Below are 72,089 nucleotides of genomic sequence, written 5' to 3'. Positions count from 1 at the left end.
TTTTGTTGAGAATTTTTGCATCTATGTTCATTAGGGATATCAACCTATAGTTTTCATTTTTGTAATGTCTGTGTCTGGATTTGGAATCAGGGTAATAGTCGCCTCATAAAATGAGCTTAGGAATTTTACCCTTCTAGATTTTTTTGAAATAGTTTGAGGAGAATAGGTGATAATTCTTTTTTGAATGTTTGGTAAAATTCACCTGTGAAGCCGTCTGGTCCAGGGCTTTTGTTTATTGGGAGCTTGTTGATAACTGATTAAATTTTGTTGGTAGTAATCAGGCTGTTCAGATTTTCTGTTTTTTTCTTCATTCAACCATGGGAGATTGTACGCTTCTAGAAATTTTTCAATTCCTGTCAGATTGTCTAATTTGTTTGTGTATAATTGCTTGTAGTATTTTCTTAATTATTTTTTTTTTTGTCTTTCTGTGGTGTCATTTGTCATTTCTCTTTCATTTCTGATTTTATTAATTTGGGTCTTCTCTCTCTTGATGCATCTGGCTAAATGTTTGTCAGTTTTGTTCATCTTTTCAAAAACCAGCTCTTGGTTTCATTGATCTTTTCTATTGATTTTTTTGTCTCTATTTTGTTTATTTCTGCCGTGATCTTTATTATTTCCTTCCTTGTAATTCTTTTGGGCTTATTTTGCTGTTCTTTTTCCAAAGGGAACTGTAAAGATTGACTGTTGATTTGATGTTTTCCTTATCTCTTTAGGTAGGCCTGTTGCTATGAATTTCTCCCTTAGGACTGCATTCGCTGCATTCCATAGATTTCGGATCATTGTGTTTTCATTTCATTTGTCTCAAGGTATCTTTTGATTTCTTCCTCGATCTCATTATTGACCCATTCATTATTTAGTAGCATGTTATTCAGTCTCCATGTGTTTGTATGTTTTCCAGTTTTCTTCTTGTAATTGATTTCTAGTTTCAGTTTCAGAGAAGATACATGATATGATTTCAATCTTCTTAAAGTTATTGAGACTTGTTTTGTGGCCTAGCCTGTCTATCTTGCTATCTTGTGGTCTATCTTGGAAAACGTTCCATATGCACTCAAAAAGAATGTATATTCTGCTTCTTTGACCTACAAGCGGCACACCCAAGGGGGATTCTCAACAGGCACAAGAACCCACAATGCTCTAAAAATATTGATTAAATTGTCGGTTCTTGTGCCTGTTGAGAACCTCCCTTATGTGTGCCCTTTGTAGGTCAAACCATGTAGTGCTTTTTTGTGATGTGAAGCTGGCCTCTGGGTGTGTTGTTTCTGGTGTCTCGTGGGTGGGGCTCCTGTGTAGAGTAATTTCAGCTCTACTTTTTACTGGCTCAGCTCCTGGCTATCTGTTTGGTTCCTCAAAGCTGTATGTGGTTGGCTGCTGCCTATGCTGGCCCTGTAGGCATGGAGGTGGCCTAGCTGTGAACTGAGGCTCATTGTCACCAATATTGGGCCTGAGGCAGCTAAGCAAAGGCCCCCTATGCTTGTTGCCACCTATCAGCTGCCCATAAGAACCAGGTGTTGAAAGAGGCTTCTTAAGCAAGTGCATCTGGCTGGTTGACTTGGTGTTGAGAAGGCCCTCAGAGATTTGACACTAGCTGGGTCGGGTGCAGTTCAAGTGAATCAGGAGGTGTGACTGGTGGTTTTTACAACATTAATACAGATTCAGATAATATGCCTGTACCTGGCCTGTGGCCACCTTGTATCACACCCTGAGGACACTCCAGCCAAGCTACCTCAGGTTCACAAATTCCTGAGAGCTGCTCCTGAGTGTTTGCAGTGCAGTTTTTCAGTCACTATACAATACGAAAATCTCCCCAGGCCGTTGCAGATTGTCTGCTGATGTAACAAACCTCCTCTGCAGTTTGTGGGTGTGGGGCCAGTTACCCATGCTCCCAGAGTGCCTCTGGCAACACAACTATAGATGGGCAGGATATGGTTATAGGGGAATACACAGTGTGGTCAGTGGTTTCTGCAAATTCATTTTAGTCTCAGCTCCTGGACTGGTGCTGGGCCCAAGACCACCCTGCAAAACAAAACAAAGCAAAACAAACCAACAGTAACAACAAAGAAAACAAATACACACACACATAAAAACAACAAACACTCAAGACAAACAAAAATACCAAAAACAAACAAACACTCAGCAGCAGTTATTTAACGTTGCTGCTATGGTACGCTAACATTGCCAGGTGAGGCGAATGGGAGACAAATCATAAAATGCAAAAGGTAAAAGTGGGGAATAAGAAGACAATAGAGGACTTTAAAACGTTCTAACATATTCCCGAGTCCCTAAAATCGTGTGTATTTGCAGTATCTTGCAAATTCCCAAAACACCTGATAAGGCCTTATTCTTTGTCCTCTAGCTAAAATTGAGCCTCTGTACAAGAAGGAAATGATGGGTAAGGAATGTTGTAAAATGTCCTGGGAGTGTTGCAAGTGTGCCCCCCCGCCCCCCGCCCCTTCAGTCCCTCTGCAAATATAGGGACTTATTGTTTCCTTATACTTAAGGAAATGTCTGTCCAATCATTAGCTCTCCACTAAGCTAAATCAAGCAAATACTTCAATAGCTGCACACAACAAAGAAGACAGATTTTATAGACTTTATACCAGGAATGTCATTGTAGAAATAAACAGAACTAACACACAGCACCAAGGACAAACCATGGGGAGGTGGGCTGAATCTCAGAATTACCATATTATAGTATTTAAAATGGCCAGTTTTTAACAATAACATGTATATACATACATACATACATACATACATACATATATATACATATATATATACATATGTATGTAATGTTGAAATTATGAGACAGAAGCTTTTGAACCACTACTATAAATATGTTCAAAAAGTAGAGGAAACCATGTCTGAAGGACTAAAGGAAAGTATGAGAACATTGTTTCACTAATTAAAAAAAAAATAACAAAGCAATAGATTTTATTTTTAAAAGACCTAAATAGAAATTTTAAAGTTTAAAAGTCAAACAGTTTGAAATTAAAAATTCACAAAGTTTAGAGAATATCGATTTTATTCCAATAATTACATTATTAAAACAAGAATGAATGTGAATAAGAGAGCATACAAATAGAAAATGTCAAAAAAGGGAAAGAGACTTAGTTATAAGAGCTCAAACATAAATTATATATTTTTAGTAGCTCAGAATGTTATTTTTCATAAGTAGATCAAAGAATGATTGATGCACTAATCAATTTGTAATCAGTAATGTCTAAATTCACATCAGTTTACTTTGGCTTTATGAAGATATTTACTCATTTCCTCTTGAGTAATATATTACTTAATTAGGTACTTTTATCAACTATTTGCCCCAAAAAGGGGCAAAATAAATGAAAAGAAAGTAAGTAACATGTTTAGAAATAAACGGAAAGAAAATGTATTTCTTTTAGAAAAGTGTCCTACAGGACTGAAAATAGAATAAATGCATTGAGATTCAAAGATTTTTCCTATTACCTTACAGTATGCTATTTTTCATGGTAAAAAGGTTTTGAAATAGGCTATAATATCATAAGCAGCAAGAAACACTCTTTCAAAAGTACCTGGGAGCTTTTCAACATGGAAATGGAATCTAAACATAATATTTAGAAAATAGTAGCTTGCCTCTAAATGGAACCAAAATACATCTATCTTTTAAAGACATACTGCATTTAGCAGTTCTCACATTTTAGTATGAGAAAATTTCCTTTTACAACTATATATTCTAGTAGCCTTGAGGCACAAAAACGAGACTATTCTACAGATTGAATAAATGACCAGTTCTTAAGCCATCTTTGACAATTCAGTGGACATTCACAATGAGAATTGCACCTTAAATCTTTTTTAGGACAAGTTCATTTCTATGAAAAATAGAAGTTATACTTTTGTTCAATGTTCTTACTGTGAACAGTAAAATCCTAGGTATGGATGTTGCAGTAAACATACTAGAAGTTTAAGATTGTGACTCAAGACTGAATTTTTACCTTTGGATTCTGGGGAGTCTAAAAACCCATGGAATTAAAATAAAATGATAAGTAGTTGTATTTCTAAATTTGCATATATTTTAAATAACAGGGTCTCTGTAGTAAAGAGAATTAGCAATTAGACTCTCTTGTTTCCAGAAGAGTAAATTGGGTTTAAATCTGGATATTCATTTATAGAAGGTTAGAAAAGTTATTACTTCTACCTACTGGGGAAAATATATAGAGAGACATTAAAAAAAATCCCATATAGTTTCTTTTCTGGAGACTTTTCACTTTCTTTCTGAGCTCTCTTATTGCCTTGGTTATTCATGGCAATTACTGATTTATTGTTTGTCTTCCTAGACATCTACAGGAGTGGGTTCTGCAACAGGTTGCTAGGAAGAGGTCTTTCTTTTGTTTTCCACTACTTGTTGGTAGAATGTTTTATTTTCTCTCCAACTGCAGCCTTTTTTTTCTCTCTCACACGGTAGTGCTATATTTTCTCTGCACTATTCCAGCTTCTCACACAATGGGGAGACTTCCTGGGAGACAGGCTTCTCCTCTGTTAATAGTTCGCCTGGGTCACAGGGTGCAGTGTCCATGTGGGTATGCGGAGACGTTTTGAAGTTCCAAGGCTCTTCCTGCACCAGAGTCAGAGCCCATATGTTTCAGCAGTTCTGTTGACTCCTGCAAGGATCTGCTCAGATAGGTGGGGCCAGGGATGGGGTGAGTTGTGAGAGGTGGCCCAGAGCAATGGCGGTGACCACCACCACAGCCAGTCCTACTTCCACAGCAACCTCCCCTTTGCCGGAACTGATTGGGCTGTGAATCTGTGTCTGTGATCCACAGTTCTCAGAACTGCAAATATTCTGTTCTTTTGATCTGACACTGCTACTGTTCCGCTTCTAGCACCGGGCAGGTGGGGGCAGGGCGAGCTCTGGGAGGGTAGGGAGGGGGCAGCTAGTCTCAGTGCCTAAGGCTTCCGTTCTCTGCTCAGCAGTGAGGGCTTAAACCACTGTTTTCAGCCTTCTTCCCTCAGTCTTTTCTCCGAGGTCTCTGCAATGAGCCTTGGGTTCAGCCGTGTTATATGCGCCCACTCAGCCCTGTGGGCCATAAGCAGAGCCCCAGCAGTCCGAGTTCTTCTCTCTCCCGCAGCTGCAGCGAGCTCGGAGCACTGAGCTAGGTCTGCGTCCTGTGCCCACAGGGCTCCGTCTCTGCACTTCTCCCTTCCCTCTTCCCACCCCCCCCCCCTCACGTGATTTGACCACCTTTAGGTGAATTCAGTAGTGGGCCTCTTCGTCTTGCCTGTCTGCTGTGCAGGGAGTCTTTTGTGGAGTTATTATTGTTCGACTAGTTGTAAATTCCAGGGGAGCTTTACAGAGGCTCACCTCACGCCACCATTTTGATGATCATATTTTATGATGTTGATTGTTCACCATTAGAAGAAGATGTTCAGGTTTTTTTCTCATGTAGGTGACTGTTGGGGCTCAGTTCGCTAACAGAATTTTTTTCCACCATTTACAAATTTTTGTCAGTTAATTTTTGATGCGTAACAAAACACTGAAGTCTAGTAAGTTAGCTTTTTTCTCTGGAATTGGAAATATTTTGCAGCATTCCCACCAAGAAGGTTGAAATCATCATTAATCACAGGACCTTATATAGTTCCTGCTTCAGAAAAATGGTGGAGAAAATCGAAATCAGACAGTCTAGCACATACATTGGCTCCTTATGTGCCTAACTGAAATGAGTAGTCAGTGGTACCTGAGGCTATATTGACATTTTCACAGTAAGAGTGAAGACTGCCATCAGAAGTCTTTAGGGAATTGAAAAAACAAAACAAAACAGTAGAAACACTTATATATATATATATATATGATCATATATGATCATATAATAATAGGTTAATTTATATAACAATGACACCAACAACAAAAATCCTAGTCAACTAAAGGAAGAGCTATTTTATTTAGTTCATAGGTTTATTTAACTATGGCTGGCTGACTATAATGATGTGACCACAAACCAAATAATGCCAGCAGCCACCAAAACTTTAAGATGCAATAAACAGATTATCCTCTAAAACCTTGAGAGAGCACATGGCCTGACTGACAGCCAGTGAACTGATATTGGACATCTCAAATCCAGATATATGAGATAATAGATTTCCACTCTTTCAAGCCTCCAAGGTTGTGGAAATTTGTTACAGCACATGTAAAACTAACACAGATTTTGGTAACAGTAAGTGGAGTGCTTTTGTAAAAAATAAAACTAAAAAATAAATTTTAAAAAATGCCTACATGCCTGAAAATGTGGAAATGGCTTTGGATAATAATAGAAGCTGGAAGAATTTTAAGGCATATGTAGAAAAAGCCTAGATTGTTTTAAACCTAACAGACTGTTATAAATATGGATATTAAAGGCACTGCTGTTGAGAAAGGCTTCTAAGGAAATGAGGATTACAGTTCAGAAAGTCTATATTTTCTTACAGAATATATGTATTTCTATCATCACAGATGAAACACTGGTAGAAATATGAAAGCTAAAGCCACTGACTGTGAGAGCTCAGAAGGAAATGAGGACTGTATTTTTTGGAAACTAGAGGAAAGGCAGTTGTTAATCCATAGTGACAGAAAATTTAGCTAAATTGTATTCTACAGTGGTGTGGACAGTACAACTTGAGAGTGATGATCATGGATTTTAAATGAGGAGATTTCTAAGCAACATGTTGAATCAGTGTCCTGGTTTTCTCTATGGGTTATGTTAAAATATGAGAGAAAAGAGATGAAGAGCTCTTCAGCAAAAAGCAACTGGGACTTGATGATTTTGTAAATTCTCAGCCTATCCAGATCGCACAAGATGCTAAAATTAGGAGATGGATGGTTAGCAAAACTTGCTGTGGAGAGAAAAATCAAGGGACGGTAGATACAAAGTTAGAAAAGTGAGACACAATTACATGCAAGACATATTTTGTGAAAGTCTGTGTCTCTTAAAAGGGGAAATGATTCTAAACCAAACAAACCATCTCTTTATTATGTTTTAAAAAATTCCATTTAAAGTGCATTAACAAAGAAAGGAAATTGCTAAGGACATCAATTAAACATTAGAGAGTATTATATTTAGAGATAAAATAAGCTGTGTGTTGCAGTAAATATGTGTTACTTCTAGCAATATAACTCTATAGTAATTTTTTTAAAAAGTTAATTTATAAGCACATGCCTTTCACAGGAAAAAAATGGACTGAAAATGTTGTCTTTTCTTCTATTTAACTGAATTCACCATGAAACAATAGCCAATGTTAAACCTGTTAATGAGCCTGATGTTGATATCGCAAAGGAAGAAAACGTGAAACATTCTCAGACTAGTATTGAATTATAGCGATATAAAGCCTGACATTTGCACTGAAAAATGTAATACTGATGCAGAGTCAATTAAACATTTTCTACCATGTCCTGCGTATTTTGAGTGAGCCTATTATGGTTATATATTTTTGCATAGAAGTATATGCTTTATATTGTATTTTTATAATGTTATTTATATACAATACTTCTTTTAATTCATGTCAAAAGAAGTTATCACATGCCAAAAGAGATTATCAGTGGTGTTACATAATAAATTTTTAGTGAATTATCATGACACTAAAGTAGTATGCACAAAAATGTTACATTAGAGACTTGTAGTTGAGGCACTAGCTAGACTGATTTTGAAATGATCTTCTTTTTATTTTGTGACAAATAGAACAGATGCAGTCTTTATATTTCATATTTTTGTTAATATACTTTGGCTATGTTCTGAATCGTATTTTTATGTTTGTGAAAAGAGATATACTGAAAAAACCTAACATAATGTACTGGATACTCACATATTCCAAAAGTCTTAAAATAACATTTTTGAGATCTGAATGCACACTACCCAGCTAAGTTAGAAACTAACTTGCCTTAAAACCGATTCTTCACTACAATGGATTTAAGCCGCTTCAAAATATCACATTAATTTTTATAATCAATTATCTAGAAACTCACAAATCTTTGTGCAGTAGAGTGAGCATTTTTCCAAAATGATATTGAGCAGTAGACCATTCATAAAATGTTTATGGTGAAAACCAGGCTACTAATATGGTAAAATTGGGTATGGGCTAATACTGAAAATTCCGTAAATATAAGCATAGAAAAAGGTCTTTGTGTCATTGTGTAATAAATGGTCACACCTCCCATTAATTTGATTGAAAGGAATTCATCTTACATAGTTGTGATGTCATATAATCTAGCCTTTCAAAATCTGGAGAAGAAATCTTATCTATTATGGATAATGGCTCAGAACAAGAAATCTTGTATTTCATTAATCATTAATTTAGGTGAAACAGAAAAATGTTTAAAAACATCAGATATATTGTGGGAATGCAGAGTTAGGAAATCTAAAAAGGCATCCTTAATTATTCCAAGATTTCTTAAGATACTTGATTTTACTAATGTTTATTATAATAAAAATCTCTTAGATGGGTTTGCATGCATTATGTTCCAAAAATAATTTGGTAATGTAGACTATTATATTTTGGTTTCTTTAAGAAAAGATATTCATTGAATGCACTTTTAAAATATTTTTGTAAGCCTTTTAGAAGTTTAAAGACAAAACTCAATATTGAGGCCTTCTATCTGCATTGGATGAAGTCTTTTAGTTTTATTTGTATATTTATTCATTTTGCTCTTATAGTTAGTTTACAAATAATACTACACAACTCGGGCCTTTTCAAGAAAACGATCTCACGAGGAGACAAGTATGTAGAGATTTACTGTTAACCTAAGGCCTTTATCTCTATCTGCTCTACACTCATATACTAGGTGGTATTCATGAAAAATTATATAGTTACTGAAATTATGAGATTTCTTGGATAGTCCAGAACAGCTGTGGTTTCTGTCTGTTGTAGATCATTAATCTTATAAATGATTTTTATATACCCTTTTATTCACAAAAGTGTTCTTGTTAGGAAGTAACTTTGATATCATTTTAATATATGTCAAAATGTTATGACATTATAATGAAGTTTAATAGGAAACCATAGTAAGCTAATAGTGTGGGAAATGTCTTCATCAGATTTATTCTTTAGAATGATACCTCTGATTATACAGTAGATAATGGATTAGACCATAGCCTGCCGGAGGATCAAAAACAATCTTTAAGAAGCAAGTAAAATAATCTCTGAGGAAAGATCTGATTAAGAAAGATACGAACAGTGGAGAAAGAGAAACAAACTTAAGTGGAATTAAAGAATTGGAAATGAACTTAATAAATTTTTTTGGATTGTGCATGAACAAAAAGAATAGTCAAAGATTACTACCAGCTTCTTCCAGGAGTCAACGGAATAAGGGCCAAAACAAGGATAGCGTTTAGGGCATAGGTAAATTGTGTAAAAGCTTATTTAAATGCCCTTGAAATGTGAAAGTAGAAAATGCAGAAGACAGATTCTAGAACTCAAAAAGGAGATCTGAAGGGTTGATATTAATTAAGAATCCAAAACAAAGGATGAAAGAATGAAAACAATGGAGAATTTGTAAGGTGAAAGAATTTGTAAGGAGAGCTGAGGGATGATTGATGGTGCATACCAATTTGTAATGAAGCCCTGGCCATCAACTATTTTTAGCAACAGACTGGTTGGTTGTAATCTCAAAGGCAATGTTTTTATTGATGAGTGAAAGCCAGATTTCCATGGTTTTAAAAGTGAATGTCAGATCAGAAAGTAAGGCAATAATTGCACAAAATGTATACTAGTATAAATTCACTGGCAAGTTATAATATCCATACATTTTGGTATCCCAAATGTAAGAATAAGGAAGTTGGACAAATTTGTGGTAAATTTGTTGGATTTTTGCTGTACTTATGTGATTGAAAAAGAAGGCCCTGACAGAATTTCAAGGAAAATTCTTCATTTTTTTTTCTTTTAGTATATGTGCTGCCGAAGCGAGCACCATTTTTTTTTCTTATTTAAAAAAAAATTATTTTTGTATGAAAGAATTTTGAATACACACAAATTCTGAACTTCCACCTTGAATTTCAAGTGTGTATTTTGCTAAACTAAGAGCATAAAAAACCGACATTTCAGGCTGAAGGCATCTGCCACAATTTCCTTTCCTTCCCCTTCCCTCTCCTCCCCTCCTCTTCCCTACAGGGAACTTTCTTTTATTTGGAGGAACACAAAACAAAAACAGTCCCTCGTTTCCTCCTATTTTCTAATAGAGACACAGTGCATAAAAATAGGGTTAGGACCACATGCCCCAACTGCCCATTATAAACCAGAAGTTATCTAACCCCTGAGTGATGTAGTTGGACTTGGTCACCAGTACTTTTTCAGAAGTGATGTGTGGTCATGAACTTCACAATCTTCAGAATCTCATCCTGAAACATAAGTACCATGTTCCCCGAAAATAAGACCAGGTCTTATATTAATTTTTGCTCCAAAAGATGCATTAGGGTTTATGTTCAGCGGATGTCATCCTGAAAATCATGCTAGGGCTTTTTTTCTGGTTAGGTCTTATTTTCAGGAAAACACAGTAAGTTACATGAGCGGCGCTTACTATGGCTCTTTGTTTTCTCTTCCTCACCTTATATCTTTATCCTTGTTGGAAATCTTCAGACCTGAAGACTGGTTTCTAAATGATGTCTCTTGTAATCTGACAGCACCTGTATGTGGAACGCTGATAATACTGCAGCCACACTCAGGGGTGTTTCTGATGGAAAATGATACAGGAGAATCCTTTCAAAGGGCAGAACTTTGAGTAGTGTATTTGGCTGTTTAATTTTTCTGTGAAGATGGATGGTAAAGTTAAGTGTCTACACTTACTGTTGTCAGGGTTTGGAGAGAAATAAGATGGGAAGCTTCTAATATGAAGACCAGGAAAGGATATATGCGGATGATGACCTTTCTGAATGGGCTGAATGTGATAATATTTATATAACACGTGAAAGTTCCCAAAACTAATCCCGTTAGATACCTTACTTTTACTTAGTCTGCCTCCAGGTTCACCATGCCAACAACCTTCAAACAAAGCATACCTGAAACTGTCTCTTTTTCAGTATAGAGCTTTCCACTCCCTTGACTGGTTTTGAAGCTGTGCGAAGCACAAGTGATGACAGCTGACTCTGTTGCTATACAAATCCTGAGTAAATAGCCGCTCTTTGTTATTGTTTGGATTTTCTTTGTTTTCCTGATGGCGGCACTGAGACAAGGTGTGCACTGCCTCTCATCATGGATTCCATCCTGTGACCAGGCACTTTACCCAGGGAGATCTCTGATGCATTACAGCTAATGGCTTGATAGTATGTGCTGGTAATAAAAATGGAGAGAAGAAACACTTAAGAGATACTCCTAAGATATTAACTAATGGAAATGAATTACAGATATCAATAGTAGTTAATGTCAACAGATATTTATCAAGTATGGAATATAAGAATACAAATAGATTATGGGAATTTAGAAGGAAAGTTTAATGTTAAAGTCTTATAGCTGTTGGCCAATGGGCCACGGCTGAAATAAGAGGTGTGAAAAATCTGAAAAGAGATTTGAGAGTAAACACTGTAACAATTTGCAGTTGAAGACATGGAAGTAGATAATGTCATTTGATAATATCACCCAGGAAATGCGTAGATATAAAAACGGGGAAGGTCTGAGAGATAACCTGAAGATCAACCTGTAAAACATAGATAGTAGAAAAAGATTTCATTGAATAAATGAAGAAAGAACATCCACAGAAAAAAGCTGAGTGAGAATGGTGTCACCAAAATTAACAGATTAGACTGGCTTGAGAAAAAGAAAAGGTTAAACTATGTCGAATGCCCCAGAAAGAATTAAGTAAGATAAGAACTTACCAGGGGACATCATTGATGATATTAGTGAGGTCATTGGAGTGATGGGAGTGAATGGTATATTGTAATCAATTGAGGATTGTCTGTTACGTAAGTTACCAGAAGCAGAAATTGGAGCTTATTCTATAAACAGGCAGGACAAAACTGTAAACAGACTGCACACCACAAAAACATAATTTGTAATAATTAACTGATATACCAATAAAATGGTATGTTGTGCAGTTTCAAAACTCATGTTGTACAAGAATATTTACTAATGTGGATTATGTCAAAATATATTAATAAGCAAAAAGCAAATGAATAGAGTTAAACATATACTATTTTCAACCTCAAAAGACAAATATACCTCTGATTGTATTTACCAAAAATGTCACTAAGCAGTATTTCCTCTATGATGAGAAATGCTTTTTTTATTTTTTTTTATTTTATTTATTTATTTTGAAATGCTTTTTTTAATATTCATGTGAAGAAATTTGCTTATTTTCAAAACTATATATGATGAACCTGGGCTAATTTTTAAAATAGTAATGAAACCAACAAAGCAACATAAGATGTTTAATAAGGGAAATAATTATAGTCTTTCTGCTATTGTTAATAGAGAAATATAGTGTTATTGAAGTAAAATTTACATAAGTTTTCATTTTGATATGACAGCTGTGAAAACCACCCAAAACAGGATACAGAACATTTGCATTACCCGAGAAATGTCTTTCTTTTCCTAGCTAGTACATTCCCCACTCCAACCAGACATAGTCACTTTCTTATTCCTAACACCACAGGTGAGCTTTGTCTCCTTGTTGACTTCATATAAATGGAATAATAGGTTATGTATTATTTTGGGTATGCCTTCCTTAGTTCAACATAATGTTTTTGAGATTGACTTATGCTGTTGTGTATAAATATAGTTCATTTGTTTTTATTGGTGAGCAATATTTCAATTTTTGAAATCCAGTCTCATATTGATGAGAATGGTTATTGATGAAGTTGGTTTTTCCATATCTGTCTTTATAATTAAAGCTGCTATGAATATTGATATATAATTATTTCATATAAAACATTTTTCAAAGTTGATGTACCATTTTACACTCCATTTTACTATTATGCCCTGTTTTTATTCAACATTTATTTCCCTATTAGTTTGGGTCCTCTTTCAGTTATACCTAAATACGGTTTTGTATTTTTTTGTAGTTTTGATAGTTTTCCACGTACAGGTCCTGTGCATTTTACAATGGCTTTATTTCTAAGTATTGGTTGTTTTTTTATGATACTTTTACATGATATTGTGTGTATGTATATATAAGTTTTATATATATGTATAATTCATACATATATGAATTAATAGATATAATGTCATGTTACGGTCATTGATATAACATATGTGTGCATATGTGTGTCGTATAATACAAATGACATATGCGTGCGTTATATTATACACTACGGTTTATTAACAGGTAAACCTATATCTACAATGAGCAACATAAAAAAAATAAATAGAAAACAACAATAGAATTACCTATAGGAAGCAAAAAACTGCTTCAAACAAGGAGAGACCCTGATATGCTTACACATCTCTGTCCAACAGAACCTATGGGATCTTAGTGGTAGCTGGTGTTCATTTTTAAGTTCCTGTTGTGTGTAAGATATTTCAATGAATTTTTGTATTAACCTACAGCATGAACTTGGATCTGTAACCATGTCTGATAAACACGATCTGACATCCAGGACTTACTCCTGACAGGATTTGATTTATAGTAACTGTCTTTTCTGCCTGATGCGCATCCATTTTTCCCCAGACCAAGACAACTTAGCAGATATCAGGGTCAGCTAAATTTTCAACCCGTTGTTCTCTATCTTACATTCTTTCCTATCTTTATATTGTTAAAATATGAAATAAAACTAACACTACCTGAACACTTATATACGATATAAAGAAAACACCTTCCCTTGGCACTCTTCACTTATAGTATTCTCAGTTATCTCTGCAATAGAGATATATATTCTGTTTCATGTTGCCTTTAAGTTTTCCTTCCTTGGTGATAGTTTTGTCTAGGTATAAAATAAACTGTAACTTAATATTCATTATTAGCAATAGACACTACACACACACACACACACACACACACACATACACACACTACATTCAAATAAATTTTATAAGAAGATTCTACACTAGGAGAAGTGGAAGTAAATTCATGAAGAAAATTTGTGTCTATTTAATTTCAAGAAAACAATTTATTTTTTTTTAAAGTGAGGGGTGTTTTGAGTGCTATCAAGAAAAAAAACATGAGGAAAATATACTTTTCAAATGAGATATGTTTTGAGAATTCAGTTTAATGTATCAACTGAGGAGCAACTGTAGGTCAGGAAGTATTTGAAAATTTAAAAATACTATTTTTAAACCCGGTTACTTTATAAATATCTTTACAGAAATGAGTATTATTGCATTAACACAAAATAAATTATGCTGCAAAAGTTGGTATGAAAAAATCTTTCCTCATCAGTGAAATATATGATAGTAGATTTTCAAATAATATAATGTCATATTTGGAACAAATGTCAAATAGCTCAGAAATGTTTTTTAAAAAGTTAGAATATGTAGACAAAAGTGAAGTCTGTCTAATAAAAGATTGGTAGGCGTTCACAGTAGACAAGTCATAGAAAATGTAGGTGTGTAAATAATTGTAACACCATGACATTCAAGCGTTTCAGACTCAAAGCTTATGGATTTCCAGAATAAAAGGCCTGTAGAGGAAAAAAAAACTATTCCAGAGCACACTATTAGAAAAATTCAGACAATAGGAATGAGAATTGGTCTTAAAACTTTCCAGAAAGGAAAAACAAACAAACAAACAAAAACCAAACCAAACAAACAAAATAACAATCCCATCTATTTATTTGGGAATTAGAATTTCATCAGGTCTCAATTCTAGCAGTTATCCTCAAAAGGAAGTGAAAAAAATGCTGCAAAATTTTTGAGTGAAGAAAGGAAATATGAATATCATCAATCTTCTAACTCATCAGTCAGGTAAAAGTAAATATATTGTCAAGTATTCAAGATCTCAAAAACTGTACGTCCTATATCACCTTCCTAAAGAAACTGCTGTAGGATGCATTCTACCAAAACAACTGAGGACTGTTTCCAGGTGGGTGTAGGCAGAATTGCAAGGATCAGCACTGGGCTTAGTCTACAACAGAACAGATGGATGTAGGCTACCAGGTGAGACTTCTCCAAGAAGAAAAGGTGTCAGAAACTAATGAAATCATACTTTGGAAAATGTATGAGTGATCAATAAATAGGATCAAAACAATTAAAAGCTGCATTTCTTTGTTCCAAAGAATGCAAAATATGTGAGAAACTTTAATCACAGCATACTACATGATTCATCTGTAATTATAAATTATGTTAAAACAAACAAATTGACTTAGTAATTGTGATTTATCTGTATTTTAGGATGAGATTTATGTGATATTGTGGTGAGACTGTTGGACTAGGAGAAGCATCGGGTTTATTTAATCATTGGGTAAAGCTATTCTGTACTAGAGAATTTCTGCATTCTTTAATGATAGATTTATATTTCTCCTTACATTGCTGAGGAGAAATAGCAAGCGGTTCAGTTTTGCATGTAGAAACGAGACTCCTTTTAATTTACATAATCATTTTGGAAGATTGCCAGTCTATATTGCAGATAGGCACTAGATTAATTCATCTGGGTCCTGATTCAGCGGTGTTTGCTCAGGCAAAATTTCTGCCGAAGTTCCATTGATTCTGAGGTCAATAAAATGTTTGCATACATAAATCCTGATGAGTCAGGTCTTGAATAAGTATCTTGTGATTTCTCTCAATGTGATTCTTTTTTGAATAGCCAAATGGCATTTTATGAAAGATTTCAGTTGACTTTTCAGAGACAGAAATCACCCATTGAACAGAACCCTTGAAATTAAAGATAAACGTAATATCCTTTCAAAATACTTTATTCAGTTAACAGATAAAGACTAGTAGGTGAATTCAGTTAAGAACACCTCATCTGCACATGCTTCCACTACTGATATTTGCTGGTTAAACGTCCTATGTGTGTAATCTAATAAGTCATCACTCATGGTATCTGTGTTGAATGAATAGTAGTAAATTGGTTCATATACTTGTTGCCTTTTAAAAGGTAACATAAAATGCTATTGACTTGTGATGTGCTATGCTAGGTATATTTATTTTCCTTTACAAATATAGAAAGACGTGACATGCGTGTTCTAATGAGGGTAATTGAAGTCTTTTCCAGTAATCTTCATGGTACCAAACCTTAAGTCATATCTAGAAGGTCAGTGCTCTCGATATACCCAAATTCGATATGACTCAGAAAATTAACTCAAAATTAACTGATGGACAAAATGAGAATAGTAAGTAGGGAACCTGAAATAGGTAAGCATTCCTATTTACTAGCCGGGAAAGTAAGTAAAGAGAAATTCTATCATGCAAAGCATACTCTCAATGAAACATTTTATAAGAAGCCAGTGACCTAGATTAAAGGAGATCAATTAGTGTTCAGAGATTCGGTGGCCCCTTATATTTTCCGGGGTATATCCTAAGAATTTTACCAATCACTGGTATAGGAATCAGGAATCAGGAATGAATTGATGTTACAATAAAACATCAGCTGATGAGGAATTAACTACACAGAATTGATTACAAATGTATGGATGGAGTACAGGAGACTGTATCAGTTAATTCTTGCTCTAAAACAAATCTCCCCAAGACTTAAGTGTCTTAAATGAACAGCTAGTTATAAAGCTCAGATATCTGTCGTTTGACAGTTTGGGGTGGACTCAGATTAGTTGTTCTTCTGGTTTTCGCTAGTCTCACTCACTCATCTGTTTTCACTTTCTCGCACTTGGCAGGTGGCCAGCCAGGATAGGTTGCTTCAGCAGAGCTCACCTCTGCTGTATGTATTCTCTCATTCACTAGTAAGTAAGCCTGAGCATGTTCCGTGGTAGTTAGACAGGGGTACAAGGCAGAGAGCATAAATAGGCAAAGCCTTTCGAGAACTCAGAATCGGCCCGCTGTCATGTCATTCATTGTACACAAAGCATTTTGAAATTTACTGCCACAGAGAAACTTCATCAATTTTTCTTTGAGGGCTTTGCATGTGCTGAGCAGTCCAGGGGAAAGCTGCCCTTGTTCCAAAGTTCGTGGCCATGGATGTGGTGGAGGAGGATCAAGATTTTCTGTCTTAACAATTAACAGACTGTCAAGAATGAACAGATAACTGAGGAAAACCTGAAGTATGAAAAAAAAATACTAGGTTACAAAAAAAAAAGAAAAGAAAAAGAAGGAATGCATTAATAAAATTAGAAATAAAAGAAATTAAAAAGGAATAATAAGAATAGAGGCATGAGAATAAAACGAAGATTAAAAATGCAACTGTCAAAGACAGAACAATATAAAAACAATACATTTGCCACTATGGTAGATACATTTCCCATTACACAATCAAATGATGAAGATTAAAAGTGTTGGAAAAAATAAGGACTATATGTAGTCAATCACTGTTGACTTTTCAACAACTGCGTAACATGTATTATAGAAAGAGAAAAACACAAAAATTGAAGGGTAGAAACTATTGAAGATATTCTACTATATTATCTAGGATTATAAAATCTTTAGATGGAAAGGACCCTGTTATTGCCCAACTGAGTGAGTTATAAAGACATTTTTCCTAAAAACAATTGTAAAAACCATTATAATAACAAGGGTAAATAATAGATTCTTGAAACTTTCAGTAATAAACTGCAACAAGAACAAACAAACAAATAAAAGGAAATCTCGGAAAACTGAGAATTAGACTGTGTTAGACTTGGTCATGTGCCTCACACTCAAATCAATATCGGTGCCACTCTATTTTTTTGTTTGGCTACTATACTTAAAATGATTCACACTATTTCTGAAACAGTATATGTCGTCAGTAAAGATTTCATCAAAAATAATTAATGTTTGGAACGGATTTTGAAAATAAGTATGCAGTCTAGGTATAAGTATCATTTCAAGAGGAAAGTATTAAAGATTGTGTTTTCTAAATATTACTGCAGCTCGAGCTCTGATCCTTCATGTTCTTTCACATCATAATCTTACTATTCCGTCACTAAGCGTTGGAAGCTATCTTTTCACTGTTTTGAAACTGCAGACTCTGACAGTGCTTTGACCAATATAGTAGAGTAGAAATGTCAGGTCCAGGCGTAGCCCTTAACTAACCCAGAGTTTCTTCTGCATCTTACCTCTTAAAATCCAGGAACCATACAATGGGAGCCCCTGTCACTGGAAAGGTTACATATGGATTCTCTGCAAATAGCCTTTGCTAAGCTCTCAGAAAGAGTAAGCCACCTTGGAGGTTGCTGTGACAGTGCCATAAAAGTAATCTAAAATATTTGGCAATGACTTTGGCACCAGACAGTTAGAAGAAGCAAGAATGATCCCAGGAAGAATGATGGAGGCTAAAAGGACACTAAGATGGGAGGCTGGAGAGATGGTAATGGCAGAAAATTTAGCAAAGTTGCCAAAATAATTAATCCATTCAAGGTACTATAACAAGATCATAGACTGGATGGCTTATCAGCAACAAATGTTTATTTCACTCAGAGTTCTGGTGGCTGGAAAAGTTAAGATCAAGTCACCAACAAATTTGGTGTCTGCTTGGGGTGCTAGGACCCACTTCCTAGTTCATATTTGGCCACCTTTTTGCTGTGTCCTCACATGGCAGAAGGGGACCTGTGGGGTCTCTTTTATAAAAGCACTAATCCCATTCATGAGGACTCCACCTTATGATCTAACCACCTCCGGAAGGCTCTGCCTTCTAATATTGTCACATTGGGCCTTAGGTTTCAACATGTGAATTTGGGGGTCGGGCAAACATTCAAACCCTAGTAATAGGATGAAAGTTCAGGAGTCTTTGGAGGTGGGGTGAGAGTATATTGTACATGAGAGTAATGAGAATTGTTATAGCCAGTTGGTAGCCTGTGAAAGATTGTATTTTCCAAAGATTCCATTGCACATGCTTTTCTTCAATGTGACTTTGCAACCTGTCCTGTGAAGAGATGAATCCTTTGAATCTGCCTGGGCCCTGTAAATGTTTTATGAACGATTGCTCTGCCAGGACTGGGCATAACCTGTGATGGAAGCTTCCATTTTCTTCCTTGTTGAATATAGCAGCCATGCTATGAGAAGCCCTAGCCATATAGAGAAGACCCTATATAGACCCTCTGTTTGGCAGTCTATTGTTCCCCAATATCAGCTAGTGTCAACTGAGAGCCAGGTCAATGAGCATTTTGAATATTCCAGTGTAATTGAGCCCTGAATAAATTATTTTTTACGCTCAAGCTAACTACTTACGAAATAAAACAAGGAGAAATAAAGTGCAAAAAGAGGATACACCCAAACCATGGAAGATCTAATTCTGGTGATAATTTTTATTCATTATTTTCCTGGAATAAAATTTATTTATTTATTTATGTATTTATTTTAATTGAGAAAAGAGCAAGAACAAAACTACATTTACGGAAAACACCATGAGTGTTATATTTAATGAAGGACCCCTTAAATCTGAATAAGAAATTGATAATGACTATGAAGTTAAAGGGCCAATCGTTGAGAGAAAAAGAATAGAATCTGAGAATGTTTTTTCTCATGGTGTCAATGACTATAATAGTATCAGTAAGGACAATTTTTTCTAAGATTGAAAGCAAGAATCATCAGATTGACACTCCCTTGAGGTGCCTGTTGAAATGCGTTTTTCTGAGTCTCACTGCAAATATACATATTCAGAGTATTTACTGGACAATTTCTGTAAGATTTGAAAACCAGTGACATAGGAGATGTAGAAGCAAAATAAAATTAAAATGCAAGTACTGTGTTCATTTTCAGACTTCCTGAATTTAAGGAAGTAGTACAAATATGAAGCGTACTGTCCCACTGAAAGTCAAAAACGAAGATCTAGAGTTTTAGAGGGCATCATAGCTGTAGGTTAGTATTTGGAAGATTAAATATTCAATATATGCATCAAAATGTTAGACACAACCTTATAGTAAAGATTCTTTATTTTGCTTTCTTTTTTAAATTTCATGAATGTTGTTTAAAAATGGAGGAAGTGTTGTATTCCCCTTTAAATACTTTTGAAAGCAAAATGTGTTCGTCAAGATTTTGTTGTGTTTTTTTTTCCAAAAAGAATAATATCACTGTATACCTACACATATGGGCAGAAATCTATTATTAATTTTATTGTTAACTGGATATAAGATTCCATAATTACAATTGGCACACTCATTCACAAACAAAATTTTTATTTATAGTTATATTTATTGTTAATTTCCCCAACAAAATTGATGGTAATCAATTCTTTGACTACTCAAAAATTCCCAGGAATCAGGAATGTATTTTATTAATATTTCAAATGCACTTTTAATGGCATATATTAAAAGCAAAGATATAAGAAGTAATAATTTACTGCACACACTAGGTTTTATTGTCAAGGAATTGTGCCAAGGTATCTAGACAAGTTTTGTTCAGAAGTTGGAAAAATATAAATTAAAATGCTTTTATTTCTATTTTATTTAAATTATGAAAATTTGTGGCAGAAGATGTAAAAGCATATTTCTCATCCTATCTTCTGAATACTCAAATTACTTTGACTATGTTAGTAATTCAAAGAGTATTAATAGTTCAATTATTCTACTTGCTATTTATTTATTGCTAGGTCTATTAACCAGAGTGATGTTGAGAGAAATTTTCCATTTCTTCCATAATGGTCACAGTAGTTTTTTCTAGTTCCTGTTAAAATATAAAAAAATAATAATTGAATACACATATCTCAGAAGAATGTTAAATTCAGGCAAATGCAAATATGTTTAATTATTTTAGGAAAGGAAGATTTAAAAATATTTAGAAAGGTTGTATACAATTTTCAAAAACTACTGAGAGTAAATATTTGGTTTTTAGAGATTTGGATAAATAAAATGGGATATCTAAATCCCATTTTAGATATCCAAATAAAATGAATACTCACCTGTGTATTTATTGGTATCCAATTTAACATGTAAAACATTCAAGTCTATAATAATGGTCTTGAAATAGTTTTTGGTGAATATTTTGATGACTACTGCAGAGTACATCATTACCTTTACCATCACTAATCAATTTGAGGAAATGTATTTTTATTCAAAAAATGTCATCTCTTGTCATGTGTCTGCTTTAAAATTTGCCTTTGTCACATATTCAACTTACAAAATTATTTTAATCTGCTTCTAAATCGAATTTTTAATTAATAGGTCTTTCTTTGCTTATTCTAGGATTTTCTTTTCTCTCATTATTATGTCTGTACATGTAAATATGTATCAGTGTTAATCACATCTCTTAAATTACTTTATTTAAAAATTGCCTGTTTTTGCTTTTTTAAAACAGATTTTGTTTTTAGAGCAATTTCAGATTCACAGCAAAGTTGAATGGAAAATACACAATAGTTCCTACATTTTCCTGCACAGCCCCAACCACACACACAGCTCCCCCACTGTCATCATCCTGCACCAGAGTGGTACATCTGTTAGAATCAGTGAGTCTACATTGAATCATCATTGCCACACAAAGTCCATTACAGTGGAGTTCACTATTGGCATTGCACATTCTATAGGTTTTGACAGATGTATAATGACATATATCTACCATTACAATGTGGAACAGAATTGTTTCACTGCCCTAAAAATTCTGTTCTCTGCCTATTCACTCTCCCTCCCCACTAACCCCTGGAAACCAATGATCTTTTTACTGTCTCCATAATTTTGTCATTTCTGGGACATCGTATGGTTGGAATCATACAGTATGCATCCTTTTAAAATTGGCTTCTTTTGCTTACTAATATAAATTTAAGTTTCCTTCATGTCTTTTCAGGGCTTGATAGCTAATTTTTGTTAGTACTGAATAATCTTCTGTTGTCTGGATGTGTCACGGTTTACCCATTCATTAACATACTGAAGGACATCTTGGTGAAGTCCAAGCTTTGGCAATCATGAATAATGCTGCTATAAATATCAGTGTGCAGGATTTTGCATGAAGATAAATTTTCAACTTTTTTCCCAGGTAAATGCCAAAGAGCAAAATGCTAAATAATATGGTAAACATATGTTAGTTTTTTAAAGAAATCTCCAAACTCTCATCCAAAGTGGCTATACCATTTTGCATTTCTACCCGCAATGAGTGAAAGTTCTTGCCAGAATTTGGTGTTGTCAGTGTTCCAGATTTTGGCCATTCTAATAACTGTGTACTGGTGACTTGTTTGAATTTGCAATTTCCTTATAACATATGATGTGAAGCGTATTTTCATATGCTTGTAGATCATCTGTATATCTTCTTTGGTGAGGTGTCTGTTAAGGTCTTTGGCCCATTCTTTAATTAGGTTGCCTATTTTCTTATTTGTATATTTTGGATAACTGTACTTTATCAAGTAAGTCTATTGTAAATGTTTTCTCCCATTCTGTGACTTGTCTTCTCAGTCTCGTGACAGTATATTTTTCAGAGCAGGTGTTTTTAATTTGAATGAAGTGCAACATATCAGTTCCTTCTTTCATGGATCTTGCTTTGATGTTGTATCTAGTCATTGCCAAGTCTAAGGACATTTTTATTTTCTCCTTAGTTCTTGTCCAGGAATTGTATCTGTGATCATTTTTGGTTGATGCTGTGAATGGTGTAAGGTCTACATCTAGATTCATTTTCATTTGCATGTAGATGTTCAATTGTTCCAGTACCATTGGCTTTGCTCCTTTGTCAAGGGTCTATTTATGAGCTCTCTGTTCCATTCCACTGATCTATTTGTCTATTTTTTCACTAATACCCCACTTTCATGATTACTGTAGCTTTGTAGTAAATCTTGAAGTTGGGTAGTGTTAGTTTTCTGTTTTTCTTTGTTTTTCACCTTCCATATTGTGTTGGCTTTTGCCTCTCTGTGTAAACTTTATAATCGGTTTATCAATATCTACAAAATAACTTGCTAAGATTTTGATTGGAATTGACTTGGATCTATACATCAAATTGAGAAGAACTGACATCTTGACAAGTTTATTTTTTTTTTAAGATGAAATTTAGATTCACTTTAACTTTCCCTGGCTCCCATTGGGACCTAAAATGTAATCACACACACCTATATGATTTTTGATTGACCTCTTTTTAGTTAAACTGTTCAATACTTTGGCTGCCTCTTAAGTTATCCAAATACTTGTGTCTAAAATAAACTGTAATTCTATTCACATACATTTTATGAAATTCATGTTACTTTTCTATCTAATTACTGTGTTTCCCTGAAAATAAGACCTAGCTGGACAATCAGCTCTACTGTGTCTTTTGGAGCAAAAATTAACATAAGACAAGGCATTATATTATATTACATTACATTACATTATATTATATTACATTACATTACATTATATTACATTATATTATATTATACCTGGTCTTACAGTAAAATAAGATCCAGTATTATTATATTGTATTATATTATTATATATTATATTATACCTGGTATTATATTGCAGTGCAATAAGACTGGATCTTATATTAATTTTTGCTCCAAAAGATGCATTAGAGCTGATTCTCTGGCTAGGTCTTATTTTCAGGGAAACACGGTAACTATGATATTGTTTTAGGAATTAACCAATACTTTATAAATCGTTCAGCATTTTCTGCCTTTTAAATGGTCTGTACAATACAGGGGCATTTACTTCTTAAAATGTTCAAAACACATCTGTTAATTATTCTGTGTCCTGAGACTTTAGAGACTTCTCTGTGCTAGTTTTATGTTTTATACACCAGCATTCTATATTTGGGACCTCAGGCATATGCAGATTAATCGGTAGCTCATAGTAAGAGGTTAGCTTATCGTCCGCTCCACAGGCATGACTGATATCAACAGGGTCAGCAGATGAGGTTGACTGTGCCCAGATCTGGCTGTGTCTCCTCCAGGGAACTGGTTTCCTCCGAGGCTCTGCTGCTCTGCTCACTATAAACAGTGCTGTCAAGCAGCCTTCAGGGTCTCACACCAACAAGCACTTTTCTGAACCATGAAATCTTATGTGTATGTGAGGCCCCTACATGTTCTAGCAGTGTTCTCAGTTTCCCACGAAACATAAATCTACCAGTATATTGAGGCTTTAATAAGCGATTATCCAAAATGGGATGCAAATATATTAATAAGTGTAAACTATTTAATACAGTGTTAGACAACTAACAGGTACTATAAGTATTTATTATTATTATTTTCATCCCATGGTTGAGTCAACCCAACACAGAGTTGAGTGAGGAAAACAAATGCAGACCAGGGGACATAAAGGTCCAAAATGATCTTTCTTAGGAAAAGTAGATGAAACTGAACTTTCCCATTTGCTCAATTTTCATGAAAAAAAAAAAAGCCAATATGTATAAAACTCTGTGATACTCTTGTCTCAATAATTCTACTTTGATTTTTTTTTATGCTAGGAACTGATTTTATCTAAAATATTCACAACACTAATTCTAAAATAAGATATGTTTTCAACAATAGGGAAATAGTTAAACTAGTTATTGCATACCAATAAGATAGAATATCAGGCCTAATTTCGACATTATGTGCTAAATATTATTTAATAACAAACTATTATAAAGTTAAAGATAGCACAAGAATCTAAAGTTGTAGTAGCTTTAAATTCTACTTAAAATAATAATGAATGTATATATGTATGCACTACCAAAAAATGGTGAAAGTTGTTTCAGAAAACCCCTTGTTCAATCATTTTTAATAGCCTAGGAATCTTGTCACTCACAATACATTTAATGATTTTTCCCCAGTTTCTTTGAAAAAGATGGGACTAAGATATTATAACTGCTACTCATTATTGTTTTGGGGTAAGTCCCAGTCAGATCCATGTGTAACTTTCTCTAATACATGAATCTGTAATTATTGTAATAAATTGAACATTTAATGCTTTCATTATTCTTTAAGATATGAAAAATGTGCCAACTTGCTGTTAAATGTTGATTCTAAATCATACAGAAGGCTCTACCATTTAATCTTTGCAAGTGGGTAATGGTGTGATGATTGATTCTGATCACTGCCAACAACTTTTACTTTAGAGTTGTAAGAAGATTGGAACCCATACAAATCTGATAGTTGATGGGGGTTACTGGAAAATGCTTCCTGTGTACCCCGTACACTGTTGGGAGAGAGGTCCGCTTCTGATGAGACAGAGAAAAATAACTGAGCCTCAAAAAGATGGTGGGAATCTCCTATGCAAGGGCCGGAAACCACTTAGGCAGTACCCTAATGTCACAATAGGGTGTTTTGCAGAGGAATAATTAGTAGGATAACATGAAATTTTCTCAGGGTGTGTTGGAGTACTGGAATTCCTAACTCAGCATCATTGTAATTGAATTAAAATTAGTACCAGCCTAGAGAAAGCAGGCATGTCTAAGCTTGAAACCATTTAGTTTCAGGTAGATTTCAGTGATTTGATTATAAACATCTTCATTTCCTACTATATAAGGTCCTTCTTTGTTTTTCCTATCACTGACTAGCTCTTAGTCACTGAGAATTGGTGGATCGTTTGAAATATTATAGGAGTTGCAGAACTTTGAGGTTTATTCCTGGTTGTGTCATTAAAACAACCAGTACTCTCCCCAACAGCCACCTCCCATGGACTTGTAGTGATTTTTAACTTCAAATTTCAGCATGCCATGGATATTTCCTATCTCTATGCTTTCTGCCTGCCCTTTGCTTTATGACTTTTTATGTTATATAGACCATTTCTGAATGTTTCATTGGCTGCCTTAAATGAGGACTACTCTTTTCCATGAGCCAAAATTCAAGTGCATTGTTCTTTTCACTCATGCTATCTATATCCACTTTTTAATTCAGTGTATATTTTTCTAAGAGTTGGGTAATACATTGCCTTTGTCATATATCGGTGCTGAAAGAGAGAGTTTTTCATTGCAGTTTTCTAAATGTTTTGTAGAAATGCAAGGAAGCCCTCACAGGGCATATTGTTACACAGTTACTATTGCAAACCAGAGATCTATCATAAAGGAATTGAGTGTAATTTGGAGATAAACTCAAATGCTGTCAAAACCTGGCTAAATACTTTGCATTATGATTAAAAATATTATGTGATTTAAAAATTTCATCTGTACACACTAAAATGTAATTTAACCATAAAAAGTAAAAGGATTTAGAAAAATTAAGGTCAAAAAAATAACAATTTTTAAGAATTTTAACAGATTTTAACTAGCAATAGCAATATAGAGAGTCAGATCAGGTAGGTGTCCTGCATTCTGCTTTAGTTAGAACTTTAGCATGTAACCAGGAGATGACAACAAATAGTTTATGTTGGTAATTTGTTTATGTCCAATAGCAAGAAATTAAAGACAGTAGTTAATACAAGGATGCTAGAGATGTGACAAATGATTTTCTCTATCAAAAGATTACTGGCTCAATGAAGGATGTACAAAAGGAGTAAAAGTATTTACATAGTATCAGATCTCTGATTAGATACATTTTTTCCCTGGTTTAACTCCACACAGCGCATCATAAGGGGAAAAAGAAACAGGTAGGGGTTATGAGTAAACTATAAAATTAAAGTTCAAATAATTAATAGTTGAACTTATTTAAATTGCTGAATAATTACTTAATAAAAACTCTACCTAAAATATTTTTCTAGACATATTTTCATATGTAGTCATAAGACATGGTATCTGACATTGTACACCATCCATAGCACTTTTATTTCTTGAGTGTTATAATACTTTCAACTGTCTACAATGATTTATTGTCATCGTATCAAAGTGAAATGTAACTTTTTCAAATGGAAGGCTTAGGAAATAATCAAGAACTGTCCAATTTTTTTTTTTTTTGAAAAGCACTTGTTTCTGAAACGCCTTCTTCACTGCACAATAAATGTCCAGCAACGGAGGGCTGCCACAGAATAGCAATTCTCCTACAGGACTTTACAGTACTCAACCTCAGCAGGCTCTTAAATACAGACATTTTCTGTTTTAAAACATATGACAAATAAATACTTAGGCGAAGTGTCTGATTTCTAATAGGCCACACATCAAACCTACTAATTCAACATTTTTAAATCTCAGAAATTATTAAAGTTATTGAATTAGTTAAATAACAGTTTCAGTGTTTAGAATTCATACATTAGGAGGATCCTCATTTCTTTTAATTCTCCATGTCACTTAAGCTGTCGGCCTGAAGCCATTAAACAAGTGGGTTTTTAATATTTGTGTGTGTGTGTGTGTGTACGTGTGTGTGAGTGTTGTGTATATGTGTATGTACATATACCTAAGGTTGGACCTCCCTAGAGCTGATCCTGGGGCAAGAATTTGAAGGTGAGTGATTAATTTGGGAGGGAATCCCAGAAAGCATTAGTAGAGTAGGAGTGAAGGAGCTGAGGAAACTAAATCAATGGAAGGGATTTTGATGAGTGTGTGACCACTGACAGCATCGAGCTCCATGGCATTGGGGATCTCTCGTAGGTGATTTAGAACATGGCTCAAAGTCATCCCACCAAAGGATGCAAAACCTGGGATTCTTATCTACCAACTCAATTCTATCATAGGTGGAGGACTGCTCCCATGGGCACTAACTACCCATCTGTATTTGCCCCACTTTCAAGCAAGCCCAGAGAAAAACCTACCACAGGTGTCTGCAGTAAGAAGACACAGTAGTAAAGAGTAAGCAGGCTATAGAGCCAGGGCACTGATACATAGCATATGGTAAAATATACACTTGTGTAATGATACTGATTTTAATAGCTAACTAATAATGTTTAACGTCAGAGGGCAATAAAAGACATTTAGAAAAATAATAAGAACCACTTTAATTTCCAAACAAAATTAATATAAAGAAAAGTGACCCCCCATGAATGTCAAAGATTAATTATTTTTGAAGATCAGAGCTTTTATATTAATTTAGTAAAATCATTTTGCAGACTAAGAAGGAAGCAAGAAGGATGGGGTTGGATGAGTGATGAATTGAGAAACCAATCTTTATGGTAAATGATGACCAGGCCATGTAAAGACGGAGATTATAAACTGAGAGTAAGAGTCTAGATATCAAAGTAGTTAAATAAACTGAGGTACTGTGTTTCCCCAAAAATAGACCTAGCCATACAATCAGCTCTAATGCGTCTTTTGGAGCAAAAATTAAGATAAGACCTGGTCTTATATTATATAGGACCCGGTCTTATAGTAAAATATGACCAAGTCTTATATTAATTTTTGCTCCAAAAGACGCATTAGAGCTGATTGTCCAGCTTGGTCTTATTTTTGGGGAAACAGGGTAGTTACTATAAGGGATTAGATTCATGTTTTATAGACTTTGCAAAAATATTTATCTTACCTCTGAAGCAGACATGCCATCTAAGGTAATACCATTGAATTCAGTTCTTTTACTACTAACTTTCTCTGCATCTCTGGAAAAATACTTAATGCATTCAGAATAGTCTTACTTAGAAAATAATATGGAAGCCTTGAATAATTGCTAGTTGTCACCTACACTATCCCTGACTATATAGATATTTGCACATATATCGAATACATTTCAGAATAACTTTCTGCAGTTAAACAGAAGTATCAGAATAACTTAGGAATGACTGCACATTTCTACCACTGCTTCCAAATTCCTTTATGGAATAATAAAATAATGAAGAGAATCATCTAATGGAATATGCGATGTTTGTATTTAGCTGTGGGTTTTCCTGAGTCACTGGCGATGAAAACAAGGTTTTAGACTCAGTGGAAGTGAGCAAAAGAAGAAGACACATCACAGAAAAAGAAGGTTGTGTTTGCTGAGAGAATGGAGCCATGGCAGAGGACCTCAAATTTGTGTGGGTTTAGGCAGGAAAAGCTAGAGGATCACATCAAGAAAAAACAAAAAAGAGAACGATTTTTTTTTAAAAAAAACAATGAATGATAAGCCATAAGGAGATGAATTTAGAGTTCAAAACAGATATCAAGAACTAAAGCAAATAAAAATGATTTCCCAGTATTTTTAAGGCACAAATTGAAAAACAAATCAACCACTGTTAAGGACCAAATAAATATTCTGGATAAGAAAAAGAATAAAAGATAAGTGAAAAATTAAAAGAAATAGAGTTAAAAAGATGAGACTTGGATGACAAATAAAATAATTTCCAAAGAGAGAAAAAGGAACAGATGGAGAGGAGTTACGTAATACAAAAGAATTTTTCTCAGCTGAAGAAAGATGATTCTTCAGATTGAAAAGAACTCTTCAAGTGGTATACAGAATAATTAAACAAAGGAGTCACAAAAATAATCTTCTCTAACATAAAGCAAGCCATTTTTCAAGTTTCTAGAGAAGAAAAAAATATTACTTAGGCTCTTATTTTTCTGTTGACTTATGATAAATTACCTCCATTCATTTCCATTGAAAACTGTTTGCAAACACAGGATGTAAAATAGCTTAAAATTGATACTATGGAGTTGATTTGAAAGAATTTTTAAAGTGATATATACAAGATGCATAAAGTAGTTATATTTGATTCATTTTCTTAAAACAAACAGCAACAAAAATCATACATATAAATATGTATATATATTTATATATATTTGAACATACATTTGTGAATTTTAAAATCTTCACAGAAATAACACGTCAAGAAAATGATTACAAATGTTTGCTAACCCATTTATAAAAATAGCTTACATGGAACATATATTAAGAATAATAATTCTGGAGCAGGTGGTCCTTATCCCAGGAATGTAAGCCGTTTTAAGACATGAAAGCAAATCAATACTGTTCCCCATGTTGAATAGCAACAGAATTAAGGAGAAAAACAATAAGATTATTTCAATCATTGTGAAAAAAATTCATTTGACATAATTCAGCATACAAACATGATGAAAACTCTCAGCAACTATATGAGAATCGCACTATGATAAACATTACTAAAAGCATACAACTAACATCATATTTAATGGAGAAAGACCAAACATGCCCCTAAAACTGAGAACAAAAAAAGATGTTTGCTTTCAATACTTCTACTCAAAATTGTACTGGAATATCTAGCAAATGCTATAAAGCGAAAATAAATAAATAAATAAAAGATATGTAGGTTGGATATGAAGAAGTAAAACTCTATTCACAGAAGACATTACCTCAAAATAAAGATGCACATTTTTGACTGGATATTTGATTATATTAAGTGAGTGATGTGAATTTTATTAAGTTTTGAGAATAGTTTTATGGCTATGATTCTTAAAAACAATCCTTATGTCTTATAGATACTCACAGATGCAATATTTTGCCTGGATTTCACATATTCAAATACTTCAAAATATCAAGTTGTGATGGTGGGTCCTGGGAGACAATGTCTGGAGAATATAAGAAATAAGATGGCTATGAGTTCAAATGGGTGAAGGTGGTTGATTATACAAGGGGGTATATTATTATTTTCACTATCTGTATCCTTATAATTTTCCATTATGGAAAATTTAAAAAAAATAAAGAAAAAAATCTTAGCAAAGATATCAGACTTAGGCCCTGCATGGCCCATACTTAGGCAATAAGTTCCTGACTGTAAAAGATGAGTTTCATGCCACTTCAGTTTTTGCTATCGGAAGAGAATGGGAAAGTGTTGTTTCTGCAGACTTATGGAAGTGGATCAGCCTAATTATCAACAGAACTTTGTAGGTACAGTTGTGACTGTAAGTGTAGGATGTGTTTTCTTTTACTGAGATATAATTAATGTAAAATATTGTATAAGTTTAAGAGGTATTGTGAGATGGTCACTCCAACAAATTTAATTAACATGCATCACCACACAGTTACCATTATTTTTCTTGTGCTGAGAACTTTAAGACTTACTCTTAACAACTTTCAAATATACGTTACAGTATTATTAACTACAGTCACCATACTGTACATTACATTCCCAGAACTTAATTATCTTATAACTAAAAGTTGGTACCTAATCATCACCTTCACCCATTTTTCCCACCCCCGCAACTCCTACCCTTCGCAACCACCAGTCTTCTATTCTCCATATCTATGATTTTTTTTTTTTTGTTCCATCTGTAAGTGAGATTATACAGAATTGCCTTTTCTGTCTGACTTATTTTCCTTAGCATAATGCTGTCAAGGTCTTTCCATGTTTTCACAAATGACAGGATTCCATTCTTTCTTATGGCTGTATAATATTCAAATATGTATATGTACCACAACTTCTTTCACAACTTCTTTAACCATCCATTCATCCATCAATGAACTTAGGTTGCTTCATTGCCTTGGCTATTGTAAATAATGCTGCGATGAACATGGGGTGCAGATACCTTTTGGAGATAGTGATTTCATTTTCTTCAGATAAATACCCAAAAAAGTGGAATTGCTGGATCATGTTGTAGATGTAATTTTAATTTTTTGAAGAAGTTTCAAACTGTTTTCTATAGTGGCTGCACATTCCCACCAAGAGCGCACAAGGGTTCGCTTTTCTCTACATCCTCACCAACACTTGTTATAGCTTTTGTTTGTGTGTTTGTTTTGGTTTTTGATAATAGCCATTCTGACAGGTGTGAGGTGATATCTCATTGTGGTTTTGACTTGCATTTCCCTGATGATTAGTGATGCTGAGCACCTTTTCATGTACCTGTTGGCCATTTGTATGTCTTATTTGGAAAAAAAAAATATCTCTATTAGATCCTCTGCCCATTTTTTAATTGGAAGTGTTTTTCAGTAGCTTTTTGTGAGATCGACTTGGTATAGTTATAGATTGAACAAGGGTGGCCTTGGATTTAAGAATTCAACTACCTATGTACAAACAACCCAACTATCCACTGAAATTTTATTGTTAAAAGCAAGTCATAAGTTTAACTTCAAGCATATGTACCTTCCTTGCAACTGCAACATTATAACCAAAATAGTGTTTTTATAATTAAAGCCTTACAAGCTTCAATTATTTTAGTAGGTTGTTTGTTGAGCAAAAAACAAATATTTCATTACAAAAAGATAAATAATGGCCCAGATCATTAAAACTGGACATTCCTGGGAATATTACCAGCACAAGTACTTGAATTTATTTGATCTATTGTCATTTTTGTGGCCATGGATATCTTTTTAATAGCATTCATTAATATATTATTGATGAATAAATATATTCACTAATATATTTCATAATAACTTTATGGTCTACAAGTTATTGTTACAGTTAAATTGAAAAGTGCGTATATCTTATAAATACTTTTAAAGAAAACTATCTAGGCACATGAAATTCTTTAATTCAAACCAGAAAGTTCACTCATTTGGGCAATACTTAACAAAACACTAACTAATGTTTCAATACATAGAAAGGCACTTTGAGACTATACCTTTTAGAGTTATATACAAAATGACATTTAAAAGTAAATAATTTTGTGTCTAAATTTGATTTTTTATACTGATTTTGGTTTTGTCATAGTATAATGTATATCTTTTATTTTGTGGGTTTACTTATTTTAGAGTACAAATAGGTCTTCTCTAGACTTCAGAAACAGAAATTGTTTTTTTTTTCTATTAAATTTTGACTTCCCATAACAGTACCAATTTTAAATAAACTCATATTAAACTTTTATTATCACATCTTCATATTGAATAATTATGTTAAGATTAGTGAATGTGTTGGCATACATGGCAAGTATGTTAAGGTAGAGGTTCAAATACTAGACATATTTTAAAACAATTCATTTAACCAAATATTTAAACCACACCTATTATAATTTCATTTTTAGTTATTAGCCAGTAGTTATATTTTATATTATCAAAGCACAGTGAAATGAAACCCAAGATCATTAAATAATTTGCAACATTTTTGTGTGTGGCACATGCACCCATTTCTATTTTGGTGGCCACATTAATATATATCAATAATAAACTTTATTATTTTAAATGTTTGGTTGAAACATACTTTAAATATTTCCAGAAACAAAGATTCAATTTCACGAATCTTTCTATACCACCAATATTATGCATATAGTTTTCAATTTCTTTAATACTATTTTTCAAATCCTTTTGAAGCACTAAAAATGCCTTTCAAATTGTGGACTCTGGAACTATGCAAAAAATGTTTTAAAGGCAAAATAAAGACACAGAAGAGAAAGGCCTGTGTAATGGGGAGAGTGGAGTGTGTGGTTTGATTTATCTTTTGAAGAAATGACCATCCCCCGATCAATGACGTGGCACCCTCCCTCTGAAAAATACATAAATGAATGAATGAATGAATATGTGTGTGTGTGTGAATATGTGCTCATATATACACACATAGTCATATATGAGGTATGATCAAAAAATACTGTGAATGTTTAAATAAAAAATATTATTACTGTAAAAGACACATTGTCATTACTAAAAATACTTTCGCTTGCTTCAAACACACTTATCCCATTGTTGCCACTTTCTGAAGCAGTTCCAGGAGTCTTCTTTCATGAGTGTCTTTAGTTGCGCTGTCGTGGCTGCCTCGATGTCCTGAATCATTTAGACTTTGGGGAAGAGCCAGAAGTCAGAGGGTACCAGATCCAGTAAATGAGGTGAATGAGGACACACCAGAATGTTTTTATTGGACAGAAATTTCCATATACCAGAAGTGATGTGTGACACGGAGCGTTGTCATGATGGAGGATGAAGTAAAGACACTCACGAAAGAAGACTTCCAGAACTGCTTCAGAAAGTGGCAAGAACAATGGAATAAGTGTATTCTAAGCGAGGGGGAATATTTTGAGGGTGATTAATGGCTATGTGTCTTGTACTGTAATAATTTTTCTTAAACATTCACCATATTTTTCGATCACACCTCCCATATACATATATAGATAGATATAAATATGTGTGTGGATTTTTATCCTGTTGTAAGATTATCCTGTTGTAATCTTTAGATACTATGTATTCCACACTTTATTCTTCAGAGCAGCCCCACCAATTTTAATATTTTCTCAATAGAGAGAAGAGTAAACTTGTGTTCCGAGAGCATCAGAAATTGAAGCTCTCACCACACCTGGCCGCAGAATAATGCTCTGCATGCTTCCTGTGCCCTTTATCCATTTAATTAAAGTTTGCCATACAATCAGGCTACCAATTTCAAATAAATTGAAAGTAAAGACTTACGAAATGCTTAAATCATGAAAAGATGGCAGGAGACAAGTCAATCTATTGTTAACCAATGCCATTCCTCTGTGACCAAAATAGTGTGTAATTATATGTATAATTTTTCTATTTGCTGTACACAAAACTATAATTCCATTGATATTGATCCTAATAGACTTTTTTTTAACCATATATTTTATTTCACAACATAATAACTTAAATAAACCTCTTGTTCTATATAGTATGGGACTTCAGTGATGAATGGATCAAAATCTGGTGACCATGTCTTTTTCATATATGCATTACCCAGGTTCCGAGAGCTGATTCATACCCTGTACATAATTGGTTTTATCCAAGTATAAAGCAAAAAATCTACAGCTAGACAAATGTGATAGTAGTTGGGTGATGTCCAACAAGTTGTCTGATGAAAGAGTTTTGCCAACAGTTCATACTGTTTTTTTCTCAGTGCCTGAGATTTGTCATAACATTTGCAGCTATTTTTTACAATCTTTAGAACAAGTGTAATGTAATTTTTTCCTAAACTAGGGATGCAACTTTTCATAATGCCTTGGTATTTATGATCACTGCTCTGCATTTAGAAGTATAATTCACCAACTTTAAACTCTCAAGTGTTATTTTGTGCTTATTCTGTATGAAGCTACAATTGCTTTCTTAGAAGCAGCAAGCATGTTTTGAAAATGATATGAAATGTTCGTGCCTTCATGCCACTGTTTCTATGGTTGCCAAGAAAAGACGCTGGGATCCGGAGTGAATGAATCCCCAGCTCAATTAAGTTCTTTTTTTCATATTTTTATGAGCAGGCCTAGATTCACATTTTTATTTTTGAGGTGACTTGGTAACTTTTTGGAGGGAAAACTTCATTATTTCAGCAGACTCTGGGTTTCTATTGACTATTTACATTCATTATGTTATTTTCTGTTAAAAACATTTTTATATTATTCTTCTCATTAATTTTATGCTATGGTGAAGTGTTGCTGCATCCTGATCCATCTTTGTGAGTTAGAATTATAATATAGCACAATAAAAACAATTAAAAAAACAAAACTCTAACAAATATAAACATACGTGTAAATTTTATGAGTCTAAGGCCAATTAAATGGTAAAACTATTTGAGGGCTTGAGCAGCCATTCAGGATATGATGTAATCATTACAGGAAACCAATAAAGATTATTATTTGTGCTTCTTTTCAAATGGGAGAAATTTAGATAAAATAAGAATTATGTCATCACACCAGCCTCTAAAAATTGCAAATCTCCTTCATACTATATCCTAGAGCATTAAGTGCCTCTAGCAGTCCACAACATTTTGAGATCATATAGCAACAGGCTGATTTCAGGGGTGTATGAAAAGTGTATGCTTATTCCACCACACTGTGGAATGAGAAAGTGGTTAAAAATTTTATAACAGGAAAGATACTCAAATTGTTTCCAAACTGGATGTTTATATGTAGAGGGGGATATTCACATTCCATTAATCTGTTTATTTTCACCATAATAACCAGTGAGTTTGTGTTCTTCTTGTGACAGAATTGTGAATAATAGTTTCTGACATGGCACAAAAGAACAGAGATCTAACCTGGTGGGCACATAGGTGATCAGTGTTTACGTTGTTGCTGTAATATGCATTATAACAAAAAGAACAAACCAGAAACTTTAAGGTTGTCATTAAAAGATGCTTGCCAAGATTGTTTAACCGGACTGTAGATTTATGTCTGAAATGACTGACGTGAGTCATCAGCTAGATACCATAATTTTATTCATATCCCTAAAGTGTAAGTTTCTAGTATTTCAAAGAAATTAAAGCTACATGTTCAGAAAAGTTAGCTGTGCTTCAACACCTGTTTTCTCTCATTAGTGATCTCAAGTACCAGCTACACAGTTTGGGATTACCTGTGATCATGAGCAAACCTTAAAAGGATTATAAGTCCCCAAATACTCCCACTGGAATGTTTTAATCTGTTTGTAAAAACCTGTCCTATATATAAAAACTACATATTGAGACTAATTAATAGATTTGCAAACCACATAGCAGATTTCACCAGAAGTATCATTTTTTAGAGAACAAATAAACAAAACTAAAATTATAATTCAATGATGTCTTTCACTGTATATATAACATATACATATATAATATATAATGCATAAATATTATATATAATATATATAAAACAAAACTAAAAGTTATTCTTTAGTGATGTTTTTCATATACATATTACCAAATAGTGTGCATATTCTATTTACATAAAAATTTCAAATGTTACTTTTTTCTTTTTTTAATTTATCTTAAAGTGTGTAAAATATATTATTAGAAAAAAAACTAGGTCTTCTTTTCATGGCCAATTGGGCAAATGTTAATGTAGTTTAAGTTATATTTAAATTATTTTGGAGAAATGATTCTATAGAAATAATGGACATATTTTTTCCTAAAACAACATTGCAAAAATGATATGCATGCACACACACACACACACACATGCAGTCAACCTGCAGAAAACCGTGACATTGTGTGGCTTTAATAGCCTTTTGTGATGGCCTAGAATATGCTCACCTACACAGAAGACATTATTAGTTACACACAAAAATAATTTTTCTTTTTAATTATTATATTTCTCCCTTGGGTCACTAAATAAAAAGTATATAATTAGAAACAGAGAGGTCAGTTCAAATATTGACATTCAAATACTTATTTTTCTTTTAAAGACAGTATTTTATGGTGTTTGGGGAGGGTCATTTGGACATATGAGTATTCGTGGATACCATTCCAAAGTTTAAATCATTCACTCTTAGAATTGTGGTTTTTTTTCTTGTAGCTATGGTCTTTGAAAAACATTTCAAATGAAAAGAGCGCATGTCAGTTTGTTAAATATTGTTGAATATGGTCTAATGAAGTCCTCAGGTATTTCCATTGGTCGTAAACAAGAAGTCACTTTCTGTTTTCTCTGCTGCCTCACACATTTGAAGCGGCACCATGCAGGCTACTTAGTGTTGGCTTATATTTGTGTATTCTCATCCATGCCCAAAGATGAGTTTGTTCCTTTTTCACATTGTCTTCTAACTACAATATAAATATCAACACATAACTAAAAAGAAAATGTGTTTTACAATGAAGTTAACTGTGTAAAATTGCAGTAAGTGCTTGGTTGTGTATTCCATAGCATTGGAAAATTTCCTAATTACAACATATCTGATAATGCCACCTATCAGAGGTAGCAGGTAATGAATACAATGTTTGCGACATTTCATGATATTTAGATTTGTAGCAAGACTTTTTAACCCTGTGTTGAAGGATATTAATCCAGGCCTCTGTTTCCTGGTGTCTGGCAGCCACAATCATTTGTTGCTTGTAGGTGGCTATCTTCTCCCCGTCTCTTCACATGACATTTTGTGTGTGTGTGTGTGTGTGTGTGTGTACAAACATTTACCCTTTTCAAAAGGACACCAGTCGTATTGGATTAGGTTCCACCCTGATGACCTCATCTTTTGTCCAAATATGGTCACATTTACAGATACTGAGGGCTAGGACTTCAGCATTTTGTTAGGAGGGCACAAGTCAATTATTAATACCGGAAATCATAAAATACGGGTGGTATGCACACATCTCCAGTTAAAGATCTGAATGATATCAGATACTTTGCTAGAGGAATCAGAAGGACAGCTGCAGGCCCCTGATGGTGTTGAGAACTCGAGAACATAAAAGTATCCAACAGGGTGTCACTGAAAAGCAGGTGGCGTAATCTAAGTGTAGGAATGAAAATTGACATTGTTTTGCAAGTTCCAATTTACGGGTATTGTAAAGTAGAACTAGAGGTTTGGAAAGGCACTGACTAGGGATTATGAATTCTAGAAACTAGCAAACAAAACCTATGTAATTTTACTAACCATTGTCACCTCAATAAATTAAAACAAAAACAAAAAACCCTTCCGTTGAGGACAAACTCCTGCCTTGAAGAGATATTGTTAGGAGTATAATCTAAATTAGACAGGACAGAGATAACAGGAGGAAAAAAGAGAGATGGAGCCGATAGATAAAAAAATGTGAGAGGAAATCAGAGGAGGCAAACGGCAGAAAGTGTTAAGACATATTTTTTATCACTTCTTAAAAACAGTTGAAAAGGAAACTCTGAGTCCCCGAAGCTAGGAAAGCAATTGTGTTCTCCAGTCTCTGCTGAAAGTGCAAAACAATTCATATCACCTAAGTATAAGAAACAGAAAAAGATTGCAGTTGCGCGCTTTATATAAAGTTATTGCAAGAAAGAAAAAAAAAAGAAAAAAATGAAAATACCAAGAAGCAGAAGACAGTCATTACAGATAACCTGTGCTGATGACAAAAATATGCCCACAAAACAAAACTGCAACCTATCAAAACCCAAAACGCACAGGTGGGTAGCAACAGAATTGACAAATACAAGTTTTCTGAAGTGAATGCTGTAAAAACATAAAGGGAAGGGACCCATGTGGCTTCTGTACAAGCCAGGTGAGAGGGAGGCCAGTTGCCTTGGGCCAGGTATTAATAGGAGCCTGTCTCAGGTTTCATCAGGCGGAGGGGAATGTTACGGGCCCCACTTATCTAAAACCTAACATTGTGTGGAGCCTGGATACCTTTTCTGATTGTGGAGGAGTGAGGGGCCTGCCCAACACAGGTTTTCTGATCCTGAATCTGGAAGAATCGAACCCCACCTCCTAGCCTCCTGGTCACCTTCTCTTCTGGATGACCATCTCCTCACCTTGAGGACTGTCACCCCAACAGCTCTGAAGATTAGGGCAGCAGTCAGGCCCCTTAATGCTCCCTCTCAGAGAATGTGGACTCTGAGCCTTAAGCCACTTTCAACTAAGTTTTCTCTCCCTCTCCCACCTCACTCCCTGCGCTCCTCCCAGGTTTATTCTCTAGGCCTCAAGAAGAAAGGGGCTCAGGAGTGCAGATCTCAGATCTCCGAAGGAAGAAGGAAGAGAGTCTATCACGTGCTCACCAAAGCCTCCCACCCCCACCCCCGACCCCCTGACCCGCCCCACACATCTGTGTCTCCACCTCTATGGCTGTATGCACACACTCTGCACCCACATTAGAAAAAAATCACAGGTAAAGTTCTTTCAGGAGATGGAAATTTGAATAGAAAAGTGATTAAAAAAAAAGACAGGATTAAATGAAAAGGAACAACTCAGATCAAAAACGAAATTTCAAAATATTTTTCACATGCATTCATGTGGAAACCTGACAAATACTGATCCAGAAAAAAAATAAGGTCTAATAGCATGTCTTTGAAAAAAATAAATAAATAAACAAAATATTAGCAAACAAAAGCCAACAGTATTGTCATGAGATTGTTGTAATTTTTAACGTTTTACAGCATGGGAACTAAAGTCCTGAAAATTTGTGAATGAGGTGGATACAAAGCACAATGAGTTGAAGTCCTTTGGCTTATCTTGGACCAGAGTATGACATCTAATAGAGGTTGCTCCTACTCTGTATTACATTATTTCATGTTTGTCTTGTGTTTGAAGTGCCAGAGGATTTAAAGGATCACCTGAACTCATGTTTCTTAATACAGTTGACTCTTGAACCACTAACACAGGAGTGAGAGGGTGCCAACTCACCCCAAAGTCTAAAATCCGCATGTGACTTAAGTCAGCCTTATGTATACATGGATTCCCAGCCCAAGATGGAAACTATTGCAGACTTCTGCATATGGAATACACATGCAGACTTCTATGTCGAATGTTTTTGTCCATAGAGAAATCTTTGAACAACAGAGTCACTTCAAAATTTTATTTCCAGGAATAAATTCAAATTAATACAGGCAAAGAATCTTCTTCACACCCACACAATCTTGATGGAAGCATAAACTAGTAAAACTGTACATCGTGGAGAATTGTCACTATCTAGTAAACATGACAGTCTGCATGCCCTTCAACTAGGAATTTCCAGTTGCATGTGTGTCATTATACACACACACACACACACACATTTGCAAAACAAAAATGGGAAATATTGTTCATGAATAGGATAAAGATATATACATTTGGCTTATCCAAAATAAGACTATATATGAATGAAACTTAACTTGATTATTATATATCAATAAGTATAAATCTATTTAATATTAAGTAATATAAAATTAATATTAAGTAAGAAAAGTACATGCACACATACATTGCAAAAGTATTTGTACAGAGAGATACCATTTTCACAGGTTGTTAAATACACACAATGAATACTTGATATTTTTGCAGCTACCACATCTGGAATAAATGTGTGAACAATGATGAAAAAAAGTATAGTTCAACTTAAAGACTGGGGACTCTGGTCAAATGGGAAAGGTAGTAAAATCAGGAACGGATTAAAAGAGATGTTCCTTTGGAAGCACATCTTCAGTATTCAGTATTACAAGTCTGTCATAGCTTTCACTTCCTACTTGAGCAGTCTCATGGTCAGCCAGAAATGAGAGATTGGGACATCTAAGGTCTCTCCTGTGCATGAGCACAGCCCTGTATATGTGTGTGACATTTTAGAATTTTAGTAACATGTCAGAGCTTTCCAAAGCCCCCTGTGTGGACATTCCATCCCCCAGCTTTTTGTTTTGAATGTTTACTCAACTCTTGCTTGTCCCAACTGTTATGAATTTAGGCAGCTGTGCTGTTAAGCAGTTGTCACTGATTATTTTTGACAAAAACACAGGACGCAATTTGTTCATAGTGAGAAAGTGCTGAGTCAGGTCAAAAGAGACAAATCCTACAAGTAGGGGTTTCCAGGGAACTGCCAGCCATATCAGAAAATGAGCATTCTCAGGGATTCTGTGACGCTCCAAACACATATTGTCTTCTTCCGTGTCTGTTAGGCTGTAGGGTGTCACAACGCTGGGATGGAAAGACTTTTGATTTTCATGGCTGCTATAAAAATAGGTGAGAGAATGATGAGAATATGCCAAGTTACAGTGCCACAAACATCATTGTCTTTTACTGAAGTATATTTATATATACTATATATAGACATACAAAATGTGTATATAGAGACAGTTTAACAAATGCTCCTCAGATGGTTGCTAGCCTGTGTTTAATTTTTGCAATTTTGAAGAAGGATTTTTTTATAGTGATAATTTTCTAGTGTTTTTTTTTTTTTTTTTGCTTTTATGAAAGGTTGAATGTTCCAAGATTCTTCACCTTGACATCATTCGTTCCCTTTTCTTTTAAAAAGAGAATTCTGATTCACTCAAGTATTTTCTGTGACTGATTTTTCTGACAATCTTTTCAAAACAATACCCACACATTTTCCTATTTTTGTTCTTTCTCATCCTTCAGACTTTACTATAATATTTTCCTTTCAGTGACACAATTAAAATAAATTACTTTCTCTAATAATAAAAATTCAGTATCTAAGATTGATTTTAGCATTAACCAAGAGAATTTACTGGTATAAGAACAACGTCACTGGGAGAGATGGAGGCACTGGACTTTCTGGGAAATGGTGGGAATCTGGGATGTTTTTATCACACCTGGTCATAAATCTGGTCTGAAGTAGTGAAGTCACTATTTAAATTATCCTCTGTGCTCACCTACAATCAAGTGACCTTTGATGTCAAGGTTTGTGGGATGTTCTGTGTTTCTGTGTCAGCTACAGTAGGAGAGGTCATGGACAAATTAGGGACTGCAACCTGAAATGGCATTTTTAAAGGCAGTGGATAACTTAAGAGTGAGAATGATGGCCTGGAATCCTTCTATCATTGGATGAATGCATACTAAAGCCCAACAGCTTTCTGTGAGTTCTAAAAGAATCTGTTAATTGTGCTGCCACAAGGCTGTGATAGCTGAAAATAAAACATCAATTTTAGTCCAAGGGTAAAGAATAAGAACATTTGAAGTGACATTCTTGTCAGGGAAGTTGGATGAAGAGAAGAGCATGTAAGAGATTTGTATAATAATCATGGGGATGTGAAGGAGACTTCAAAATCTCGAGGTTACTCTGAATAACCAATCTCCACTGAACCATTCTCGATGAACAAAGCCTCTCTCTTGCCTTATCTAAGGACTGTTCCTACACTGTCCTTGAATAAAAACACCATAACTTCATTGAAAGGGGAAGCTCTTTTTATTTTGCACTGCCCCCACAATCTACAATATCTCCTCACGTATAACTATGGTCACTTACATGCATAACTTCATAGATCTCTGGTTTTCCAGACCAAAATTTGTAAGAAACAAGACAGAAATAGCATAGGATGAATTCAAAATTGTCTGACACATATGATTTTGGAGTATTAACTAATACATTATTGTTCCTCCAATAATCAAATAGATAAGAAGAATGTAAAGTCATTTCTGATGTATATTTCTAGTAATATCTCAACAATATCTTGAGCCACGTAATGATCATCTAATTCTTAGACCCGAGCCTTCAAATTTCCATCAATTATTGGATAAATCAGGCTTAAGTAACTTAACAGGAAGTTATATATTTCCACATATATTGTTACTATTCCTATTCCCAAACAGAATTGTAGCAATTTAACAAGGGAAATTAGGTCTAAGAATGTTTAGGCAGTGACTTTGATGTTACACTTATTCCAGAGAAAGGGTAATATATACCAAGATGGTTCAGCCGTCGTAATGGAGTTTTGTAAAGTTCAGGTGATACCTAGACTTTTAATAAAGTACAGCTTCATGATATTTAATTTAGGATCCTTGATTGTTTTTTTTAGTCCTTGATATCAGAGTTGGAATACACATTGTAATAACTGGATAACTCCATCTATATTCTTTCTGGGCCTTACAATTAAGGGCAACTCTAGTAAGAAAGAGCATGATAAATTCTTTAACGTTCTCCTCCTTTCTAAAACTAATAAAGACAAATCAATAAAACATGACAGGAATTTCAAATAAATGAGCTCCATCCACCAAGATGAATTTATGAGTCTTGGTTAACAATAAGTGTTCACTTTAAAGTCTGAATAGTTCTTAGCAAAAATAAAAATTACAACAGACCTTCATAAGTTTAGTATGTGATCACCATAAAATGCAGTTCCCCTGTTTCATCAGAGGGTTATATGACTATGTTAGTTTTCCAGTGCTGCTGTAACAAATGAACACAACCAAACAGTTCCTTAGCGTGATACATATTTTTTATCTTATAGTTCAATAGGTTGGCAGCCTGGGTTTGGTTTTTTATGTTCTCTGTCTTTTGGCTCAGAAGCTAAAACCAAGGTGTTGGCTGACCTAGATTCCTATCTGGAGCTTCTTGGCAAAATTCAGTTCTTTGTGGATATAGGGTTGAAGTCTTCATTTCCTTGATGGGGTCTTCCATGCACCTTGTTTCCCCAAAAATAAGACCTGACCACATAATCAGCTCTAATACATCTTTTGGGGCAAAAATTAATATATGACCCGGTCTTATTTTACTATAAAACCCGGTCTTATATTACTATAATTAATTTTTGCTCCAAAAGATGCATTAGAGATGATTGTCCGGCTAGGTCTTATTTTCAGGAAAACATGGTACCTCTCTCACTTCCTTACGGTTGCCTGCAGTCCTCATCACATTGTCTCCTCCACCTTCAAACCAGCAACAGTGTGTCAAGTCCTTCTCATGCTTAAGAGTTTGTCTGACTTCTTCATCTACTTTGTTCTGTCTCCAGCCAGAGAAAGATCTCAGGTAAGGGCTTTTAGGATTATAGTGGGTCTGTATAGATAATCTAGAAAAATACCTTTTTCTGAAAGTCCATCACTGTAATTACATCTGCAAAGCCCCCTTTTCCATGCATGTTGCATATCCGCAGGTTCCGGGAATTAAGACATGGACATGTTTGATGGGATAAGGGGGGACATTTTTTCCCTCTACCACAGTGGCTCTGAGTTCTGGGACACAAAGTCATAGGGAACATAATGATGGCACAGCATTTCAGGTGGTATAACTTTCCCAAATAGCAAAAAGATAAAATAAAATAAAATAAAAAAGAATGAAAAAAAAGCGTTTTAAGTCAAATGAGATAATAACTGGTACTATGGTTGCCTCAGTAAGAACCATAGGGTGGGAGAAATTCCCAACACACTGTAACATGCATATTATAAAGTATGATACCTAAACTGAGTCTTCTAGAATTCAAATTATTTGGGGTATGAAAAGGCATGGAGGAAGCTTAAATTCATATTACTAAGTTCAAGAAGCCAATCTGAAAAATATACATATTTTGTGATTCCAACTATATGACCTTCTGGTAAAGGTAAAATAATGCAGACAGTAAAAAGATCAGTGTTTGCCAGGGTTTGGCATCTTTGTCCATTCCCGATGCTTCCCTAGGCATTAGGACTTCAACATGTGAATTTTGGAGTGCTCAGAACTTAGCATTTGGGGTGGGGAAAGGAATACATGGGACACAGAGGATATTTAAGGCAGTAAAATACTATAATAATGGCTACACCCCCATTATTATACATTTACCCCAATCCATAAAAAGTATAATGCTAAGAGTGAACCTTAATGTAAACTGTGGACTTAGGGTGATTATGATGTGTCAATATGGTTCATCATTTATAACAATTGTGCCATTGTGGTGAGGATGGTGGTAATGGAGGAGGCTACAAATCTCTGGGGCTGCAGGGTATATTGGATATCTTTGTACCATCCTCTCTCTCATGCTGTAAACTTAAAACTGCTCTAAAAATATCATTTCTTTAAACAAATTATATTGGGTACATTGAAGTGCACTAAGTAATATGGCTTTCTAAACTTTGGACTCCCTACCATTAAAACAAAAATGCAATGCTTGAGAAAGCTTGAGATATATGACATATACAATATTGGATATGATGCTCCCATACATTTACTGAATGAATGGAAAATTTTCTAGACATGATAGTGTTTAAAAATAGAGTTTAAAAATATATACATATATATAAGTGGAAATACATTCAGGTTAACCACTGCATTCTCTGATTTAGTAGATCTAGTGTTACATAGGATGTCAGAGGTAGAATATCATATGGTGTGAATCCCGTGGTAAACCCTGCCACAAGACTCATAAAAATAGTCACCTCTGGTTTTATTCCAAAGCTAAGGCAGGTAATGGCTCTTCTTTGAGACATAACTCATGGGTTACTGGCTTAGGTGAAGAATAAATATCTAAACCTTGGGAAACACGTAGCTAAGACGTGTGATAGAAAACTATGGCGAATGTTTAAAAAAATATTACAGTAAAAGACACATTGCCGTTAATCCCCCTCAAAATATTACCCCTCGCTTTGAACATACTTATCCCATTTTTTCTTGCCACTTTCTGAAGCGGTTCTGGAAGTCCTCTTTCATGAGTGTCTTTAAATGCACTGCTGTGGCTGCCTCGATGTCCTGAATTGATTCAAAACGTTTACCTTTCATGGTCATTTTGACTTTGGGGAAGAGCCAGAAATTGCACGGTGCCAGATCCAGTGAATAAGGTGGATGAGGACACATCATAACGTTTTTATTTGATAGAAATTGCCATACCAGAAAAGATGTGTGATGTGGGGGCTTCCATTGTGATCAATAAATACGGTGAATGCTGCTGCAAAGTGCCATCCCACAGAAAGGCAGCGATGGTCCATATGGGAAGTGGCGCCTGGAATCTTAGTAACAGTGTGTGACAAGTTTCAATCTGTTTGGTGCAGTCAGTCATATGTGAGCTGTGGTTGAGAGAAGGTGTTTTTAAATTGTGCCGTAAATCATCCTCCATCATGACAACGCTCTGGGTCACACTTCTAGTGCACAACACCATCGCTTCTGGTATCTGACAATTTCTGTCAAATGAAAAATTACAGTGTGTCCACATCCACCTTATTCACTGGCTCTGGCACCATGTGGCTTCTGGCTCTTCCCCAAAGTCAAAATGATTCAGGGCATCCAGGCAGGCATGACAGCGGAACTAAAGACACTCACAAAAGAGGACTTCCAGAACTGCTTCAGAAAGTGGCAAGAACGATGGGATAACTATGTTCAATGCGAGGGGGAGTATTTTGAGGAGAATTAATGGCAATGTGTCTTTTACTATAATATTTTTTATTTATTTATGCATTTACTGTATTGTTTAATCACACCTCAGTATGTGCCTCAATTATCTGTCATGACAGACACTATCTTACATCCCTAGCACAGAAACAAGATATGACCACTGTTTATAAATCAAGCCTACCTGGCAGTATACCAAATCAGGTTCTGGAGATATAAATTGAATTGCATGAAAAGCTTGGTTAGTCTCCCCATGTACTTACTCTGGCTCAGATGTCACTTCTTCCTTTATCAGCATCTGCATTGTCCTATGACTAGTTGACTGAACATTGAGGCTAATTTACATGAGGATCTATCTATAGGATGCAGCACAAGCTGACAGAGACGTGTCTCACCTCTTCTCCTTCAGCCTTGGAAGACATTAGAGACAATGGAAGAGAGAATTACTCCAAGAATAAATAACCTGAGATTTCTCATTTATAATGAGAACAAGTGATGACCTGATGTAAAAGTTTAGACTGATTTATTAGCAGTTTCTTAACAGCTCTATGACTTTTATATAATGGCATTTATAGAATACTTCATCCCAAAAAAATAGAATATACATTCTTCTGAAGTACATATGGAATAGTCATCAAGGTAGATCACATTCTGAGGAATAAAGCATAACTTAACAAGTATGAAATGATAGAAATTATAAAAACTGGTCTTAGACCACACTGGACTTAAATTAGAAACCAATAACAGAAATATAGCTGTAAAATCCCCAGACATTTGGATATAGAACAGCACATCCCTAACCTATAGGATACAGATATACTATGTATCATAAGTCAAAGAAAAGGTCTCAAGAGACATTTAAAAATATTTTATGTAAATGAAGATGCAATTTATACGAATTTGTGGGATGCAACAAACACAGTGCTTATGGAAACTTAAAGCATCAAATCCATATATTAGCAAATAAAAACATCTAAACCCAATAATTTAATGATCGATCTTAGAAAACTTGGGAAAGGTGAGTAATGTCAGCCAAAAGTAAGAGGAAAAAAATAGAAATAATAAAAATTAGAGCAGAAATCAGTGAAAGTTAAAACAGAAAGTCAGAACAGAATCAACAACCAAAAGCTACTTTTTTGAAAATATCAGTGAAACTGATAAACATTTATCCAGGCAAAGTAAGACAGAAGACACAAAGTGCCAGTATCAGAAATAAAAGAGGGGTCATCATTTGAATTAACTGTAGACAGTAAGAGGATAATATATGAACACTATATCCCAGAATTGTATCCCAGAATATTTTTATCTTTATTAAATTGATTGGGGTGACATTGGTTAATAAAAGTATACAGGTTACAAATGAACATTTCTATAATACATCATCTGTATTTTGTGTTGTGTTCAAAACGCAGAGTTAGTTCTCCTTTGATCCGCATATGTTTGACTGCTTTTCCTTCTTCTCCTCCTCCTCTCTTACCCTCCGGTAACATCAGAAAGGTCTGTGTCTATGAGGTTTTGTGGGTTTGCTTTGTTCATTTGTTGCTTTCAGTTTTATATGCTACATATGAGTGAAATCATATGGTTCTTGACTTTTTCTGTCTGTTTTGCTTAGCATGATAATCTCAAGATCCATCCATGTTGTTGCAAATGGAAATATTTTATCTTTTCTTACAGCCAAGTAATATTCCATCGTATGTATATGCCACATCTTCTTTATCCAGTCATCTATTGAAGAACACTTTCATTGTTTCCATGTCTTGGCCACTGTGAATAATGCTGCAGTAAACATAGGGGGTACATATATCTTTACAAATAATGTGTTCAGATTTTTTTTTTTTGGTAGATATGCACAAGAGGGCTTGCTGGGTTGTATGGTAATTTTATTCTTTATTTTATGAGGACCCGCCGTACTTTTTCTACAATGGCTGTATCAATTTACAGTCCCACCAGCAGTGTATGAGGGTTCTTTGTTCTCCACAGCCTCTCCAACACTTGTAATTATTAGTCTAAATTGATAGCCATTTTAACAGGTGTGAGGTGATATCTTATTGTGGTTTTGATTTTCATTTCCCTATTAACTAGTGAACTTGAGCATTGTTTTCATACATCTGTTGGTCATTTGTATCACTTCTTGGGAGAAATATGTTCAGGTCCTCTGCCCATTTTTTGATTGAATTGTTTGTCATTTTGTTGTTGAGTTCTATGAGTTCCTTATATATTTTGGATATTAGCCCCTACCAGTGGTGTTGTTTGCAAATATTAATATCTTCTCCTCTTCGGTTGGTTGTCTATTTTGTTGATGATTGCTTTTGCTGTGCAGACGTTTTTTAGTTTGATATTTCCCTTTTCCTTTATTTTTGCTTTTACCTCCCTTGCCTTTGAGGTCAAATTCATAAAATCCTCTCTGAACCCAAAGTCCATAAGTTTAGTACCTATGCTTTATTCTATGCAGTTTATTGTTTCAGGTTTTGTATATTTATGTCTTTGATCCATTTTGGTTAATTTTGGTATATGGTGTCAGATAGTCTAGTTTTGTTCTTTTGCTCTTGGCTTTCCAATTTTCCCAGCACCATTTATTGACAAAGTTTTCTTTTCTCCATTGTTTTTGCTCCTTTGTTGAAAATTATCTGCTATTTATGTATGTATGTATGTATGTATGTATGTATGTATGTATTTATTTCTGGGTTCTCAGTTCTATTCCATTGGTCTGTGCTTCTGTTTTTCTGTCAATACCATTCTGTTTTGATTATTATCACTTCATGGTATAAATTAAAGTCAGGGAATATTCCACCTTCAGCCTTATTCTTTTTTCTTAGTGTCACTTTAGCTATTTGAGATGTTTTGTGCTTCTATACAAATCTGATGATTTTTTTTTTCCATTTCCTTAAAAAAATGTGTTGGGATTTTGAGGGGGATTGCATTATATCTGTATATTGCTTTGCGTAATATGATCATTTAACTACGTTGATTGTTCTAATCCATGAACACATAATATCTCCATGTCTTTGAACCTTTTTAAATTTCTTTTAATAACGTCTTATAGTTTTCAGTGTATAGGTCCTCCACATCCTTTGTTAAGTTTATTCCTAGGTATTTTATTCTTTTTTTTTGCAATTGCAAAAGGAATTATTTCTTTGTTTTTAGGTGTTTTTTTTTTTTCATTTCTTTTTCTGGAATTTCATTGTTAGTATATAAGAATGCAGTGGATTTCTGTACATTGATTTTTGTATTCTGCAAATTCATTGTATTTGTTTATTGTTTCTAATAGTTTTGGTGAAGTCTTTAGGGTTTTCTATATAAATAATCATGTCATCTGAAAAAAGTAACAATGTAAAATCTTCATTCCCAATTTGGATGCATTTTATTACTCTCTCTTGCCTGATTGCTCTGGCTGGGACTTCCAATATTATGTTGAACAACAGTGTTGAGAGGGGACCCTGATCTTAGCAGAAAATATTTCAGATTTCCACCATTAAGTATGATAATGGGGAGGGTTTGTCATATATTGCTTTAATTATGTTGAGGTACCTTTTTCTATACCCATCTTATTAAGTATTTTAATCATAAATGGGCATTGTATCTTGTCAAATGTTTTTTATGCATCTATTAATATGATCATATGATTTTTATCCTTTATTTTGTTTATGTGGGTATCACATTGTGATCGATTTGCATATGTTGAACCATCCTTGTGCCCTGGAATGAATCCACTTGATTGTGATGTATACTCTTTTTAATGCATTATTGTATTCACTTTGCTAGTGTTTTGTTTAGTATTTTTGCAACTGTATTCATCAGCAATATCGGTCTGTAGTTTTCCTGTGTTATCCTTACCAGGTTTTCGTACTAGGGTAATGTTGGCTTTATAAAATGAGTTAGAAAATGTTGCCTCTTTTTCAAATTTTGAAAGAGTTTGAGAAGGATAGGTGTTAGATCCTCTTTGAATGTTTGGTACAATTCATTAATGAAGGCATCTATGGTCCTGGACTTTTGCTTTTGGGGAGGTTTTGGATGATTGTTTCAGTTTCCTTATTGTTTATCAGTCTATTTAGATTTTCCAATTCTTTGTGATTCAGTGTAGGAAGGCTGTATGTTTCTTCTAGGTTATTGAATTTGGTGACATATAGTCCTTCATAGTATTCTTGTATGATCCTTTGTATTCCTGTGGTATACATTGTAACTTCTCTTTCATTTCTGATTTTGTTATTTATGTCTTTTCTCTTTTTTTCTTAGTGTGTCTAGCCAAGGGTTTGTCAATTTTACTAATCTTTTCAAAGAAACAGTTCTTTGTTTCATTCTTTTTTGTTACTTTTGTTCTCTATTTCATTTAATTCTCTATTTTTTAGTATTCCCTTCCTTCTGCTTTCTTTGGCTTAGATTTATTATTCTTTTTCTTGCTCTTTAAGGTGTAATGTTGGTTGTTTACTTGGGATTTTTCTTGTTTTCTGAGATAGACCTGTTTTGATATAAATTCCCTCCTACTACTGCTTTCCCAGTATCCCAATAATTTTGATACAATGCATTTTCATGCTCTATTGTTTCTATGTATATTTTTAAATAAACAAGGTTTTCTATCTTTAGAATGCAATTTTGAACATGTATTAATTTTATTTAATGTTTCTAAATGCATAAGAAACACGCATTTCAATCCATACTTTAATATGGGAATGTTTTAAGACTTGAATTCTAATAAAGTGAAATATTTTTGAAAGTTAACATGGAACTTCATATTTATTATAGTTTGCAACTCACTATGTAACATTTTATGGTGTGGAAACAATAGTTACCTTCTGAGAAACCTAATTTAGAGGTTAGTGTTCAAGTTATGTATACAGCCTTAGGAAAAAATGGGGTGAGAAATACGACATATCTTCTGGAATTTAATATTACTTAAGGAAATGAGACTATCCAGTATAATTTGGAGTAGTACTTTGGAAGATATAAGGAATTGAGAGTGAGTAGATATATTAATAACATTTTCTAGTGATGTTTTCCACAAAATTTTAACAGCAAGTACTAGGGATGTAATACATAGTATGATGATTGCAGTTAACAGTATTGTATAAGAATGCTAATTTGGACAGAGACACAAATAACTTTATGCTTTTATAAAGGTCATGCTTGATACAAGGTCAGAGCTAGTATAGTTTGACAATTAACTGAAATACAACCCAATTTTACATCTAAATTTGGTGAAATAAAGCATTTTCATTAGATAGGAAGGCAGATGGATGAATGGAAGGAGGAGGGAGCAAGAGATCACAGAGTAGAGTAAATACATAAATAGCAGGGCAGGTATTCCCCATGATTTGAAAACTTTTACTGCACTGACTCTTCTACATTCAAACCAAGCTTAATTCCAAAACAAAACATTGTTAATTCTCTCTACTATGGACAAATATTAGTGATTTTTCATTGTCATTTTAATCTCAGACATCTAGTTGTTGTTGTTTTTTGTTCATTGGCATGCTTGTTATGTTTTGCTTAGATGTGAGAGATTTTATAAAAATTATTCACTCCATCATTTCTAAAAAGTGCAGGTTCAGTAATAGGGAAGAAAACACTATGAAAATGCCTATGGCTATGATTGTATTGAATGCAAAATAAATAAAGTTGATGGAAAAATGATTAAATGTGCCCAAGTGAATAAAACAAACGACTCAGTAGGAAGGATTCTGAAGGACAAGGAATAAATAATACAGCATGTAGAACGTGCTATGAGTATACGATCGACAGCTATCATCAAGACAAATACATGATAAAAATTAAGACATACACAATAAGAAAAAAATGCTGCATGGCTAGGCATGAGTCCTAGCCATTTACAAAACAAAGCAGAACAACAAAATCATTCATTACCCATTAAAACAAGCAAAAGGAGGCATAACATTTAACATTTGCTTCAGATTCTTCTGTAAGCATAAAATTAACTGTAATGTGCACACTTTTCCTGTGTCTGGGTGCTACAGGCAAATAACCATGGCCACTAAAGTGTCCCCAACAACATTACAGGCTTCATCAAAGAGAGGGTTTGAGGGGAGGAGGGTTACTTGGCTCCACAAGTATTTCATGTAGAAGGAATTGATTTATTTTGGGGAAACACAAGTCTATTGATGAATATCACAAGAGATGCATTAGGTACTATTGTTGAAAACATTTGAAGAACTTAAATTTCAGAGACCCATGCTTTTTCCTTCTTGTGGCACTGCTCCCATGCATATTTCAACTGATGGTTGAGGAAAGAAAAGTAATACCTAGGAGGTTTTTGTGGGCCAAACCTGGAAGAAGCCAATTATTTAGACCCATATTTCAATGGCTAGAACTTAGTTACAAAGCCACACTACATTTCCAGGATTAAAGAGAAATGTAGTCTACCTAAGCTCCCAGGATGAAAGGAAATCAGGTTTTAATGAAATATACTGTCTTCTAAATAGGTTCCAACCCTGTTTTTATATTTATGTATAAATGACTCAATAAAGTCATTTATTAAGGAAAATGTATATTTATGTATATATGTATACATTTATATATGTATGTATGTGTACATTATATAAATGTATATATTTATATTTATGTATATATGACTCAATAGAGTCATTTATTAAGGAAAATTTCATCTTCAGTTCTTTTTTTTCCCCAACATTCATTGCCACTACAGTCGGTCTTCTTAAATCAAAATAATACCAGTTTCTTGTTAACATTTATAAATTGGGGAACTCACTGAGATTTTTGTTAAGCTATGGTAATGATTGAATCTGGTAAATCTGGAAAAGGAAATAGTCTCGGTCACAGTTCAAAGTTCAATATATCAACTAGGTTGGTTTATCATTGAAATTCTGTGTCATAAGCTTTTTTGGTTTCATCTGTCACATAGTATTATTAGTCTCTTATATTGAAATGCTATAAACCTCTTCAATTATTGAAATTAACAGCATAAATTGTATCATGTATTGTAATGCTATGCTACTGGATATGTAAAGCTTCTTCATTGTGGATTGTTCTAGTATAGTTCATATTAACAACATAAATTATTCAGTTAGTCTCACATTTAATTGTATGTGATTATGCTATTAATTCTGTTTTGTTTGTTTGATGTGTTTCAATTTATTTTAATTTCTATTTTATATGCTTACTTTAAACATTTCTTTGCCAATGTATTTTTGCATGCCTCACAAAACACGGTGTAGATTAAATTAAGCTCTGTTTTTTGTCTTTCCCTTTAGTAAGGCAATATAATTTGTTACTATATAATATAGTTTCTGTTTTATTTGCTATATTTTCATTTTATTTGGTTTATTCTCTCCTACATTTTTCATATATTAGTCTCACAATTTAAACAAAAATCCTGGTTTCATTTGAATTTATTTTTGGTTTTAAAGTGCTAGTGGTTTACTTCATTTTCATATTTTCTCAGTGTCACATAGAAAAGCAGGGTAGCATGACTCCCTATGCAATGTGGAATTTGGTGTACTTTTTGCTATTTACTTTCTTTTCCAACTACCTATTCTTTAATTTTCTAGTCTTTACTGATATACTTAGGTGAATTGAGCCATTCTATGTAGGTGTCATTTTTTTAACAATTAGGTCACCCTTCAGTAATTATATATATATTTTACATAGTTGTACCATTCTTTTATACTTAACATTGTCCATTATTTTAAATACACAGTTTTCATTTATTTCAAAATTCCCATTTTAAGTTTTCATTTATTTGTCAGTCAATTAGAGTATTTTTATGCCTTTTTTTAAAACTGACTTATTCGTTAGTTGGAGATCATATTCTTACCAAAGCTCTTCGTGTAGCTGATAAATAGCAGAGCCGTGATTTGAACATGGGCCACTGGGCCGCAGTTTGTTTCTGTCACCACTGACAGAACACTGACCACGGGTGTGTTAATTGACAACATCCCAAAGTGGTTTTGTGGTCTTTACACATGGACAACATATTCTATGTGGGGAAAAAAAATGGTAACACATATTCTCTCTCAGTACCCTATGATGCTGTACAGCTCATATATGAAATTCGCTGGTTTTGTTTATTTTCTCTTTATTGTTAGGAAAGCAACAGAAAAAAAATTCCCTAATTGTTTTTTTCAGGGGAAATCAACTTCTCAGAGTATAACTCTTCATTTCTCCCTTCACATGCATGGCTTATTTTTCACAAACTTCAATAATATTTAAAAGCTTTTTTTAACTTTAAATTTAGAATTCTTATTGCAGAAGCTGAATTTGCCAGTGAACAGTGTGGCTAAAATGTTTTTTGCACATTTATTGTCATGTGGATACTCCAGTTTTCTTCTTTCGGAAGACTACGCTTAGGAATCCTTAGCTCTAAGGAGCAGTGCTACTTCATGGATCTTACTGTCTGGTGTTAGATTATCTGCCATCAGACTCCCTGGTCTTCTGGCTTACTTAGAGACACAGCAATGGTGAACTAAGTGTTATAGGGTCAAATATAAAAACTCCATTTCCTTTACTCTGACCCCCAGCATGTACTGCATTCAAGCAGACTCTCAGGGTTGGTTATTTTTGTTATTTTTTTTAAATAACAATTGTTCCAAAATACAATGCTATTCTAATTTAAATCAGTAACATACAGATTTGGAGAATCTGAGTATATGACAGAACATGTCAGAACTTTGACTAGAATATAGTCCCACAAATCTGAGATGGCTGTTTGTTGGTATTTATTTATTTGTTTCCTGGACAATAAAAGCCCTGAACACTAGGGTTAAGTCAGAGGGTAGAATTAATCTGTTGACAATGACAAATAGATAGCCAGAAATTTTTTTTCAGCAAAATGGGTTTATTCAAGATCAACAAAGAATTGCAACTCAGGGCATGTGGTCTCATGTAGAACCAGGCAAGCCCTGAGAAGCAAAGGAGAGGAGCATTCTTTTTTTTTTTTCCTAAAAACAGTATGATATTTCATTTAATATATAGAGAACTTAAAGGTTTCTCTTTTTCTTTTTCCTTTTTTTAGAGCAGTTTTATTTCCTTAAAGTTTATTGGGTGGCAATTGTTAGCAAAGTACATAGCTTTCAGGTGTACAATTCTGTAATATATCATCTATATATCACATTGTGTGTTCACCACCCAGAGTCAGTTCTCCTTCCATCTCCATATATTTGATCCCTCTTACCCTCATCTACCATCCTCCTCCCCTCGTCCCCTGTGGGTAACCACTAAATTATTGTCTGTGTCTATGAGTTTCTGTGATTGGACAAAGAAGATGTGATACATGTACAGAATGGAATACTATTCTGCCATAAGAAATGATGAAATGGTGCCATTTGAAACAACATAGATGGATCCTGAGATTACTATGCTAAGCGAAATAAGTCACACAGAAAAAGTCAAGAACCATATGATTTCACTGATATGTGGTATATAAAACTGAAAACAACTTACCCAGATTCATTTTACATAGCAGAGCAGGCTCCAGTATATGAATTTTGTCCATCCTTGACAGAATATGTAAATAAACAGATAAAAGTCTGTGCTAGAGAGTCAACACAATATGATTCTAGAGAATTTACATATTTCTCCCAAATGCAGTAAATTAAGAAGTATATGCATTAGGGCATTAAAAAATAGGGACACCTAAATTGAAATGTTGTGCTTCCAAGTTAAACGGAGAGCAACATCTTTTGTGGACTTGGGAGAAACTATTGTAAATGAAAAGTTCATTGGAGGAAAAAAGATTGAGGTATAGTGATTCTTCATTGGCCGAGTTATGGCAGTCTCTCATTGGCTGAGCTATTATTTTGTGTGTTTTCCTTTAGTGTAGGTTTTATTCCCCTTTCTTTTCATGGTGTCCTGTGTTCTGATGTGTTCGGAAATCATCACACTTTTTTGAGAACAACACACTGAAATCCTCATAACAAGTACAAAAATAAGTATTTTATAATTAAATGGTTTATCTCAGATGGTTAATTGTTATTCCTCTAGTCTATTTGGTGTTAAAGGCTGAAGTATACTTTGTTTATATATACATATACTTTTTTCACTGTTGTCTATGAAAAATTATGTGTAGGAAAATATAGAACTAAGTTTGCAAACTTTCCTCTGTGTGCTTACACAGTGGAAAGTTCACGAACTTAATTGTCTAAGGTTATGTCATGCTGGTGTTAGTCTGGGTCTATATCATATTTTAAATGTAAATGTTATTAATTTTATATGGCATTTTTGATATTGATAATAAAAGTGTTAATGACAGTGAAGAATATAACCAATGTAATTCATTCTCAAAGTAATATAAAAATGTCATTAAGTCACTGTTAAAAACACATCCTTGTTAATTCCACTGGGAAAAAAAAGTTGATGATCAAACCTTGGAGAAACTAGACGATCTCCACCGTAAGCAGTTGTGTGGAAACAAATTTGAAGTATATACATTTTGCTCTACTGGGATCTCAGATAACTCAACTGAACACTTTCAGAGGAAGCTACAAGTATGTTAAGAAAGGAGCCTAATACATGATAGAAACCAGACTAATCAGGAAAGCAGTGCTATAGCATATGTTGTTTTCTCTGGAGAAAAATCCAAATGGGACATTCTGATGACTGAGACTGAAATTAATTTTATAGGCTTTAACATTTGTGGGTATTTCACACATGCAGTGCATAACATTTCCCTTGATGGTAAAACAAAATGTGGGTATAAAGAGAGACGTAAATTGAAAATCACTGCTCCTTAAAATCAATTGAATTTTACATGTACCTTGTTTTGATTGTTCTCACAAAATTATGCAGTTTTTCCTCTACCAATACATGTTGGTTAAAATAATGACAGTTAATTTTAAACCAAATAAATACTGTTTGGATATTTCTCAACCATTTATTTACCTCAGGAAACGTTGTATTGGTATATCTACACATATTTGCTTTTCATTCTCTACATGTTTTGTGCTGTTTTGCAAAAGTAAATTGTGGGTCTATATTAAAAATTATTCCATAAATTAAAAAGGTTAAAAATTTAGTCTGGAGAAGCATCAGTGCCTACTAGAGAAAGTGAATCATGCCTTTTAAATATTTTATAGTGTTTTATATTTTAATCAATTCAGAACAAAAAAAAACACTTTAGGAAAAAAGCTGTGTAACATCTTGAGCATTACAATTGAAAATCTGACTTGAAACCTATCATTTGGATCTGTGATCAGAGTGTATGTTTGTTGAACAAGTATCTATCTGCAAAACATTTTACATGAGCAACTGTGCTAGAAATTCACACTGCTAATCCTCAAAGGGCTTATAAAGTGAAATTTACATGGTGCTCCAATGGTTGACCTAATCTTTGTCAATTATATTTCAACAATGCCCATCTCTATATAGCCATGAAATTTGCAACTTATAATGTGTGATGTACTTTGCATTTAGTAATAGAAATTACCATACCTTACTTTTTCTTAATTTTATTTTTAAAATTTTTGTGTATTTATTCATTTATTTTACTGGAGAATATTGGGGAACAGTGTGTTTCTCCAGGGCCCATCAGCTCCAAGTCGTTGTCCTTCAGTCTAGTTGTGGAGGGCACAGCTCAGCTCAAAGTCCAGTAGCCATTTTCAATCTTTAGTTGCAAGGGGTGCAGCCCACACTCCTATGGATGGTGAACCAGCAACCTTGTTGAGAGCTTGGTCTCTAACCAATTGAGCCATCCAGCCACCCCTCAGGAAGCTCAGCGACAGCTCATTGTCTTCAATCTAGTTTTGGAGGGTGCAGTTCACTGGCCCTTGTGGGAATTGAACCAGCAACCCTGTTGTTCAGAGCTCGAGCTCTAACCAACTGAGCCATCTGTCTGCCCCCATACCTTTCTAATAATTTATTCTACTGAAATTTCAAAAAATATGGTTGTTACCTCCCCACCCCCCAAAAAAAAAGAACGGAATTAAAGCATAAATCACTTACTTATACAATAATATTTGACTAGGCAACATGTGGGTCTTTTATATATGAAAATTCTGATAACATAGTATATCTCTATTTAAAAGCACACACACTATTCCAACTTGAGTTAGAGTTTGTTATTTTGTTTTTAGGACTGGATACTATTTTGACCTATTTATCTGTATTTCCATGATGCTTTGTATTCACAGCATTTTCTAACTAGTAAAGTTTCTTTTCTCTCTTAACATCTAAAGGTTGAGATAAATCCCTAAATATGGAACCAATAAAAATACTGTAAATATTGGATGATTAGGCAAAACAAAACAAAACAAAAAACCTGTTGACCAAAATATTTTAGCAAAACAATCTAATTTGTGCCAGAAATGTATTTTCCACATCAGAAGCTTAACTAATAGACTCTGAGATTTAGAGAATGAGCAGTGGTGTTGAGGAAGCACATCATTTGAAAATATGTACAGGTTAAAAACAGTAAGTTACCGTGGAGCCAAGATCAATACTCACCAAGTGTCAGTCAGCCAGACATGAATTGACATCATTCATCTTAGTTTATTTTTTGTATCTTGTATTTTTGGCTTTCTTTTGTCTTATTTTAGCTTTCTATTGATCTCATTTTTTCTGTTCTCTGTATTTGAATTATTATTCACCTTGAATTTTTACTTCTACTTGTTCCAAGTTATACATTCTGTTATTAATATTTTACTTAGCTGATAAATTTTAATAAGTATGCTTAGCATATCAAATGGAAAGGGATCATAATCTCTAGCATTAGATCCCATCACTCAACTTAGAATACTTTAACTTAGATTTTTTCCCCCTAATGTGTTTGCTATTGTTGTGATACATTTTAGTTGTATTTTGTTTTCATATATTGTTCTTGTGCTTTAATATAGTCAATGTTTGCTTGAAATCAACTACGTATTTACCATCTTCTTTGCTTATCATTCCTTCTATACCGCAAAGCTTTATGCCTGGAGAAGAATATTTTGAAGTGTTTTGGTTAGGCTCTGTTTTTGGAAAACTCTATTTCCCCGCATTTTCACATATATGTATACAAATATGTGAAAATGCTGGGACTTAGAATAACTAAGACAAATATGTCTTAAAAATAAGAACTGGAAAACAATTCCTATCAGAGACAAGATAACAGTAAATAATACTGTGTAGGGAAAGAAATATGGACCAATAAAACAAAATAAAGAGGAGTAACTTCTTTCTAAAAAAGGTACCATTACAATTGAGTGGAGAAATAATATAATTTATCTGGAATATTTTATCATCTATGTAATATTAAGTGGATAATGAACTTAAATGTTAAAGGCAAAACAAACCATCTAGACAAAATTAAAGGAAAATGTATTTATGGATTTCAGGTAAATAAATATCTCTTAAACCTGATAGCATCAGTTTCCTATTGCCGCTGTAAAAATTTCTATAAACAAAGAGGTTTAAAACAACACAGATGTATTATCTCACAATTCTGGAGAATAGAAGTCCTAAAATCAAGATATAGTGCAGGATGCATTTTTTTCTGGATACTCTAAGGAAGAATTTGTTTCCTTGAATTTTCCCATTTCTAGCAACCACCTGTATTCTTGGCTGATGGCCACTAATTCCATCTTCAAATCCAGAAAAATAGAATCTTTATATATCTCTCTCTTTCTCTGTCCTCTTGAATCCCTCTTATAAGGGCACTTACGATTTTATTGGGCCCACTACACCACAAACAATAATCTCTGTATCTCTAGGTTTTTAACTTGATCTGTTTGCAAACTCTTTTTTGCCCCATGAGATAACATATTCACAGGTCCGGGAAATTAGCATGTGGACATATTTGGGGATGTCGTCCCTTCTGGTTCCCAAAGATTTACATTGATCCACATATAAACATCATTCATCCCATCTCAACATGCCAAAAATGTCTTAACCCAATACGGCCACAACTCAAAGTCCAAGCTTTCATTCAAAAGCCTCAAATTTCATCATCTCAGTCAGGTACAGATGAGACTCTGGTATGAACATCCCTGAAATAAAGTTCCACTCTATCTGTGGGCTGTGGAACTAGGAAACAAGTCATCAGCTCTCAAAATACTGTGGTGGGATAGGCATAGGATACGAGTTATAGACATTACCCTCTCAAAAGTGAAGGTAATAAAAGGAAATAGGAATCACTTGTCAGACAATTTTGAAATTAGGCTAGGCTAACAATGTCAAGTTTCCAGTTCTAGTAATAATTTTCCAGGGTCATGGGCCATCCTCTTACCCACACTCCCACCGTTGGAGTCTTCCTTACTTTCTCATGTTTCCTCTTGGGTGTATAGAGTTTATTTATGTAACCTCATACTATGATATCTGAAGAAAAAGAAATACATTGAATTGTATGCACTCTTCAGAAAGTTCCTTAAGTGTTTATGTCTGCCATGCTATAACAGATAACAGCATGTCAATGCCAGTTAAAATTGAAAAGACAAAAATTACTGTCTCAGAATCTATTTTCCTCGGAGTGATCCAAATGAAAGAGCATCCCAAATATAAACATTTTAAATACCATAAACATGTTTCCAAAAAGAAAAATAAAAGAACAGTTGTCAATTGCTTGCCAATCAAATGGTTAGCAGAGACTGAGAGGAAAGAAACTAAAATCAATTTTAAGTGTTTGTATCTGTTATAGTTATGTAAGATTAGTGTGAGACATTGAAAAGTGAACATTTCAGTTTTCAGTGCGTTAAATGCCAGTGAACCAGTGTGTCTAAATTAATTTATTCTAGTCTCAGAAGTAATATTTTCCATTCAAGTGTCTTTAATTTTTAATCTGTGAGATTGATGGTAAATATTTGATTTCATAGAAACATGTAAAACAGAACCTGAGTACTAAGAGTCAAATAATATTTTTGTTTGTAGGTGATTCTTCTTTAAACAAAAAACTGATATTTTCATTCTGTACCTAATTTAGTGGCTATCTAGGTAAATTTGTATTGTGACATATAGTCTTATAACTCTTCTATTTCATACAAATGTAAAATATCTAAAATATTTTACCCAATACTTACGTATGCGAGGTTTGACAATTAAGTTTGTGAACTTGTTGTAACGATGTTGCTAACCTTTTTTATACCAGAGCAATTATTCATTATGAATTTGTACCAACTGGACAGACGGTTAACCAAGTTTACTATTTGGAAGTTCTGAAAAGGCTGTGTGAAAAAGTTAGATGACCTGAACTTTTTGCCAACAGTTCATGGCTCTTGCATCACGACAATGTACCAGCTCACAGGGCACTGTCTGTGAGGGAGTTTTTAGGCAGTAAACAAATAACTGTATTGGAGCACCCTCCCTGTTCACCTGATCTGGCCCCCAATGACTTTATCCCCAAAGATAAAGAGAATATTGAAAGGAAGGCATTTTGATGACATTCAGGACATCAAGGGTAATACGATGAGAGTTGTGATGGCCGTTCCAGGAAAAGAGTTCCAAGATTGCTTTGAAGGGTGGACTAGGTACTGGTGTCGGTGCACACTCCCCAAGGGGAGCACTTGCAAGGTGACGGTAGTGATATTCAGCAATGATGTACATAGCACTTTTTCTAGCATGAGTTTGTGAGCTTAATTGTCCGACCTCGTACATCTATTAAATCTAAAATATCTTAACGATATATTAAGGTGAAATGATTTTATTTTAATTTGCAGAACAAAATTTAAAGATAGATTATAGATAGATGATAGTAGGTAGAAAAATAGATAATAGATAGATAGATAGATAAATAAATAGATAGATAGACATTTGTAGTTCTTTTTGTAAAGTTATAGCCAAAAGAATTGAGACAAAATAATTTTGCCTGAATCTTTTGCATACATAAATTCTGGATTGCAAATATCCAAAAGATCACTGTCAGATAATTTGTATTCCCCTGTTTGATTTTGCATCTTTTAAATAATAGCTAAATATTTCCTAATTTAATAACATTGTAATCTAAGAGTGAAATGCAACTTTAATAGCTGCTACCATTTATAGGATGGCCACAGATTTATCTGCTTCCCTTGATCCAAAGTCCCAGGGCAATAACTCATCACAGCAGTCAGCCAAATATCTTCCAATTAAATGCAAATAATAAAAAATACTTTGTGTGCCATTTGTGGCTTAAGAATAATAAGACAACTCTCTTCCTCTTACATACACACATACAAACATATACACAATAATTGTATAGCATTTAAAATATTCCTATTATGTTGATTTGAATACCTGCTTTATTTGGGATTAGCTTAAAACTATAAATTGATAACACTAATATAAAATTATAATACAGAGTCTAGCCAAAATATGAAGGAGAAATGAAACCACTGTGTTGTCATTATTGTAATCACTGTATTATTTATGCAATGCCAGCTACTATTAAAAGAGACCCCTGCATTTAAATGGTTTAATACAGTAATAGTTTAATTGTTGTCCAGCTTACAGTACTCTGAGGTTCTCTAGGTTTCCAGCAGAGGGAAAGGGTGAATTCTGCTCTATTAAGAGACACAAAGTGTCATCTACAGCACTTAACCTACGGGTGATTTTATGCATGAACACTCAGCTGATGGAGCAGTGAAGTGAGGATGCCAGGACTTATATTTCTCATCAGCCTCAGCTTAGAGATGATACACAGCACTTCTGCATGTTTCCTTACAGTGCATTGGTCCTTTAACCCCATCAATGCAGGGGTGTGAGGAGGAGAAAGTGTGGGCTCAGAAAAGTTGTTCCTGATTGGTTGGCCATTTACAAGCAATATAAATATATTATAAGGACAAGATATTGCAATTTTGGATGAATAGTTAGCATCAATTATAATCTGCTCTCTATTGTATAAATATTTTACTGGGACTTTCTTTTTGTGCCTGGAGGAAATGCAAGCTCTCTCAAAGGACAGAACGCAAAATCTCATTCAGCTACTGCATCATGGATACATTTCTAGAATCCCTGACACATCTCTGTCAGTTCTACCTAGGGTTTCCTATGATCCAGTAAACTGTGAACTAAAATACAGCCCTATCCCATCACCCTCCCCCCCAAAAAAAGAAGGTGAAGGGATCAAACAATTGCAGTAAAATATTTCATTCTGTAGGAGAAGTATGGAAGACACACAACACAGAAAAGTCCATAGAATGGATGAAATCCAGTACATCAGATCATCAAATTCTTTGTCTTAAAGAAAAGAAAGTCTCTTTATTAGAAGACGATCTGCTCTCTGGGATGGAACCGTCTCTGGGACGGGGACCCCCATCTTGGTTGTCCGTGGTCCCTGTTTGTTAGCTGGGGAGGAACTTCCTCGTGGATTATTTCTAATGACTCTGCCCTAATTCCTTTTTAGTCAAGTTTGAGGACCCGTCGTTATTTTGACATTCTCTCAGAAAACGGTTGTTTTAAGATAGGTATTTCACTGTCAATATATCATTCCTCATACATTTATGGGCCATTATTTACTTCTAACTGATTCCATGTGTCTAGAACCCTACCCAGAGTTATTTCCTTACCATAATTACTAAAACTTATTTATTTGCCATCTTGCCCCAAAGCTTCACATTCTTAAATTAATAGGAGCTAATGTGAGTCCTAAAAAAACAGATAGGATGGAAAGGTAGGAGCCTTAGTCTGAAAAGTGGGCAGTTTATATATGTGAATTCTGAATAGACTTTTGTTGTTCAGAGGATTGCTTAGAACTTTACCTCAGACTCTTTGGGATCTATAAGACTTGCTTTTTCAAACCTTTGAGTTTTCAAGATGTGAGGATCTTTCCACTTCATTTCAAGGCACTTGAGTAAGACAGTTATTTTTGAATAATCTTTTCTAGTACAGGTATTTTTGCTATAATGCACCATAATATATTTCTGAAAAAAACCTTATATTTTCCAAAATTAAGTGATCGATAAATGAATTTTGACCAAAAAGGCAGGCCAATCAAAATCCGTGGTTTTATAATCAAAGCCATTGCAACGATAATTTTTAAATTCCTTAGAAAACAATGGCAAAGTAAAAAAAGTAAAAAACAATGTAAATTCCAAATGGAGCCACATATTTCTTTGGTAAATATAGACGTTCTTAAAAATTTTGGTAACGTTAGCTTGATGGAAATGGGCGCGATGTTGAGTAAATATACAGAGATCTCACATTCCATGTGACAAGCACTTTCAACACAGACCACATGGCCAAACTGAGTGAGGAGGAAGAAAGCGAGTGGAAGGGGTGTGAGGAACAGCTTGGCGTTTTTTCAAGATGAAGCATTCTGCAGATGGATGGAGGTGACGGCTTCACAATAGTATGAATGTGTGTACTTAATACCACTGAACTGTGCACTTAAAAATGTTTCTCACACTGCATTCATCATTCTAACGCTGCTACTGCCTCTTTCATTTACAAGGACCCTTGTCATGACATTGGACTCACAGGAAAATTCAGGGCAATCTCCCCATCTCAAGGTCAGATAATTAGCAACCTTAATTCTAACTGCAACCTCAATCCCTCGTTGCCATGTAACAAAGCCTATTCCTAGTCTCTGGGTGGGGGTGAATACGTGAACTACAATCTATGTGAGTTACCTAAGACTGCTGTCACAAATTACCACACACTTGGGGTTTTACAAACAACAGAAATTTATTCTCTCACACATCTGGAAGCCAGATTTGAAACCAAGGTATTGCAAGCTGCATTTCTTCTGGAGACTCTGGGGAAAATCCATTCTTTGCTTCTTCCAGGTTCTGGTGGCTGCTGGCATTCCTGGGGCTTGTGGCCACATCATCCCACCATCTGCCACCATCTTCACAGAGCTTTCTCCTCTGAGCGTTAGTATCATAGAGTATGCATTTGGGACCCATCCTCACAATACCCTTAACTTAGTCACAGTTTCCCCCATAAAACTCATATATATTCCTGTGCGGTATCAGATGATGTCTGAGGATTATAAGCCAACATATATTTGGGCCCATGATTCATCACACCATAGTACGTGTATATTTACACAACAGTAAATGGAAACTAAGGAATACAATTTGCTCTTTGCAACAAATCTATAATCCTACATATTTTTCCTTTTATACATTTTACTTTATTTTATTGCAAACTACATTTAAAAAATACACTTAGGTCATGAAATATACTTTTTTGTTGGATTTTGATTAATTGACGTTATGTCAACATTAATGTTTTTATTATCAGTTTGGGGAACAAATATTGATTTTTGAGTGTTAACCAAATCCAACCATTTTCCTCTGCACACTCTTTTAGAAATTGAAAATATTCAGTGTTCTCTTTTTGTCATCTCCAGCAGTAATTCTCTACTTGTTACCGTGGTATGGCGACTGCCTTAATGAACTGCCTGCATTTTCTCCGTTTCTGATACTTTTCTCAATGTAACATTTTGTCATGTCCCAGAGGCACAGTGTAAGCAATTTATTTTCTTTTCAAAGTGTGCTCTAAAAGATGGCAAGAACTTGTCACAAGTTGAAAGCATAAGGGCAGAGGATGCTTCAACAGTATGAGGTGAGCCAGGGGGCAGTGTGGCAGTGTAAGAGAGCACAGCCTTTGAAGTCAGACCAACCATTAGCTGGGACCCTTGGGCATAGACAGAACTCTAGGACCTTCAGTTTTCACAACTGTAAAAGTGCTGTGATTATCCAGGCATGTGCTTGTTGTAAAGGTACTCACATTCCACATGCATGTGGTATGTTGGTTATTTAACATTACTGAGCTGAAGTGTATAAATAGCCTAGCACAGGGCCTAGCATGAGATTCCCCTAACCATCTTTGGCATTTTATCCATTTTTCCAGTTTTATTGAGATATAATTGACATACAACCCGATGTAAGTTGACAGTGTACACCATAATGACTTGACTTAATATATTGTGAAGTGATTACCACAATAAGTTCAGTTACATCTATCATCTTATATAAATTTTTAAAAATGAGAAAAAAATATTTTTCCCCTTGTGATGAGAACTCTTAGGATCTCCTTTCTTGACAACTTTCAAATACATCGTACAGCGGTATTAACTATAATCATCGTGCTGTACATTGCACTTACGTATCTTATGACTGGATATTTGTTCCTTTCGCCCACCTTCATCTAGGGGTGGGTGGTGGGGAATTGGATGAAGGAGATGTCTTTAAAATAGTATGTTTTAAAAATAGTAACTATTACTTTATTAAATACGGAATAGAATACTTTTCATTGTTTCATGACCAGCTGCAGTAACAACTCCCAAATCTCAAGAATATAGCAAAATAAAGTAATCTCTTCTTTATGTTACAAGCCTAATATGGAGTCGCAGATATTCCCTGCTCAGTCACCCTCGGACCTCAGGGATCCAGATGGTTGGGAGTGTAGACTTAACACCACTCACATCCTGTTATTGAAACAGGATGATGAGAATATGGTGACTTGTTCTCTGGCTTTAAAAATTTCCACCTTAAAATTACACGTATTCCTAGCAATATCATTGTGTTAGCCTGTGGAAGTCACCAAAGGCATGTCTAACTTTAGAGGATCAGAAAGTACAATCTTCTCATGTTCCCAGGAGTGAACAAGAGTATTTGTATACTCCTCGCATGATTATTTCCAAGCATATCGATAAAGGACCTAGTAGTGATTAGAGTATGGTTTCTCACTAATCAAATCCTAAATGTTTGTAAAATAGGAAAAGGTTGAAGTGGAAATAACACAGTGTGATTTATTAGAATATAATAAGAGCAACCTAATGAAATTTGTGAAAAGCACTGATATTTTCCCAACTTCATCTTAACCAGTGAGGAGAGCTGACCAGGAATAAGTATGCTCACATGTGGACAAGGCACCAGGTCATAAGTATTAAAATAAAATCTCTCACAGAGAATGTACTGATCTAGTAGGCATTTATTCAGTGTTCATGAATTGGGTGGCTTCTGATGGAGCAGAAGAAAGGAGCTCTGATGAGCTACACAAGACGAGAGATGTTTATAGACCGGAGTGAGCAGAAACAAGGAAGTTATACTGGACATTAGCTGATTGGTGAAAGCAGGGTTACTTTCCTTACATGGAGCAAAGGGAAGCCTTGCAACCTGGTCAGCTAACTTCTGCTGGGAAGGCAAATGCTGGTTGGTTAACCTAGGCATTCCTTTTCCGGGAGAGTTGAGCATAGAAACTTGATTATGTTTTGGTTTTCTGATGTAGGGCTGAGCTTGAGCGACTCCATCTTGAGCCTAATCTGGTTACTTTAACAGAAGAGATGCACAAATAACAATCTGAAAAGCTAATACCTGGCAGTAAAACTCTAAGAGACCCACTTAAAAATATGTATGGGACAATTGATATGCCTCAGACCTTGTCCTAAGGTGGTGTGGAGACTGTAGAGAACAAAACAGACACACAACGCTAGTGGTTCTCATGTTCTGGATACACTTGTTAATGATGATTGTTTATATCAAAAGAAACAAAGAATCTACCTTTCTGTGGTATGGAATAGGCATTCCTAACCTACCCTATGAGATTGTTCTTGTGAGTAGAAGAATGAGGACTATGTCTAAAACTATTCTCTACAACCATATCCCAGATCGGCTCACTGGGAGCTGTGCCCTAAAGGGACATGAGTTCCCAGCTAACGAAAGAGAAAAGGCATAGAGAAAGCATAGATATACTCGGAACGGGTTACCTGTGATCAAGTGTGGACGCAGCTACTACATACAAGCTAGGAGACCTTTTGCAAGTCACTTTACCCAGCTATGCTTCAGGTTCCTCCACTGGCAACTGCAGCTGATGATGACAACTCCATCTCCCTCCACGCTTGTTGTTAGGAATAAAACGGTCTCATACATGGGAAAACACTGAGAACCTACCCAATATTATTGAACCTACTCTTGGGTATGTGGAGATGACAAACGAGTTTGTAAAACAAGATGCTTCTGATCCAGAAATAAGGAAAATATAGGCTTCTATTACTGTCTCTTCAACATCATCATAAAGAAAAATTTTGATTGCACTTTGGGGTAATGGACTGGTAATCGTTATTAATCACCAGTAAAAGTTGAAACCGTCTTAAGTTTTTGTTGGCATACTGAACATTTATGAAGGGACAACACCAGTTCCTAGTCATTCAGCAGTAGTTGAGTTGATGCTGTGATTTAATTTTTCCACCAGCTGATTTTGAATTACCTTTTATTTTATTAGTTTATCATATGTCTCCCCCACTAGAATGTAATCCCCATGAGGTCAGGGATTGTAACATGTTTTAGTCTGTGTACCCAGCATCTAGAATACTTTCTGGCACATATATGTTAATATATTTGGATTAATGAATCAATAAATGAACTAACCTTTCCACTTACCAGCCTTTTTACAGAGACACTTTCCAGATAAAAATCTGCTTACAAGAATTTATTTGTTTTGAGGATTTCTGACAATTTGTCAGGCTGACTCTTAGTGATTATAATTTTCCTTTAGTTTTAAGTGATGGGTAGCCACTGATGCCAGTTACATTTTTGTAATCCAGAAGAAAAGAATCTGGATGTTCGGGTAACTTACTTTTGGTTGAATTTCTAAAAGTAAATGTTTGCACCTACTTTAATTTGGTTTGCCTCAGAGGGGATGTATATAGCAAATTACATGTTCTTCAAAATTAAGTTCACAGAGGGTATAAGTCACACACAGTAAAATTAATATTTCACAAATGTATAAAACTATGGAACTGACACCACAATGAAGATATAGAATATTTTCATCACTGTAAGATTCCTTGTGTACCTTTTTGTTCAGTTTCCTCCTTCCACACCTATCCTAAAACCAGAAGGCTGATAACTGTTCTTATAGTTTTGCTTTTGAGTATGTCATATAAATGGAATCAAGCAATATGTAAATTATATTTGCATTTCAGTTCTCTTTTGGACTTCTGTATTCTAAGTGGATTTGTATTTTATTCGTTGAGGATGAATTCATTCATTCATTTAATTCATTTAGAATGTATTGCATTCTAAATTATATTTGCATTTCAATTCTCTTTTGGACTCTTGCATTTTAAGTGGATTTAGAATGCTCTGATTTAACTTTATTGAAAAATATGTATGGGGTATTTGTATACCTATACATGTATTTATGTATACATATTTATAATGAATATATATATTATAAAATATATATATGAAAATGCTGACATATTATAAGTGTTTTATATTATTACGATGACATTTGATTTTTGCCAGAGGAGTTGGCTGACCTATCTATCTATCTATCTATGTATCCATCTATCTACCTATCTATCTATATCTATCAAGACACAGCATTTGTAAGGTGATGAAAATACTGAAATATTACAAGTATTTTTATATTGTGGTGGTGACATTTGCCTTTTACCATGAGTAGTTGATCATTTTGCACATGGTTCCGTTGTACATGGTCTTGCAATTATGTGATTTAGCAATTCAATACTAAAGTATTTGTGGTGGAGACCTAAGTGAGACAAATATATTTACCTCTTTGTTACTCAACGTGATAAAAAAAAAAAAAGAAAGAAAGAACCCCATAGACAGATAAACCCTTTGCTGGATTTCCTATTTCAGTATAAGCATTTTCCCAGCTCATAGAAGGTTACTTTGTTTCTCCCCCTTCCCTTTGATCAACACTGACACTTGCCTATCTCATGACCAATAATTTGCCATTTATGTAGTATTTGCCCTCACATCATTTCTTTTGAGGAAAAATAAGTATCCAGATTTCAATAGAACGACTTCTATTCATTGATTCTTTACACACAAGGATTCACTTATTCTCTCAGACTATGGACATGTAATAAAAATGTATTGTTTTGGAATCTGTCCTTTCTTGCTTAATGAGGTTGCTTAACAAATCAAATGATACAATGAGAAAGAAACCAAATTATGACTGTGCAATTACAAAGTATCATTTTCTCTGCCACTATTGTAACCTTCCCTGTTCAACTGAAAAATTCCTGTCTGGTTAATTCTTCTAATCTTCCCTTGCTCCACATTCATCCCTTGCGTAGCTCTTAGTTTTATCTTTTTAAAACACAGTTCTAATCCTATTATTGACCTGCTAAATTTTTCCTGATGGTCTCTCACCACTGACCTAACAAAGCCCAGATTTCTTATCTTGACTCTTAAAACATTCTGTAAGATGATTCCAAAAACTGTCTGTTTTACCTTTCCATTTTATCCCAAAATACTCTGATGTTCTCATTATATTGAATTTTGTGATATTTTTTTAATGAGCCCAAACTAAATTTGCTATCACTCGGAAGGTCCTGGCACGTTTGTCACACAAAGTAAATATTAGTTCCCTTTAACTAACCAGGAAGAGAAGTAGGTAATATCGAAATCTACAATTTTAAGATATTTCAGAGTTAAGAAATAAGTAAATGATAACCAAATTATTATTATCATCATCTTTATTTAGCTATTATAATAAGTCAATTTTTAATTAAAGTTAATTTTTAAACATTTTTGAATGCCAGTAATACGTACAATGATTATTGTAGCACTTACAAACAATAATTATAGTATTATAAATGCCAGTGCTTTATTGAGTTGAATGTAAATAACAATCATTATACTAATAATAAATTTTAAAAGATTTAAAAGGTTGATTTTTGCCAGAGGAGTTGGCTGACCTATCTATCTATCTATCTACCTATCTATATCTATCAAGACACAGCACTTGTAAGGTGATGAAAATACTGAAATATTACAAGTATTTTTATACTGTGGTGGTGACATTTGCCTTTTGCCATGAGTAGTTGACGATGAATGCTTTAAAATGCTGTAAATTTCATTTAAAATTAAAAGGAGATTGGAAATTAGGTGTCATGCAAAGAATCATAACAGTTAGTAGTTGAAGTCTAAATTCTACAATCTAGGTAAAGCTATGTTGCCTCAGAATTTGATACCAGAAGTTCCTCTACCATGATAACTTAAAGAGGATGAAACCTAATGAACCTCTATTTTTTCCCTCATACTAGTGTGTAGTATGTCATACACACTAGTGCATTTATAAAACACACATCCATGAACATTTTGGAGATGGTGTCACTGGATGTGTGAAAATATTTAAGCCCATCCATGTAAGCCCAACCATGCTTACACGGCTTCATGATCTCCAGAGTACACTCAAAATATTGTTCTAAGTCCTCAAGCCACATATCCTGAAATCAAAGACCTTCAGTGATAACACAAATCACGCAATTTCATAGTTGTTAAATGGAAACAAGTCTAGATATTATTCTGAAATTAAAGAACATACAGATAATGAATGGACTGCCCATAATTTAAGAGAATGTAAGCAGGCATATCTCAAGTGAATGTAGATCCATTATTTAGAAAGCATATGTCTTCTCTAATCTCTTCCATAGTTCTAGGCCAAATTATAAATGATCATAAGCAAGTATATCTGTGTGATACAAAAAATATTCTTGTTCTTAAGAAGTTTATTAATTGATTATAAACATAAATATACAAAGAGGCGAATAGGTTAAGGTAAAGACTGCACATGTGGTTAAGACTTTTTGATTAATACAGACGCTAAATATCTGTCCATTATTTACCTAAAATTTTCTTTAAATTTATTTCTTAAAACTTTTATTTGTATCACTTCTATATGCAGTGATGCATACCCATATGTTTGCATATATGCATATATATATTTATATGTATGCATTACTTCACAGTGGTGGTTTATGCTGCTTTAGTATCTTATTTGATCAGTCTACAGAAGACCAAGGAGATATCAATATAAAACAATGCACAATAAAATGAAAATATGTTCACATTTCACTTCACAGGTAACAAAGTACCTTGCATCAGATAACAAAGTACAAAGTACCACACACTCAGCAGCTTAAATGGCACACATTCATTACCTCGGAATTAACAGGAGTCAGGATCCAGGCAGACATGAACTGGGTTCAGCTCAGCGTCTCACTGGGCAGAAGTCTCGTTGGTCAGGTCTGGCTCCTCTTGCAGGCTGATTCAAGCTGTTGGCCACGAAAAGTAAACGTTTTGAATGGATTCAGGACATAGAGGTAGCTACGACAGCGCAACTAAAGACACTCACAAAAGAGGACTTACAGAACTGCTTAGGAAAGTGGCAAGGACGATGGGATAAGTGTGTTCAAAGCAAGGGGGAGTATTTTGAGGGGGATTAATAACAATATGTCTTTTAATGTAACAATTTATTTAAGCATTCACTGTATTTTATCAAATCTCGTATCTGAATCAAATATTAAGCTTTAAAATATAGGAATCATTAGGCTTC

This window comes from Rhinolophus ferrumequinum, chromosome 7 (assembly GCF_004115265.2).
Source record: "Rhinolophus ferrumequinum isolate MPI-CBG mRhiFer1 chromosome 7, mRhiFer1_v1.p, whole genome shotgun sequence".
Lineage (NCBI taxonomy): Eukaryota > Metazoa > Chordata > Mammalia > Chiroptera > Rhinolophidae > Rhinolophus > Rhinolophus ferrumequinum.
The sequence above is the reverse complement of the archived record's forward strand: the minus strand, read 5'-3'. Positions refer to the sequence as shown.